Raw genomic sequence first — 72089 nt, 5'->3', positions numbered from 1 at the left:
TTTTCAGTTGGAAATTAAATTTTGACTATAGAGAACTTGTTGATGAATAGCATCCCTGCTTTGTGAATTTTATTTAAATACTGATTTTAAGTACTATTTTTTTTTTAATTAAATGGAAAATAATTTTTGATCTTGTGACTAAATGTGTCCCTACTAAAATAAAATGTTTAGCTAAACTAGCCAATAACAAATGTTGCCCTGTTCTTTGTGTGATGCCTATTGGAAGCTCACAGGATATGTATTGACTGAATATAATTCACATTCTCCTATATAGTCATAGGCAGGACTTCACCCATAGAAAATCTGAGGGCAGGTGAGAAAGAAAGGTGTTGTGCCTTGATAACCTGTAAATCAATTCTACCACATCCTTTAGTGGAGGGTCACAATTAAACCCTGTAACAGATTGATTCATGGATAAAAATAAACATCTGCAGAAAGATGGTGTAATAAAATTAACTTAATTTTTTCAAGATTCACTGTAGAAAGGGAGTAGTTCCCCAGGAGTTTGAACAATTTCTGTTATTGTAAGATTTTTTCATAACAAAATGTAAATCATCTTAATGTAGGCTACTAATTTTAATCACTAAAATAATCCTATTTCCTTTAATAGAGTTTTATAAAGCATTCTGAGCAATGTGAAGAGAATGAGACCATTTTGAGTTGCAAATTAATCCCTTTCAGTAATTGTTCGTCTTTAGAGGTAGAATGTCTCACAGGATGCTTTAAAACTGAGAGTATGAGCTAATAATGTTCTTCTCACTGGGAAGAACAGGTCTGCTGTCTTAACACTAACTCCTTGATTTGTCTAAAAATGTAATAAGGTCTACTTCATGCTGCCCTTACAGGCTTTTGCTTAATCTTAATAGGTTTCTCCATTAGAGATTTATGCCCCAAAGGTATTATAACATATTTTAGTATTTCACTCTAAAGGAAACTGTTACAGTACTTGCATACAGCAGTATATTGAGGACAAAGGTACATTTTACTATTTTTTGTGCAATTAATGTGAAGCACAGAATAATGAGATAATCAGGCCTCCAATTCAATAAGTAACTGTGATTCAAAGTTGGATTCTGTTGGATTTTATGAAATCTTGTGGGGTTTTAAATGTTGTCTGGGCTGACTTTTGACATGAGCAGTGCCAGTGAGTCACTGACAGTTTTTGTCATGAATTGAAATGTTGAGTATATTTGCTTTTAGTCTCAGTTTAGTACATCAGGGGTTTCAGGTCTCATTTAAAAACAAGGTTCTAGATCTGATGGGTGCAGACACAGCTTAGGGACCAAGCCTAAAGCTATGAGTAAACAAAATCAAGCAACAGGAAATAATTAATTTTTCTCTTCTGTTTTCCTTGACAGACTTTTTGGACATATCTTACCATTATTATTAAGGGTTTTATTACCTTCTCAGTTTTAACTGCTCATTTATTTCTGGTTACAGATTGCAATCACTATTTGGTGAACTGGAGAACTTTGAGGTTTTGTATCCTTCACTGTTGGCAACCCTCTTCAAAAAGTGTTAGAATAAAGGCTCAGCTGGAACTGTGTGAGATTAAATGACAGTTGCTGGAACAATTATGTTTCCACAATTCCAGATAATTTGGCACAATGGTTGTTTTTTGTTGCATTTTGCCAATGTAGAAATTAACTTTTTCATTACTCTTCTGTCCTCAGGAGCAGCTGCCCCTCCTCTGTCTGACTGAGTTTTCTCTTGCAGCAGGGACAGAGTGAGTCCTTGTGTGTGATATTCTAACAGGTCTTGCAGGTATTTTGGTCTTTCTCCACCTGAAAGAGAATTTCAAAATTCAATGAAAGTTCTTGACATTTTAGAGAGGGGATAGAGAAGCACTGCTTTAAAATATCAGAAGTTTACATTTATATATACACATATACACAGACATTTCAAAGCTCTTACATAAGTAAAACCTTCACTAGGATTACCTTCTCCTTGCAGTTTGGTAATGAAACTCATATTTAAATATACTTCCCCAGAAGGCTGTGAAGACACTGAGCATGATCTACTAGTGATGAATTACTCCTCATTTCCCTCCCAGGGGGAGGCCTTAGAGATATGTGGAATTTTTAGATTTTTATTTTTATGCCTTATAGTTTACCTGAAACTGAGAAAATGTTTGTCATAAATTAAAAAGACAAATAAGATCTCTACAAAATACAGCAAAGGATATAATTATATTCTCATCATTATGCAGGGGAGGCATTTATGAATACTTGGTGGTTTAAGTGAGCTGTTATGCTTGCCTCTTTTAAGTGTAGCTACTTTATAGAACAGCTTCAAGGGTGGGTTTCATTTGGTTTTTTAACAGCAAGCTTGTATTTCTGTAATTTTTCCTGTTAATATCTGCAGATCATGTCATGGTCTTAAGCTGAAAGGACTGTGACTTGTCCTATGAAATCAACACAATATTTGTGATTATCAGCATGAGTTTACAATTAGCTTTTAATTTTGCCATTGCATTGCTCTTGCCTTTTTGGTTTCTGAGGCAGCATTGAGGTCTGTTTCTGTTGTTGAAAATCCAGCTATTGTCCTCTGAGGCTGCACATACTATCTCACACTCCTCTCATATTTTCAGCGTGCCATTTAAGCTACTGCTTGGCCCTGTCTAGATGTGCTGGATCTACTGACTTCCTTTGCTCAGTATTTGCTACAGTTAACAGAGTGAAATAAAAACTTCAGTTGTAGGTCCTTGGCTTAAAGTTTGTCCACTACTTTGTCTCCTAGGCTTTTTTAATTTCTACTTCTGAAATACATCTGACCTTTTCTTATAAAGTTGTAGGAACATATGGTTTTGCTGGTAAAAGTGTCTTATGTCTAAATATCTTCTCTGATATCTGAGCAATAACACAAGTGTTTCAACAATGGATTCTGAATTTGTAGAAACATAGTTGTCCTGATTTCACACTGAACTACTTGGACTGAGTACAGGATTTTCAGTTGCCCTGTATTAAACCACACAGAAACAAAGCTGTGTATGTCAGGCTTGCTATCTGCCAGTGTAGGCAGCAGTGAATTACTTAGTGGCTAAAAGATTTGGTGTCAATGAACAGCAATGGAAGTAAAACATGCTTTTCATACTAAGTATTTCATTGTGGAAAAAAAAGCAAAGAAACCATGTATTTTTGTTCATAAGCTCTTGACTTGAGTTCAACAGAAACAACATGACCAAAATGTTGTGGCAATTTCTGTCACTGGCTGTTTTGATTCTCGAAGTGGCATAGCTATTTAGAGAAGAAGTGTTGAGGAAAAGCAACTGTGCACCCTAAGGCAAAGTGGCTGGGTTAAGTTGTTTGGGTTTAGGGGTTTTGATTTTATTCCTGCTTGGGAAAAAGGCCGACATGTAAACAACATTGGGGTAGAGTATAGGGCAGGACAACTTAATGCTATTTTAAACACAGCACAAAACTGGCTGAAGCTGGTGGCCAGGCTAGTTTCTTATGTCATCATGAAACTTTTGATTTGTCTGCTCCTAAAAGAAAGATGACACATTTTGAGTGTAAATGGGAATTTCACAAAGACTGCTTTTCTACTTGGATTCTGGAGTCAACCACTGCTTCCTAAATAGTATAAAACATGGTAGCTGCTTTTGCAAAGATCCTCAAGGCCTTGCTTGTCTCAGTGCTTACTGGAATAAAAATTTACATACTTTAAAGCTTGTCAGCATTTCTGGTGTGGGTTTCCTCTCTGTCTCTCTGTATTTTGTACCTTTCAATTCACAAGTCTGACAATGCTCCTGCTCAGTCTGAAGGGAAAAATGTACCTCAGCACTGGGTGAATGAAAAAAAGTGATCAAACTACAAGTTTTCTGTTCAAATTACTGTGGTTGTGAATGCATATTCCTATGACTGAAAACAACCCCACAAACTAAACTTAATATAAACTTATCCAGGTGCCTGCATGGTATTGTTTTTTGATAAGGAGTTCAAGGCTGTTGTGTGTTAGCACTTGGTAAATCCCAAGTGCTGTAAATTCCAACTTGTTTCAGGTACAGTTATGATTAAAAATAATGCTGTGAGGTTTTATTCAGCTCTTCAGAACAGAAGAGAGAGAACTGAAAAGCCATGATTTAAGATAAAAGAGTGTGATTGAGCAGCAAGTACATTTGACTATGTTCCTGTGGTTGTTTAAGAAATATAGTGATTTGGGAGATGCTTTATTTTAAGAATCCCTTAGCCAGTATCCAGATGCCAAATTACCTAATTTGAAACTGATGTGTGCAACTCAGGGAAGACAGATCCACAGCAGCTCCTCTGGTAGTTTCCAAATTCTGTGAGATGTTGGGATGTAGAAAGCAGCTCTCCAGTCTGCATTCAAACTGTGGTCTTTCTGCTGGGACTGACAAATGAGAAATGTTATGTGCTCTCAGAAGTGAGCTGAGGCCACCAGTTCTTCCCATATGTCACTGAGCTGCTGCCAGAAGTTAATGACTTTTAGCCATTACCACTCCGAGCTTCCTTTATAATGAGCAAATAGTGACAAGCAACCTAGCTCATTAATCCTAGAGCTATGAACAGTCTTTTTTAGCTGTCAGAATTATTCTGTGCCTTTACCAGGAGCATTTTACTGCTTCCAGAAGGCTGAAGGATGTTTCTGAAGCAGCCTCCTGGAAGGATGCTAGGCGAGCAGAGTTGTATTCAGTGTGGGTTGGCTTTTTAATATTACACTATGCAACATAGTTACAAGAGAGGAAAGATTAACTTTGTTCAGTGCTTGGATTAGTAATTATTTATATTTTCAGTTCTTACTTTTAGAAGGGGAGCTAAAATGATTTTAAAGTAAAATTTTAAAAAGTCTTCTGGCCATGAGTAGTGGAACTCCTGGCATCACATGGGACAGACAGAGGGAGGATGTACTTTCAGGTCACAAATATGCTCCAGAAGACATCAAACTTGCAAACCTGCACATCATAGACAGGAAAGTATGTAACAGGGTACAGGAACTCACCCACAGGTAAACCAAAACCCAAACTGCTTCTTTCAAGTACTGGAGCTAGCTAATTTCCAGCTGTGTTTCTAGAGACAATCCTATTCTTTCTCCACCTAATTTTTCTTTCTTTTTGGATGTAATATGATAGATTTCCTTCCTGTGTGGGCAATACTGATCTGAGCTACAAGTTTGCTCTCAGAAGCTGTCCCAGAAGCCCATTTTCACCTGAATCTGGGGGGTGACAGTGGGAAACAGACTAGAGGACTACACCCTTTTGAATCATTTGATCCATGTAATGGTCCAGGGCTCATATGTGTATTCCTCTGTGATGGAGTCTACTGTGAATTTGGCCTCAAATACAAGAATTATTAGTGGGAATGCTTCAGAGAAACAGATTAATCTCTATATAAGTCCATTTAATCAACAAATGCTTTGCAAAGGAGGCAGGGGAGCAGCAAAACTTGTGCCATTGTGAATCACCAGCAGCAGAAACCCATACCCTGCATCAGATTTTACTTGCCCCTCCTGGGTTCTGCTGATTTATTTTTTTTTTTTAATTTATTTTCATCCAACTAATTGATATTGCTTTTAAACACAGTGTTAGTAGCTGAACTTCAGTGCCCCAGCCCCACTGTGTTAGGTCATGTTTGACTTCTGTAGTAAGTGGGTCAAAAGACAAGATAGTTTCTTACATCTGTTATTAATAGCTGACATTACTGAATGTTTTAGACAAGGTCTCCTTCTCCTACATGCTCTCATGTGCTTACTTGCCCTCACTGTTGCTCTTGCAATCACTGTTGCTTGCCCTCATGCACTTCCTTGCTCACCCTCATGCTCTTTCCACTTGCTCTTGATTCCTTTTCTTGCTCTCTCCCCCTCTCATCCTGTCTCACTCACCCTCACTCTTTCTCATGCCCTCTTGCACACCGTCTTTTACACGCACTCCCTTTCTCTCCATGTCCCCATTAAGCTGTCAAAACCAGATTCCTGATTTCCAGCTGCCTAGAAAATCCTTTAAATATCTTCTCAATGCACTTAGAGATGCACAGTCATACCCACACTGTAGGTCTGTCTCATAGGCTCAATTACCTTGTACATATTGTTACTGCAAAATGTTTTTGTAAAAAGAGAGACATATTTAATTGGATTGTAGACTGACTCACATTTTACAGTATAAGCACCCACATTTTATTCTGTAATTACTGTCCTGGAACACTTTCTGTTTCTTCTTTGTCCTGTGAACTAAAGTCAGTGTGGACTGTGCAAGAGATTTTTGCCTCTAAGTAGCCCCCATAAACTTTTCATCAGTTTCATGTGTCTGACATACATAAAAGTGAAGACCTACTTTTAGAAAGTTTTTTTGAGATTTTTAAGTTCCAAAACTTTATTTCTTGTAAGAAACACAAATGTGAAATTACCTCGTTATTTGTACTTTCTTCACCACCTTTTTTTTTCCACCCCAGTAAACAAAATGAAAGAAGACCAAAGGCTGAACAGTTTTTCATTTTGTCAGAAATTGTCTCCCTTCAAAACCAAGCCATTTTATTCATTAAAATAGTCAGACAGCTCAAAGTCACTTGTGTGGGTGTGTTGGTTCAATTTACTTCATAAAGTAGGCAGCATCAAATTTAATTTATTTTGTAAAGTAAGTTTTAGATGTGAAACCATGTTTGCATTCTCAGAGACATGATACAAGTGACTTCTTACATGTCTTTTTTTGTTGAGGGAATTCTCAGGACACACAGACTGAGATCCCACACAGAAAACTCCATTTCCTTGAAGTGTCACATGAAAATAAACCACTTGTATTAGTGTATATCTGAGATTTTTTCTGCCTGTGATTATTCATTTTGTAGGTTTTGTATGCAAGGGACATACAAAGAAATAGGGAGGTTAAAAAAGGGCTAAAAAATTATAAAGAGGATACTTTTTCAGCTGAAGTTAACAATGTGTCCAACTCACATCAAATTAGTCTGACAGAGTAATTTACAAATGTCACTATTATAAGTTTGTACTTGAGGGTCACAAGTTCTAATCCTTGTTTAAAATCTGGCGATACTCTATGCATGTGTTTAATTCTAAAGTCTTAGGAAAAAATCTTTTGGCTGATTTTCATAGGCTGTGGCTGGATCACTAGTAGTAATAAAGGTTGTGTCTTTTGCAATAAATATTGGAAAATACATTTTTGGGCAAGCAAGCAAGCTAAACTTGTGTCAGGTTGGGTTTTGCTTTCACAAAACAAGTGAAAAAGCTAATGGGATTTTATATTTCACAGTTGAGTGCTTAGCATTTAAGACTATCCCAAGCTGCAAATACCCCACTGTTCTGTTTTTCTTGCTGAATTCCAGAGTACACACATTTTTTTTTCTGCTGGAGAGCCAAAGGAGCACAGGATGCACACCTCAGCAAGATGTGCTGGCCCCCAGAGAGAAATAGATGGGATGAGGTTTTCTGAATAAGACTGACTAGAGACAGGTTGGTGCTGTTTCTAAATCTCTATATACAAATTGCATATAAGGGCAAGTAACTTTCCTTTCATGCAAACATTGTCTTCAGAATTGAAGACATATTCAGAATAGACAATTGCCTGTTGAGCTTGTGGTTAGCCAAAACATGTTTGAAAAAAACATTTTGACCATCCTTAATGATTAAATGTGGCTATTAACATAAAAGAGATTAAATAATTACATGCTATAGCACTTTATATATAATTACCTTCCTGAGACCGTTCCTTTTTGGTGCAGGAATGTGTGACAGATGTCAGCACAGTTGTTTTTATAGATATTTTTAATAACTTGAAAAAATTATTTTGTTACATTCCTGGTACTTGTGCACAAGTTTAAAAGAAACACAAAAAGATGCAATGTGTTTTTATTTTATATATTTTTTCTGTATTGTGACAGTTGAATATTATCAGTATGCTGTCTGTTAGCCAGTATTGTAACATTCTCAGCAATAGTTCATATACTGGAAATATTTCACTAAACTCTAACCTCTGGTTCTCAAAAGAACCAGAAGTCTGGGGTTTTGTTTCTTTTTTTTCAAACTAACTGTTGCAGTCCTTTTCTACAGTGGCAAGCATAAATGGGTACCTAAAATTACTACAAACATAAAAGCTAAATTGTCTTGACATCAGATGTTCTGGGGTGGATTTTTGACAAAAATGGAGCGTGGAATGTTTTTCTAGCCCTAAAGGGATGATTTAATGGGTGTATTAGTTTCTGGTATATTTTCTTCAATAATGCAAGCAAGCAGGGTTTTTTGTTTGGTTGTTTTTTTTTTAATTACTTGATTGAAGACAAGGTAGGTCTTTCCAACCATTAAATGAGACTAATGTGCATGTTCCTTCTTTGTAAAACAATAAAATCTTGTATTTTCTCATGTGATCAACAGTTTAGCTTCTTTTTATTTTTTTTTTTACCAGAACAAAACTATACCAAAACAAAACAGCAAACAAAAAAACCTAAACCACTTCTGGCATGTGAAGATGAATTTCCTAAAGACATCTGGAGAAAGGAAAGTAATATTTGAGAATAATTTTTAATATCACTCTATTGTAGTGCTGTCATATCGTTTTTTTGCCTTTTCCATCAAAAGTGCCTGTGGAGCCCTCTTGTTCTTGGAGAGCAGGAGATCATAGATGACCACATTTCTCCTGGAGTCTGACACCTGCCTGATTTTCTGCCTGTTCTTCATTACCAGCTGGCTTTTCTGTTCCTGAAGCAACTCCATGAAATACAGCAATAGTCTAGCACAGCAATGAGTCTGCTTCCTAAACAAGACAGCCCCTAGAAATGTTTGCCTTTTGTTTTCAGCAAAATCTTTACTCTAAGCAGATGTAGAATTCATCTGTAATAATGCAGTGTGTATTTAAGATACTACAAATATCAGTGAACAGCCTTTAATAGGACATAACCGTTGTCAGGATGTGTTGGTAAAGGTTTCCCAGAAGAGACTATATTTCAGCTAGAAAAGGGCAAACCTGCCAACTTATTTTGAGATTAGAAGCACAATCAGTGGGAATGTTCCACCAACTGCACAAAGAGATATTGAAGATAATACTTCATCTTCAGATGAAGCATTGCCCTTTCTCCAAAGTAATATCTAATTATTAATGCTTGCCCAAGAATAGCTGTGCTGTTTCATGCGTCTCACCTTTTTAATACCTGCACTTTTAGACTTGGTCTTTAGGAATGGTAACATCTACCATAACCTTTAGAGTTTAATTTTTGGTATAAATTATGTAAAGAAAAATCATTTATTAACCACTAACAATAGAGCTAGCAGGTCACCCTTGACAGTGACTAATAATCTTCAAAGAGAACTCCATGGTGAAAAAACAATTGCTGAGACATCAGTGGCAGCAAATCAGAAACTTATTAGCACACATCATATTGTCACAGCAAAAACAGCATGACCAAGTCTTTGTTGAGAGGGTAAGAGATTTAAGAATTTAGGGGAGATGCATTCAAAAAGTTTGGTTTTCTCACTGCAGGTAATGGGTATGGACAAAATGGTTGCATGTGTCAAAGGAAAGAAAGGGCACAATTATCCATTGTAAACAAGCTTTAGTGGAGTTTTGTCTTCACTTGATACTGATATTTTCTACTGGTGACTTTAGCTGTGCAATGGGACTTGGATGAGCAAAGCACTGACATTTACAGCAGTTATAAAGAATTAGAGAAGAACACAGTATTTTGTAAGTTCCTGCAGAACTCCATGCCTCAGCAAGTGTGAGCAGGTGGCATTTTCAAATATCAGAATTATCTCTTTCTCTGTAAAACCAATGATCAGAAAGTCTTGGATTCTGAGAGTTTGTGTCCATGTTTTTTGTTTATAGGAAATCTGTTATTCTGGCTCCTCAGTAGGTGCAGGAGAGCTATAAAAAGCTTTTTCTTACTGGAATTGTCATGAGGTGTTCAGGTATTTCTAAGCATTAAATAGGTGCTGTGTTTATAAAAATTGAAGAACTTGGCTAACCCTGAGGATTGGTAAATGGATGCACTCAAACTAGACATTTTCATTTGGTGTCTCCATCCTACCTTTGCTGTAAAATTTTATGTCTTTCTACTCAGTTATTACAAGAACATGCATATTGTAAGTTACTTAACCAAAATACTTTGATTCTTAGTTAAATTACAGATGTGCAAGGCTCCAGATGTTAGCTTAAGGCTCAGATTCACAGTAATTTCAAGCAGAAGCTCTCTGTTTTGTACAGCAGAAGAAAAAGAAGACTTTTTTCTTTTCATCTTAAAGGTCATGTTGTTTTTCAGAAAACGTCTTCAATATTTCTCCTTTAGTCACATTGGGATATTAACCTCTGAGAGCAGAAACACAGTGGGCTTCCTTCAGTGGTCTAATTGCTCTTCATCCCTATTCAGCCTGATGAGCTGTTTCCTACAGAATGGAGGAGCAAAATTGAAAAGATTACTATGGCCAAACATCTTGTTTCAGCACAGCCAATTCACAAGTATTCATGTTAAACTCTGTAAGGATTAGTTGCTTCATCCTTCTAGAAACAGAGCTGAATCAAACCTGATTTTTTGGAGATCCTGATGTCTAAAAAGCGGCCGAGAGTAGACAAATGGATGAAACAATTTATTAGACAAGTGGGCAGGGAGATGGAATGGAAAGAAGCTGAACTGCTGGCCCAGCACACTGTGACATTGTGCTAGTGGCTTGAAGGCTGGCTGCAGGCCAGTCACTGGTAGGATGCCCAGGGGTCAACACTGGGTGTGGTACTATTATTTCTGACCTAGACAACAGGGCAGAGTGCAGCCTGAGAAAGTCTGAAAGAAATGTGAAAGGGTGAGGGGTGGCTGGTACACCAGATGTCTGTGCTGCCATCTGGAGGCATCTTGACAGGCTGGAGAAACCAACCAAGGAGAAGCTCATGAAGTTCAGCAAAGTGCAGGATCCAGAGGGGAATAACTCCACACACCAGTACAGACCAGGGCCTGAGAAGCAGCTTTGCAGAAAAGATGTTGGACCAAAACCATTGAACATGAGCATGAGCAATAAACCCTTGTGGCAGAGAAGGCTGCACTAGGAAGGAAGAACATTGTCAGTTAGAAAGAGGTGATCCTTGGCTCTGGTCATGCCTGCCACATCTTGAGTTCTGTGTCCAGCTCCTTCCTCTCCAGTACAAGAGGAGACATGGATATACTGGAGCAAAGGGCACAAAAATGGTTAAGGGAGTACATACAGGAACATACAGAGAGAAGCTGAGAGCTGGGATGGTTTACCCTTGAAGAGAAGGCACAAGGAAAGCATTTTTCTACAGAGAGATTCAGAACACTGGAATAAAGACAAACTCTAATGCCTGGAGAGGTTGTGTAGTCTCCAGCCTTTGAGATATTCAAAATCCAACTGTTCATGATTCTGGACAACTTGCTGTATCTTGAGCTGAGGGGTTTGGACCAGGCAAGCACCAGAGATTCCTTTCTGAGACAAGCTGTGGTGCTGTAAACTTGGAAGAATCCATGAATCCCTGGTACAGTGCCAAATGGAAACCATTACACCTTTTCATGGAGCATGAGGCCAGTGTTATTTAGCCTGAAGGTAGACACATTCTGCTTTTCCTAGACTGAGCTGAACAAATGGGAAGAGAACTGCAGGTTTTTGTGCCAGACCTGTTTTCTAGCTGTTTCCAAAATATTGACCCACTTAAATGGAGAAATTAAGTTTCAAGTGCTGAAAATATCCAATTAATAGAGATTGCTGAGCAACTCTTTTGCAAAGCTCCTAATCTGCAAACACTTTTCTAATCGATAGCTACTTCTGTTCAATATAACCCCAAGGTGACTGTATTCTGTCAGCTGAGAGTGAGGCATGGAGCTCTTGAAAACCTGTAAAGATTCATGTCTTTGAGAAGAAAATGATTTTTTTTCCAATACATCCTATAGAGTAGCATGAAATTCATCATTCCTCGTTCCCTTCACTTATTGGTATAATCATCTCTAAGTTTCAGTTTCCAAAGCACTCTTTTTCTACTGTTTGTGCTATGATTCAAGGGTCTCTGATGGGACATCTGTTGGTGGGTAAATGCTTACACACCTTCCCCAAATCTTTTGTGTCCTCTCCTTCAGTCATTAACTAACTCCAAGCCAATAAGTGACATGTCTTGAGAATTTCCAGTGGTGCTGAGTGGATTGAGATATATTGGCAAAATTCAACAATGTGCATTACAATATATTTTTGCTGTAGTCAATTTTAACCCACATTTCACGATGAGGAAAGTTTCTCTGAACTCACCTGCAGTATATAGTGGTCTGACTAATGAATATTCTTGCAGAGAAAATGGTGTCTGCTCTGATGGACAGAAGAACAGTAATTGGTTTCAGGATTGATGAACATTTATGTTGCAGTCTACCCCAGACATTGCATGCTGGAAATATTAGCATTCTGCTTCCCTTGTCAAAGCTCAAAATGAGTGAAAACAATTTTTTAATTTTTTTTTTTTCCTGTACAAATTGAGTAAGTGACAATTGCTAATTTTACACCATTTTTCTGCCAAGTCTCTCTCTAGGTGGCAGAATATTTTTGTATGTGGTGAATTTCTTAGTGCTGTCTGGGAAGAAAGTGTCACTGGTTCAGATGATGCTCCTGACTAGAATGGAATTGTTTTTATTTTATTTCAGGGTGCATCAGAAGTATCTGGTTCTCCTCTATGACCCTGATCAGAGAGGCAGCTGTGCTCAGTACCTGTCACTCAGACAGCAGGAGCAGTAAAGCTTGTTCAGCTCCAAAAGGAGCCACAGTCACACCAGGACCCCTGAAATCCCTCTGCCCATACGATGCAGATAATTAAACAGAAGAGGAACACCAAGGAAACAGCCAAATTCACAGATCCTTGAGGGGAAAAAAAAGATGGATAAATTTCATGCTTCCAAATAGCTCCTCTATTACATCTTTCATTTATTGAAGGGAGGTATCTGCTCAAAAGGTATTGTAGAGAAAGGAATAAATATTCAGGCAACAACAGTATGCTACAACCTGCAAGACAGAGATATCTGTTACAGGAATGCAGTGGAATTTCAGATTGAAAGGCTGAATTCTTGCATCCAAAACTGAAATGCTGTGTATGAAACTTGTTTATTTGCAACCTGGTTTTCCCCAGATGTATCAGTATTTCAAGGGCACTTACTAAGAAAACCAGATGGATTTACAGATGGAACAGGGCTGTTATGGATTTGATATCATATTTCTCTTGTTTGAAAGAAAGGAGGAAAAATTGCCCTGATATGTAAAATTAATATCTAAGCCCTTACATGTGACAATCATTGGGTAAATCACGTTATTTTACTGCAGAGATTACAGAGAAAATGTAACACACAGAAGAATTTCTGTTAATTTATCCACATAACAGTGAAGATATGAAATCTTTAAAAGGGTAAAGATAGACTGCATAAGCCTGTCCTTAGTCAGCTTATTCTTAAATATAGTGGGATCACATTTAAAACCAATTTTAGCCTATTGATCAGGTGGAGGTTGAGAGATGAATAGATTTTTTTTAATCATTAGAGTAGCAGTCCTTTGTATCTGGCACTTACCCAATAGTCTGCCCTGTGCCTTGTGAACATCATTTCAGCAGTTCTTGCAGGGCAGCAAAGCTGTATTATAAGATGCTGTTTCTTGGGCAAGAAAAAAACTAAACCCTCAACAAAATCATGTTTTGTGAGTTTACATACAACACAACCTTTCTGAACCTGCTTACTTCTCTCAAGTCTGGAACTGAAATATTTTTCTTCAAAGTGGGGAAATACATGCAAGAATACATAGCTGAGAAGCAGACTACTCCTTTCTGTGTATGCATGTGTGCCTGGGTCTGTGATTGTAGGAAAAACCCTTTTTCCTTTTCATGGCTCCTGAGATCTATGCAGTTGGCAGGCATTTCAAGTTTTAATTGTGAGTTTCTGGATGTTAACCCAAACACTTTCTTTCTTTGCAGGCATGGAATAAGCAATAGGGGGGGAAAAACAAAAGGGCAAAACAGCTTGCTTGGTTATATAAACAAATCAAGTGACTACTGCTGCCCATCAAGTTTTTCACTGCAATAGGAGCTCACTTCTCCTGGTGAGTTGCTGGTGCCAAGACAATTACATGTTGTACTTATCATCAAATCAGCTTTCTATACTAATTAAATCTCTTCGAGTTCTCTCTTGGCATCTCTTGTGCAGGCTGGCTGTAGCTTTGGACATAGGCAAAAATATGTGGTTGTGTCTGTGTAAATTCTCAGTACCATTTATTTTGATTCCTGGAACGTGAAAGAATAGGGCTTAATATTTTCAGCTTCTTTCTGCTACTTTAATTAAAATCAATAACTGTCACTGTGATAATGGATGGTCTTCCTGGACAAGAGCTATTGGCCTGATTAGAGAGAATGGAGTGAAGGGAAAGGCATTGTAAGATTGTGAATTGTCTTTCCCATTAGATATGATGTTGTGTTCTTTCAAAAACTAGTTTTTTTGCATTTGCTATTGAAAGAAAAGGATAGGTGAGAGTGGATAGTATTTAAAAATACAAAACTGATCAGGAGCTGTTTGCTTTTTAATGCAGTCTCAGAGCTGAATATGGAGATTCTAAACATTGACCCTGACCCTGACTTTTGTTGATGCCTGTATTTTCAGTCTGAAGGGATTTTCAGAATAAATGGGAATCACACAGACAACTCTATCACTGTTTAGGCTCCATTTTGACAGTCTTCATTCTGGGTACTGGCCGCTGTACCTCCACAATTCAGTTAAAGATTAAATTTTTAAAAGTATGTTTTAACTGCAGGTCTCATTTGGGAATAAATGGAATTTATATTTTAAGGTACCATTTATATTGTTTGTTTTACACCAGGCAAATGCAGAGTCTTTCTGCATGTGGAATTGTTTAAAGTGCAGAAGACATCCCCAGTACGATGAATGTAAGAAATGAATATATCAAATATATCCTGTAAACAAAGCAATTTACTCTATTTGCTGTGTCTTTCAGAAAAATAAAATGCAGCAGTATCAGAAAAAAAATTTGTTTCTTCTTTTATACTATTCCTTTTTAGTTAGGCCAATCTTTTTTCTACTTAATTTTTCCCACAAAATTCAGCTTATCGGTGTAACTTTTATGGCCACTTTCTTTAAGGCAGCAGAACTTCCATGAGTGAAAATTACTTGCTTTAGGATTTGGGGCTGTAATTCAGGAATGGTCTAAAACTGTATAGTAATGTAAGTGGGTCTTGGAAGGGAACTAGTTTGTACTCATGGAAAAACAGAAGAGTGAACTTCCCAATAAGGCTGCCACAAAGCAACACAGCTTTTAGTTTAGAAAAAGATGCAGAAGACAGAGAGCATAATTTGGATGCCAGCTAAGAAAAATCTACTTAGTTTTGTGTGAAGTTCATTTAAACTTTATATTAGCCACATAAAAGAAGTTACTGATTAAAAATTGAGTTGTTACCAAGCAGTTCTTAAGCAGGAGGCTCGATTCCTCCTTCTGGCTTTCCTGTCATCATCTGTCTTCTCTGTATTCCACACAATTGTTTTATTATTCCTGCTAAGCCAGTTGTAACATTTAGTGAGTAAAAGCTCATGATTCAGTGTGTTGATACCACCGTGACTATCTTAATATTTTGCTTGATAGGCAGGACAGCTTCTGAGGGTAGTGCTATTGACAGAACAATAAATAGAAGGAGAGTAAAAATAAGGAAAAAAATATGGGAGTGTTGGAATTAGAGCTGTCTGGAAATCCTGGTAGCATAAATTATTAATTTTCCTTATTTGTTTCTTAAAGCCCTGCTTGACACCTTTGTCTGCACATATGCAAAGCTGTGGGCAGGTTGCTGTACCCAAATGGCTGGGGATGCTGTTCTTCTCTGCTCAGCCTGGCCTCTGTAGTGACACTGAACTGAAACAGCACAAGTGAGCTCCTTTTTGTTACTAAGACAGCAAGGCTTGAAGTAACATTACTGATTCTCTCTAGGCATGTTGGGGGATGAGATGGAAAATTCGGTCTTATTTCAGAAATAATGTGAATGTGTAAAGAAAATTAATTGAATATGATAATAGATCTGTTCACGGATCTACACCCCCATTTTTAAAAAGACAATGGTTTTTGAAATCAAGTGTTTTATCAGGTAGCATGCAATTCTTTTAGGACATAAACTAGTGAAATCTAGACTAACAGTGAGTAGATTTGTGGTAACATGCAGCAATTGCATCGGTTGAATCAAAACTGTTCCATTTTACATATGTTTCTATGTTTAAAGCATTTCAGTTTCTGCTTCAGTATGTCAGAATATCAATATTTCTTGGACTGGTATTTAGTTAGATATTCAGTAGTGTCTTAGTGTTAACTGTTACTTCAGGGAGGAGGTAAGGGAAGTGTCTTCTTGTTAATGATTATCTAAAACATTGGAGATAAGTGAGCAAAAGATGGAGTCTGGGATTCATTCTATTTTTTCTTTAAAAACATGCAACTGCATTTTAAAAATTATCCACCATTTTGAAAAAAAAAATGAAAAAATTCTCTTTTAACTGAGCACAACATGATGTAACTAAATCACGTATTACCAGATCATTACATGTGGGAAAAAAATCTTGCCAGTATGTTTTGGATCTTGATCTTTGTGTTCATGCTGAACTCCTGTCCCTGTGCTTTTAGCTTGGTTCTAGTTGCAAGCTAGGAACCTTTTGTGTTTTGTGTGGCTGTGATTGAAGTCATGTTACAAGTTTCAGCTGTGACTTCAGTTTAGAGCCCCAGGGAATGCTTGAGCCCTGACTCTCTGGTCACTCATGCAGCAGAATTCATTGTCTTTCTCCAGTCTGAAGTTGTCCAACTGTCTCATCTTGTCCTGTAAAAACTGGGTGTTTGAACTTTTATAGCTGCCTTTAGCACAAGCATCTGGGACCTCTCTGGTTTTTGCAATGTACATGTGAGGCCAAGTGATGGGAAACTGGGATTAAGATAATTACTCACATTTTTGCTGTTAGGAAGTGGATGAAATGGAGAAACTGCAGTGTCTTGGCACTTCCCTGACTCTATTCAGACTTGTCCAGCACAGAGTTCTGTTCTTATCTTGTACCTACAGTGTTATTCAAGTGCTGCTTTAAGAAGCTACCCTGAAACTGGTAGGGATTGAGGTGGGAGCAATCACTGGGTAGGATTAACATGGTGATTTGCATTTTATCCATGCAATATGTTAGTTATTTATAAACATTCTGTATTCTTGCTAGTAGAATATGAAGAACAATGGGGATGATTTCATGCACCAGAGTGTCTGTGCACATAATAAAATCCCAGGAGAGGGAATAATTTTGGGGAGTATGGAAAGTCTGGAGCAGAATATGATGTGTAACTAGGGCGTACTTTATGAAAATAGTTCTCAACAAATCATACAAATATCTGAAGACTAAAGAATGAAATATCCTTTTGGTTACATAGAAAGAGGGAATTTTCACTGAGACTGGCTGTTTGCTGACATGGCCAAACAAAAACATATGAAAATAATATGAACATAATTTTAAATATGAACATAATTTTTAAAATTATTACAGGTGAAGTGTTTTGTTTTCCACATATTATTTTTCTGCCTGGATGCCATTTTGTCTACTGTTAAGGAGATGCAGAGCAAAAACTGAGTTATTGCAGCCATGTACATGGTTCATGCTGCTTAGCTGGTCTAAAAGGGACTAAATGATAAATTACTTGACAGATTGAGTAATAGGTGTTTTTTTTCTTAGTCTTTCTAATTTCATGATTACAGAACATTCTCTTTTAACACAATCAACAATGGCATTCATTAGTTTTTGTTAGAAATTTAGAAAAAAGCCTGAAGAATTCAGCAAAACCCATGTTTTGTGCCTTTACATGTTCTGGATGCAGGTGTTTTTCAAGGGTTTTCTGCTAAACTTTCTTTTCACTTTGTTAATTTGCACAGTTTTTCCTGAATGAATCTTTGTGTCATAAAGACCTTCCCTGACTGCATTCTGACCACTTCTATTTGGAGCTGCTGTAAAGAAAGGCACAAGGCCTGTGGTGGTAAAGATTGGACCACCCCACCTGGAAGTGAGATGCTAAATAGTTTTAGGGTTGTTTTGCGAGCTCATACTGTTTATTATTTGTCAGCTCTCCATGAACTGGATTATAATTGTGGATGCACATAAGTTTGCAAGGTCTCTTTTTGTTGACCCTAAGAGCAGCATGTTGTACCTTTCACCAGAAAGAGCAAACAAAATCCAAGGCTCCTATGAAGTTCAGCAAGTCCAAGTGCAAGGTACTGCAAAATCCCAGACATGAGACCAGACTGAGAGATGAAGTCATTTGAGAGCAGCCCTGCAGAGGAGGACTTGGGGGTTCTCATGGATGAAAAGCTGGACCAGAGCCAGCAATGTGTGTTTGAAGAAGCCCTGAAGACCAAACACATCCTGGGCTGCATCCAGAGCCCTGTGAGCAGAGGGCAAGGGAGGGGATTCTGCCCTTCTGCTCTGTCCTCATGAGACCTCACCTGGAGAATTGCATCCAGCTCTGGGGTCCCCAGCACAGGAATGACGTGGACCTGCTGGAGGACGTCCAGGGGAGGGCCAGGAAGATGATGAGGTGGCTGGAACATTTCTCCTATAAAGACAGGCTGAGAAATTTGTGGCTGTTCATTTGTGGAGAACACTCTGGGGAGAGCTTAGAGCAGCCTTTAGGTACTGTAAGAGATTTTACAAAAAAGAGTAAGAGTTATATTTTTTATGGGCAGACAATAATATTACAAAAGGGAATGATTTTAAACTCAAAGACAAGATTTAGGTTAGATATAAGGAAGAAGGTCTTAACTGTGAGGGAGGTAAGAAAGTGGAACCAGTTCCCCAGAGAAGTTGTGGATGTCCCATTCCTAGAAACATTGAAAATCAGTTTGGATGATGCCCTGAGCACCCTGGCCTAGTGAGTGGCATCCCTGCCTGTTACAGGGAATTGGGAGCTAGATGAATTTAAGGTCCCTTCAAACCTAAGCCTTTCTATGATATGATTCTATGACGTCCTAAATTCCCAATTCTAGCTGAAAAATGTTTAGCCTCAAACTAATAGTTTTTTGGGTCTTTTTCTAATCAGCAATAACTGTAATGCTTTCACAGGATGTTCCTGAGTGCATCTAGTTATGGAGGTTTGACAAAAACACATTGGATACAGCAATTTCTGAAGCATTGTGATTTCACCTTCTGAATGAATAGCTTTAATGTGTCATAGCTGTCTTTCCCAGTCATCAGCTGCTTTGTAATTCATGGCAGTTGATAGCATATTGGATTCCCGGAAAGCAATTAGACAAGACTATTTTTTGTATTTTTCTCCTCATCTCTCAATCTGAACCTGCCTCTTTTTCATGTTAATTTTAATGTAAACCTTTTTTGTTTGTTTTTTTTAGAGCTACGTAGTGTCTGCATCTCGATGCATTAGCGGTGCCCTGCAATCTGGGGCAGACAAGTTCCACATCAGTAATTTAATAAGTCGTACATAAAACAAAACAACATAGATTTATTTTATTTTAAAATTGAATAGGGTCAGCTGTGTGAGCAATGTATCTGCCAACTACTGTCATTGTCCTGCCTAGGCAAGCTCATTTATCTTCATTAGTAAACAACTTAAAAGGCAAAGAAGGTGGATGGCTTAAGGGAATGTTATTAGGACACAAAATCTCTGATGTCTTGCCTAAATCCAGGCTGAATTACTTATTAGACATCTACCAGCAGTACACATTTAGGGGATGCAGCTAAATATACAACTGTTATTAGCAGGTGACAGTGGGACAGGCAGTTGTCACAGCTGGGAGGTCAGCACAGTTAAATCAATCACAGTCAGGATGCCTGCAGAGAAAACAATAAAGGTGCAAGCTTGTAAATTCTGGCAATCACCAGAATTTGAGGTGCATTCATTCAGTTGCAAAGCCTTAAAATTTAAGGGCCACTGACTGGAAATCTTAGGCATAGATGATGAATCTGAATATTTTTCCTTTTTAAACCTATATTCTTTGCTTTATGTTCTCTTGTGGGAACTGTGATTTGTGATATATGAAGCAGCTCAAATAAGCAGTTTTCAACAGTAAAAATTAGTGAGCAAATTGTTTAGTTTTCCACTCACTTAATTTCCCATACCATCAATTCAGTAGTCCTATGGTGAATAATATCACACAAAGCAGTTTAAGCATGAGTACACAAACATGTTGGATGCTGGTGGGGAAGGGCATTCTCTGCTGAAGTACCACAATAAGCCCACTATAAATTAAAAACATATAATCTGCCTGCATAAAAGCCAGCATGAACTTGCAAAGCCTTTCTGGGGCCATTAAAATGTCTGTATTTCCCAGAAGAACTCATTACCCTAAGTGCATCCCTGTGGACTCCAGGAACCCCAGCTATTCTTGAGAAGTATCTCAAGGGCAACTGCTTCCTCTGTGTCTGAGAGGAGTATGTTTTTGCTCTTTTTCTAAAGACAGTACACATACTTGTAAAGGCGTGTTTAGAGGAAAAAAAGAAGTTATAGAATATAGCAGGTGTTATGTCAACACCTGCAAAGCTACTTGTCACTTCAACTGTAGAAATTGGACAATTTTATTGTGAAGAGGTTTGCAACACTTGAATGATAAAAATTGATAATAGAAAGCTCCTATTGGGGTCATGTACACTTCTCAGTATTCAGACTGCAATAAATCTTTCTAGTGCTATTGTCCCTTTTTTCATTGAAGGAGAATGTTTCCAACATTCTTCTCTTTTGCTCCTGAAGACTGTTTCACAATACATTATACCATACTGTTTACCTAATTTCTGAAAGTTTTTACTTTGTTGCATAAAGGATGAGAGATTAATTTTTTTGGTTTTACTCTTTTTTATCCTTTCTGTGAAATTGGCAATGATGGGAATATGCATTTTTTAGATGAAATTGAGTACCTGAAGTTACCGAATTATGGCTCATGTAGAAATGTTCTTCAGCTTTGCACATAAAGAAATGCAGTGAGTTATAATCCTGCTTTCTTATTCCTTGCAACATGGAGCACAACGTATGGTAAAAAGTTGATCAGGTAGAGGTCAGCAAAGAAGTCTAGGAAGGCAGTGAGAGGTTTTCCTAAAAAGCTGTCGAAGCAAGGAGTACAAAGTGTGGCAAGGGCAGGGATACCTGTTTGCTGTCTTTCTGAAGCTGCACACATCTCATAAGCAGCAATTTTTTTCTCAGTGTTCGAGGCATCAGAGTGCAGCCCCTTTGTTGGAAGTTGGTGGCATGGGTGTAAGAACACATGAAGGCTACTTGCAGGAAACTCTAGGAAACAGCTGAAGATGTTTTTCTCAGGCATTTGGAAAATCAAAAGTAGCTGAATAGTTGTTTTGCTGTGAAGAAAAACACAGTGCTGCTTAGACCCTTTCTTAAACTTCCCAAGACTCTCTCTCTCACACACCTCAGAAGAGGGTAAAAAACAGTGCTGATCTGAGCTTGCTCTGTTCACTGAAAGCATTGAGGGTTTTTGGAAGATAAGTGTGGTGATGATTGTAAGAACTGTGCTGTTACCTGGCCTACCAAAAGAGCAGAGCAATGCAACCAAGTCTCTGCAGGAAGAGACGGCGCAAATTAGTATCAGAATTCTGGGGTTTATGTTACACAAGACTTAAGCAACTAAGGAAAAACAATTTGACAAGAATTTCCCCTATTAAAGAAAACAAAGTGTGCTTGCACAAACAGGAAGAAAATAAAATTAAAAATATGGTTTGAAATATCTTTGCCATGAGTTTTGTCTAACATTACAGGGAGAGTATTTCTATTGAAGCATTAAAGGTTAATGGCCAAAGATCAAATGTGCTATAATAATTTTTTAAACAAATTTTTAAAAATATAAACTATTTAAGATTGAAATTATTCAAAAGTTGTAAGTATTGCTTCAGTACATATTTCTGAGATTACTATTAGTAATATTAGTTTTGACTTTATTATTGGATGAGGAAGCAAATTAACAATATCACTGTTATTCTAAGAAGAAAAAGTAGAAACCTCAATTCTTTTAGCAGTTCTGCTGCTATTTCAGTATTTCTCATTTTGCTTCTCTGACTTCTTTGTATGAAAACCAAAGAGATATGAAAGAGCTGAAACAACAGGATGTTTCCATTTCAGTGGATGATGGCATATGTCAGTAACTACTGTATCAGTGATAACACAGCCAATTTATGAAAGAAGGAGCAGACTTCCTACAAACAGCAGTGAAAAATTAAAATCTTTCTTAGGTAAGGGTTAATCTGCCAAATTAATAGGCATAGTTGATGTAGAGTTAAAATAAATGTATCAAATATTGAAGCCATTGGTTGGTAAAGTAGTAAGCTCCATGAATGAAGGAAAAAAAATGCAGTTTTTAATGTTACCTGTTATCTCAAAACAAACTGTGAGCACAATCAAATTTATGAAGGATTGATTAATACTGTTCTCTAAATTATTTCCTTAATTGTTTTCCTGATAAGCAGTCACTGAAGGAGATCAAGTTAAATGTATCCATAGTCTGACCTTTTAACAAGTTGGAAATATGTAGGAAAAAAGGGTCAAAATTTCCTAGCTGTATTTTATTCTCCTCTGTGATATTTTTGTTTTCTTGTTTGTTTGTTTTTTTAGGTTTTTGGTTTGGTTTTGTTTGGTTGGTTAGGTGTTTGGTTGTTGTTTTTAGGGTTTTTTTGCTGGTGGTGTGTGGTTGGCTTTATAACTGTGAAAAGCAGCTGATGGGAAGAGATAACCAGAGTTTATCAGTTCTCTGACTACTGTGCTCTGTGGGAACTTAAGCTGTTCACTGAGAGGAGTGTGTCTTGGTATTTTATTTGCATAGTTCTTAAGAAAGCACTTAGCAAAAAGAAGAAAAGACTAGGCCTACCATAGATAATTTTGTTATCTGTGAATACCTCGCTGGAGTGAGCCCTGCAGTCAGAGAAACTCATGGTTCTTAATAACGATATAATTCTGTAATGCTTGCACATTCAGAGTGAAATGAGCAAGGTACCATCCACTTTGAAACATTCTGCAGGTGGGACTAATAACCTGAGCTAGAGTTAATTAGTTCGTTAGTTATTAGAGTTAATTTAGTGTTAAAAGCTTGATGATAACCCCAGAGCCAACTGTAAAGATTATCTCTTTTAGTTCTTGTGAGGGGCTGTTTTTCAGACCTTGTCACAGGGTTTCTGATGAGCAGAAAACAGGTAAATTTTTTTACTAGGAAAGTTCAGATTTTTTCAGGATTTCTATACACAAAGTATGTTTTAATGCAAAGTACTATGGCAACAGCTATGGCTCTTTAAATGAGGTTTTTTTGTCTGCTTTAGACTTATGAATTGGTAAACTTCAACACTGCAGCAAAGCAAAAGGGCTCCCTAGTGTCCTGGGAGAGCAGCTGGGCTTGCTCATTTGAAGAAAACAAAACCAAAAACCTCTAGTGCAGCCTTCTCACTGAAGTACCAGCTGAGAAAAGCTAAGGATGGCAGCATGCTGGAGATAGAGAGGGGAAGACATGTGATTTCTGGGAGCTTTCTTTACCCAGACAGGAGATGTGAAGAAACAAGAAGTTTACTCCAAAGAAGGACTCCCAGTTTCTTTGCTTAATTATATGGGGCTGCCCCTGATGCCTTGGCATACCTTAAATAAACCAGCTTGAGACAGCACTTAACCACAGCAATTGCAGTGCTGGTTTGCCTGACCTAGAAAACAAGGAAACAAAAACACTCTTTTACTCCCATTCCTGACCAAAACAAAACCAATCCTCCCCAGTCCAAAATGCAAGACCCAGAAGATCTGATCGTGTTCAGATTAAAGAAGCAAATTGTTTAGACAAAATAGTGGACAATTTTCTCATGTTATATGTCAAACTACACTATATTTCTTCTCAAATATTTGTAGGTGTTTGTGTGGGAACAAAAGGCATCACAAGGATCCAAAGGGGGTGAAGAAGGTCAGGACTGAAGTGGATTTCAGGACTGTCTTCCTGAGATACTGAGGCCTGAACAGAAGAGCAATATCTGTCTTCCTTTAGGTGTTTTACAACAAGGGGGAAAAGGTGCAACTGCTCCCAAACCCTGAATTCTTATGTCTTGTGAGTTTTGGTTTTTCTGGCTTATTCCATGGAAGGTGCCCAGATGTGAAGATGTTTGTTAGTTCAGTTACAGATTAATTTCATTGTCATTGGTAAAGGTGGTTAGAAAACACCCTGCTGCAAATGACAAGTTTGTGAATAAACAACATTTTGCAAACCATATATGTTGGCTTACCTGACTTTTTTTTTTTTCTTTTTTTTCCTCACAAATAGCAACTTTGGATACAGAATCCAACTGTGGAGCAAGTCAGCAAGGCCTTAAGAGGTAAAAAGATACTCTCCATACTATATTTATGGGGAAAATCTTCTAGAAGTTGTCTAAAAGTTGATAATTTCTAGCTTTTCTCCCCCAGGTTCTGCTCTTTCAATATCTATCCATCAGGAAAACTAGAATTATTTAAGCTATTGATGTTTCTTGATTCTAGGGACTATATGACTCACTAAGGTTTATAGTTTTATTACTCAGTGATAATTTTTTTCATTTTTAATAACCAGCTTCTTCTTTGGGGAGGGTGAGGGCGGAGTAAGGAGGAGGCTCATTACAGTTTCTGATAATAATAATCCAAGTTGTGCTGCAGAAGTGCTAACTGGAGTAAAAATTAGTTGCTAAATGTACATGTACTGGTATGCAAATGTCCTTGGCACCAAGCTCAACACCACCTTTCACAAACTTGGGCCATCATCTTGATGTTATTTGTACAAAGCACCTAAGATCAAGAGTAGAATACCAAAGAGACTGCTAAGGCAGCTGTTGAAGATAAAAACTGATTTAATTTCTTAACTATAGCACAGTTTCCTACTCCATTTGCTGTAACACTCAGCTCCTGGGGTCACTCCTGTGAAGGCACTTTCTGTTGTGCCAAGACAAAACCACACATAAACCACATGGAGGATACAACAAAAACGTCTTATTAATTTATACAGTAACGAGCTGGGACTATGATTTTTGGGTGGAGATTTTATGTTCTCTCATCTGGTGTTTTCTCTCAATGAGTCTGTACTGGCCAAACATCTTCCAGTCAGATGTGGAAGGCATCCATGGCAATCCATGGCATCTTGGGATGAACAACCCACAGTTTTGCTGAGCTGCCTTTGTGTCTTTCTCTCAGGCTTTTTTATTTTGTCACAATGCTGTCACAGTCTCACTTGAAAACTCCTAGTAAAGTTTCAGCTCACCCCTTTTCTTTCTGTGTTCTTTCTTTATGCATTTTCTCTTCCAGGACTTGGTAACTTCAAAATCTCTTGCTTTCTGACTGAGGTGAGAGTACAGCTATGGTTTTGTCATTAAGTTTTTTCATTAAAACCTGTCCAAGTCACATATTTCCTGTCTTCCACTATATATTTAAGAAAAGTTCCATTAGAACTACTACTTATATTCCTTATGTACATACAAATTGTGTTTGAAACTAAGCAGAAACTTCTGATTTCTGAAATTTTAATTGGTTGCTGTGATAGCAATGGGGTTTTGCTTATATTTTTTATATTTCAACAGAGAATTCAGTCAAAATTTAGCAATAATAGGCTGTATAGAGGTAGGAAATTGCTTCATCTTTTTGTCATCAGACTGAATTAATTTCTTCTTTCAAAGCTATCTGGATTTAACAGCCTTGGCTGTAATTTAGCAAAAGCAGTTTGTCAGTACCCTGGAAAAATGGTCATTCTGCTCTCCAGCTGTGATTTTGCTAGGTCATGGAACCATGTGCATTTCAGTTGTGACATGCAAAACTTAATACCTTTTCATTTTATGTCTATTGAGCTTGTGGAGTTTTTTTTTTTTCTTTTTTTGACTTGGGTCTATTGTTGCCCCAAATAACAAAATGTAAGAATATAATGTCACAGTAAGGCAAGAAAAAAAGAGGTCTGCAGAAAAAAGAAAAAAATCTTCCACTTATGATCAGTGTTGGTTTTGCCAAGGACTAATCCTTATAAATCAAGGAAGAAAAAAGTCTTAAAACTTTTGCTCTTGTGGCATCTTCATCTATGGTTTTTGATTGCCTGTATTTTAATATTAAAAAGCATAAAGTTGTTACGTGGGCCCTAGAATACTGAGCTCAATTTAAGGAAAGAATGGCTAATTTCAATGCTGTCTTCTCAGGCCATAAATTTCAGAGATTATGAGTGTGAATAGCTGGAAGCAATGTTCTCTTTCTCTTTAGATTTAAATTCCATTGCTGTTCTTTTCATGGTGTCATTCTTGCCCTTCTGAAAGGAAAGAAAGGGAATACTGGCTGTCGCAGGAAAATTCTCTAATGCCTCACAAAGGAAACATATCTATTTCTCTTGTCCTTAAGATAACTAATTTGGGGGCTTTAAACCTTCTTTTGCATGCTGCTCACATCTATTCATAATTTTATGAGTGCTTTTTTTGGTAGCCTTCCTTACAATATGGTTTTCTTTGATGATAGCATAAAAGGTTTTCAAAACAGAGCACAGTCCATTTGACTGCTGGTTGTCTGTTGGCTGAGTAATATAATGTTCAAAGCACAAGACAGAGCTGTGGTATGCAGCACCTTACTTAGTGTGCAGGAAGGCTTATTTTCCCTGAATGCTTTACACAAGGAAACAGTGGAAATATCATCTGTTAATTTGAGCAACGCTTTGGAACCTTTTTTTTTTTTCTTCAGTCTCTGTGTTCTGAATGCTATTTAAGACCATGGCAAAAAAAAAAAAATCTCTTACCTTGAAAAGGGAATGGTTTCAGCTTTGTCCCTTATGCCCATATTCTTCTTCAGTCTGATAGTCTTATCAGTGCTAGTGCTAAAGGGAGGAGCTTGGCAACATGATGTTGTATTGCAGGGTGTTTGTGAACAGAGAAATCCCTTTTAGTTTTTGTTAAAGAAAAAGATAATGTGATTCATTAACAAATTCACCCAAATTGCTCTTTGCTGTGTTGATCATACCTGTACAAACCAGTAGTCATGAAGAGCTGATCCCAGAGGAACACTTGTGTCAGCTCTGAGGTCTCTGGTCACTTAACTCTGTCTCCCAGGTCACCTCAACATTTGTGTCACCTTAGTCTACAGCATGATCATGAAACTGGAAGTGTTTAAGTATTCCAAGTTGTTAAACCATGCTGGTTTGATTCCTCAGGAAATCTGAACCAAAACTATGACAATGTCACCAGATAAAATCCTGTTTGTATTTGTGCTGTACCTGAAAATGTCTATCAGGCTTTGTGGCAAAGCTTTCATATTCTTACTAAGTTATTCTGGACTTGGTGATAAGAAATGAATGTTATGTTGTAGGCTTTACACAGCCAAAAATGTCTGTGGTTTGGTGCTTTGTCTTCACTTGCTATTTCATGCCTTTTTTCCCTCAGACCAGACACATGAATAAATACTTTTCTAGTTATGCAGTTTACTGTGCTTGAGTTTCTCAGCTTGTTTTTTGTCTTCTTCCTGTAGAAAGATGAATCTTTGTGAATCCCTGGCTTCCTCCTAGGAGTTGTTTGCAACTAATATCTTCCCTAGTTGTCTTTTTTTTGATGTGTATTGGAAAGGGACTTAATTTTAAAACTACTGTCATTTCCTCTTCTGTTCCTCAGTGGATTATTTCTCTTTCTTTTTCCCTCTCCCCTTAATATGGTTGTTTTAAATATTCCTTTCATGAGAGTTCTTTACCCAAGTTTTTTTCAAAATATGTGAATATTCCTTTTAAATACTCTCCAAATTACTATTCAGAATGTACAAAATGTAGTATGCCTCCTTTTTGATAATTTTCTGATTGCTTTTCCTCATTTTATTTCCTTCTAGGCAGAAGTTGTGTTGTTTGTTTAAGTTTGAAAGAGTGTAATTCCTGACCAGATGCCATTGTTTTACTCAGGCCTTGGGATGATTTGCTAATTATCTGTGCAAATAAAGAAGTCTTGATCCAGATGGAGTCAGATCTCTGATGCCTGGCTTTTGAACCAGAATGTGGGCTACCATCAGATATGGGCTTGCAGTAAAATGTATCAGGGATGTAGCAAAGGGTAAAGTTTGTATCTGCTATTTAAGCATTTTTCTTTATCCTTGGTCATTGCTTCATGCCACAACTGCAGAAATGTGTGTCCTATCTAATTTGTGTATTTATCTTTCTATTCTGCTGACTATCTTTTGTAGTTTAAGTAGAAGGGGATATTAAACAGTTACTCTTGCTTTTTCTATTGTTGTAGTTTTATAAAATACAAACACCTAATTTCTCTCTCTCCTGTATATCTGAATCTGTGATCTGTGGCAACCCAGCTAATCAGGGCAAAAATGAACAGCTTTGTTTCATGAATTGGAGTGGAAAACTTGTAAAACTGCTTGTAATAGTCTCTTCTGGTCTCCATCCCCTTGCCAGATCTCTGAAAATTCCTTTAATAATCACGTTACCTTCATCTGATATTTTCAGTTATTTGGGGAAAATGTAGAGAAAAATTTCCTTGGGGATTTAGTGTCCCCTTCTCAAGTAATGCAAAGCAGAGTAATGGGATGCCATAACAAACCTATTTGTTTCAATGTCCTTAACAGCCACCAGGAACACATTTAATGATCTGAAACAACGACTGTTAGTGATGGTTCTTGTAAGTCTTAGGGGATCATGTGTGCTGTTCACATTTAAGGGTCAGATGAAGCTCCCAGACCAGACAGGACTCTGAAGACAGCAGAGCATGGATTTCTCCAGAAAACAAAAAGCGATAGGACTGATTTCTGTTTTCCTGATAATAAAAAAGATGCCATGGGATATTATCCTTATATTTTGAGTGTCTAAATTAGATATCTAAAGCCAAAGCAACAATCCCAATTTTGTTTTCATATCCTTAATTTTTTCCTTTCCCCAACATTGTGTGCTTAATTCATAGTACGTCAAATTTGTGAATGTATATAATAGCTTCTTAATTCAAGCATAGCTGGTAGCTTTTAGTGGCTATTTTTGGGCCATCTGGAACATGGAACTTAATCTTCCTAAGCTTTATTTTAAAAGGGCTGATGGACTCATTTGCCAAAGTTAAATTTGACAGAAGAGTGGTTTTATCTGTTCTATCAATTAAAGCATAGTCTATTTGTTATCAGTCAACAATATAATTTATGAGCACTGTAACTGTTAAATGCATTATGTTTCCCACATGGTGGCTGTCCTGTTGCCTCTCTCTTCAAATATACTATTTTTTTTTAACTGGAGAACCTATTGCTTCTGCTAAAAGCATGCTAATCAGGCATATAACACTGAAATATAACACTGAAATACAACCAGGAACTCAACCCACAGAACTCTGATGAGTGTGGAGGCTTAATGTAGCAGAACAGAAAGCAAAATGGAATCACTGTCAGAATCACTAAAACCTTATTCTTTTCAAATTTAACTAAAGAGAAAGAATTGTTATTGCTATTTTAAACCAATAAAAACATTTTGACCAGTACATATTCACTTATCCTGAAAAATTTGTTTCCAGATAGCAAGATCCTACTTTGTATAACTGCATATCTCAAAAAAATAATTTGGAAGAAATGTATGTATTTTTTAGCATCTTTCATGGTAGGGGGAATATTGTTTTTAAAGTATGTTTATATTTTGCAGTTGGAAGCTTTCCACAAACATATTGTGGATGTCTATTTTGGTGCCAGTCCTACAGAAATGCTTTGAAGCAAACTTCCCAGCATTACATATAAATAAAAAGTAGTACTAGGAACAGTAACATACTTTTTTCTCTCATTTTTCTGAGCTTCTCCTGAGCCTCAACAATGCCTATTGATGACAGTAGCTATGAAGTCTCTGTAGGTGCTGTATTTGTCCTTTTTTACTGTGTCATCAGTATTTGCTCTGTACTGACTATTCCTAACTATCGTGAGGGTCAGCCAAGAGTGACTGGGACTTGGCCACTGAAGAACATGCCCACAGTGCAGGTCTCACAATTTCTGTCTGTGAAGTTGGTGCTGATGAAGATTCATCAAAAGGGAGAAGAAGGGTGCAATTAGAGGACTTCCCCTCTCTTTGAATGACTGTTTTTAATAGGTTTCATGAGCTGTGCAGCATGCTTCAACTCTGTGGTCAGGAAAATATATGAATAGAATTTGCAGTACTGAACCTTGCAAAGGATTTGGGTAACTTGGAAGCTCTCAGAAATATTTCACCCTTTTAATTTAACTCTTATATTTTCTGAAAGGTGATCAGTATCAGGGAAATTGCACCAGGCTTTGGTGTGCCAAGCGCTGATTTGTAACCACAGTGTCTCACTGAAAACTGTTAGCTGAGTGTGCTCAAATGTTCTAAATATTTGAAGGAGTAAGCTGCTGACAAATTGAAATGAAATTGCAATTGTGATATTACCTTGATAGTAATTTCTGTATTTTTTTGCTCAAGAAATAGTTCCAAAGCACTTTGAGAAAATGAAGGCTACATCAAATTAACGCTTGTTTCAGGCCACGTGCCTGATTGTCCATCTGGAATCTTATTTTCAGGCAGTCTGTTTGGACTTCCCAAGTTATTCAGGCAGTGAGGTACAAACACTTGCATGCCCAGCTCCTGTAGAAGTGGGGAGCTGATAGCCTTGTCTGAGGTCAGACATGCTGTAAATGGGCAAAGACCTCCAGAGAGCTCTGCCACTGTACCTTATATTTGAGCTGTGTTCTGCCTTGGCAGTCATTCAGAGTCATGTACTGGATTTTGCATGTGCCAGGCCATTTTCACCGTCTGCAGCACAAGACTCTGTTGAGTGGAAGGAGGTTGGGCACTTGAGTAATTGATGTCAGTCCATTTGGAGAAGGAACTGTTATTGAAGCAGAAAACTCAGGAGACTGAGATTTTGGCATTTATGTCAACAAGAACTATCACAACTGATGCTGTGTCCTGAGCCTTAGTAACTCTCATTTAAAAGGATGTACAAGGTGTAGAGTTCATAGGAAATTCCTCCAGAATAGTGATGGTGTCTGTACGAGGCACTGCAAGTATCAGTGCAAAGGGACCTCTCATCCTAAGAAATACATGAAATCAGGTATGTGCTGTATTGTCTCAGCTGCTTGGTACTGGAATGAGAGGCCCATCCCTGCAGACTGAGTACTTTATATACGCATTTGTCAAAATTAATCTTGTGGCTACTACATCTTGAGAACGTCCTTTTTGAACTCTGATAAATGCAGTCCCCAGGGCTGACTGTGGTGGCAGTGAAATGACTGACTGCAGTGCTTACCATCATGACAAAATAGCAAATATTTCAGTCTGGCAGCTGTGATTTTCCTTAACCCTTTTGCCAGCAACTGTAAAATTCAGTCAAAAACAAAACAAAACGAAAAACCAGCAAATAAAACAGCTCTGTGACAGCTGTATTGTTATGCCTTGACTCTAGACCCTAAACCTCTATCTCACAGGGCAAAACATTCCCTCACAGATCCAAATGTGGTCCTGGCAACAAAAGAAAGTCTCAGACAAATTGATATAATGCTCAAAATATTGTAGTGTTGACACAGAGGGTCTGATTGGATACTACAGAGTAAATTAAGGGCAAAAATTGTGGGTTTGGTCCCAGTAAGAAGCAGCAGGGCTGTACAGTGCTAGTGCAGAACTCATTTTACAGCAAGCCTAACACTAAAATTTGAGAATTGCCATGTACCATGTTCTTCATGGATTAATTCCATAAGTGGAATTAGACCACAACCCACCCAAGCTAGGTGAAATTAAATTCACTGAACTATGATACTCACTGTGAAGATGTTGTGTTATTTTTGGATTTTGTATCAGCCATTTACAGAAATGTACCAATTTAGGATAACATAGAAAGTTTGGGAGGAGGGTGATGGTGGTATGTTGTCCAAAAATTTTAGGAATACCTAATACATTTTTGGAAGATTCCATTAAAATGTTACTAACTCTACACTGCTTGGGGAGTTAAATTACCTATTTTGAGGAATGAAAAAAAAATATATTGTGGTCTGAAGAATCCAGTTTCATAAAATCTCTCCTATTACTGTGATTTTTTTATAGTTTCTTTCAGAGATGAGCAAAGCAGCAGCCTTTGCATAACACCTGCCACCACCCAGCAGGCCAAAGGCAGAGGGTGAGCAGATGGGTCCAGAGCCCTGACTGAGAGCATGGATGTGAGTTCTCAAGCCTCAGTCACGCATCACACAGACCTGTAAGTGGTGGGTCCCAAACAGAAACAGGCTCCAGCTGTGGCTGTGCTGTCCTAGCAGCAGCAACAAAACTGTGTGTGATTTTACAGTGCTTTGAGTTATCAGCTTCTTCAGTTTGCACTTCACCTAAACTAAAGAGAAAAGCACAAATATATAGACACACACACGGAGATTCAAGTGTACATTTGTCTGTACATATATACACATCTATTCCTGTATATATATGTACAAACACGTTGCACACATAAATCTGCATTGTCAGAAATATGGATATCTTATATCCTGATCAAAATACACTACTTCAAATTTTCATCCATGCTGTTGTGGAGGAAAGAAATAGAATTAAACTCAGAAGAGGTGAAGAGATCCTGATATTGAAGGATCCTGATATGATGGCAATTTTCTGTATCATACTGCTGGTGTAAGAACCTCTGTAAAATACATTTCTGTAGAATACCCAAAGATTACATTAGCCTGTTTAAAATATCCCTTAATGAATCCTGATTCTTTCTGTATGAAACCCAAGAGCATTTACAGATAGTTCTGTCATATTGTGTCCTATGTTTTGGAAAGAAAAAGCTGAAATTCAGCTTGCTGCCTTCTCATGAGCTTGCTAAATTATCTTTAATTTTGAGCATTTAGTTTGTGAGTGAGTTTGGATAATTAAAGCATATTTCATTAGCTGAAATACATAAGTATTGTTACCTGCACAGCTGTGTTCCAGCAAAAATGTTTTTTAATTATTGTGGGGAGCTCTTCCTTTTGCGGAGGAGTTTTCTAGAAAAAACAGCACTAGAAGAATGTGAATGTTTGAATATCCCTATAAATTGTTATTTATCTATTGCAGCTTTTTTTTTTTTTTCATTCAAATACCTCACAGCTTTGCTGTGTTTTTAGTTACATTTGCTTTCTGTTTTTATATGTTTGGGTTTTTTTCAATAGTCCCTATTTGAGGAGATAAGAACTTGAGAAAATGAGAAGAGGCACTCTGGCTTTGTGTTATAAACTGTTTATATAAATATTTTACCTCTTTTTCATGATTCTAATAATTTTTGGAAAGCTGTCTTGTATGAAGACTTCAATAGTTCCTTTAGCAGGTGTTTCTCAGAAGACCAAGCTGGAAATCCTGTCCCTGTTATCTCCCAATATGGATCAATCTATGGCCCCAACAGAGCCAGTAATGTGCTATATGCATTGCTTCCACCCTGAATTAGCAAGCTGTGGAGCTATATGGGAAGAGGTGAAGGAAATTTGCCTGGGAGCATTTCTCATTTCAGAAGGTAAGAATGATTTTCCTTGGAGCTGGTTAACACCTTGTGGAAGTGTTAACTAAGTAGGGCTCACCAATCTGAGCAAGTGCAAAATGTTTGAACTATATTGGCTCTTTTCCCCAAGATACTCCTACATTTTTCCTGCTTTGTTTAGACACAGGATTTTAACAGCAGAGAAAGAAGGACTTTCTTTGCCCTTCAGTGTTCTACTCTCTCTTCTTGTGCTGTTGCTTCAGTTCCTTAAAAGTGTCTAGGTTGTAAAGTGCAGTCATGTTCTTTCAATACAGTCCTGTAAGAATTAAAAGAAAAAACAACAAAAAAACACCAACCAAATAAAAAAAAAAAAAAAAACAAAAACAAAAAACAAGAAACTTGATGACCAGTTCACCCCTATGGCTTCTGAATGATCCCTGGGCATTTCAACAAGAGATGAATGGGAACACTGGTGGTTTCAGATAGCTTTCCCATTCCAAACAGAAAGAAACCAGGGTATTTTAAAGGTTTTTGTAGGGAGATGGAAGCTATACCAAAGACTAAAGTTTAGTGGCTGGGTTACTCCCTAGGATGTGGGGTCTGAATTGCTATTAGACACTGGCCTTACCTCCTCCCAGGCAGCTGCCCTGATGTGATTATCAGGGTCTTCTTATCCATGTTCAGGCCTTTGAGGCATGAGCAGATTTCTAAAGAAAACTTTGCTCTGGAAAGCTGTTGTGTTCACATATGTGCTTGTGTTTGACAGAATGTTATTAAAATTAAAATATTTCCCACCCCAATTTTTCACTTAAAAAAAGAATATGAGGGTTGAATATTTCCACTGAGCACACCAAATACTTGGAGGACAGCACAGTTTGAACTCAGCCCTGAGGAGAACTAAAACCATTGGAGTAGCTCAGGTCAGTGGGCAGCACTGGATGTATCTTTGCCCTGCACAGGGCAAGAAGGAGGAGCAGCACAGCCAGTTCAGCATGTCACTGCACTTGGGCAGCTTGGTACAGCTCAGTTAATGCACCCTGGGCTGATGGCTCTGCTCTGCAGGATCCTGCACCATCTGCTCCCTCTTGGGGCATCTCTAACATCTCACCATCTTGCTCATCAGAGGCCCACAATTGTTAGTTGGGTCAGTAAAACACTTGAGCCTGGGCATTACTTGGGCATCAGGGCACAACTGAGCAAAGCATACTGAAGTGTTTACAAATCTCTCAGTTGCCAAAAACTTTCCCTTGACCAAAATGACTTGTTCTACCCTTTTGTGATACTCAAAGCAGGTAAAAAAGTGAGTATTTATAACACCATAGAATGGCTCCTAACTCTTCTTTCCCTGCCTCAAAATTTGTGGTAACATATTTTCCAACTGCAGCAATTTGCCACCAACCTTTAAAACAATGTAGAATATGAAGCACATATTAAAAAGTGGGGCTAAATCAATCCCAGATGATCAAAAATTATTATGATAATTGTATAAAAGTGTACATTCATGTGAGACACTTAAACCTGAAATGTGTAGCAAATTTTGCAGGCAGATGAAATGTCTGAATTCAAATGGCAGTGCAAGACAAGGGAGCTTCCTCCCTGCACAGACTTGATTTTAAAAAGGCATTGTATTTTTGAGGGTAGCTGCTATTTACTAGCCCATACTAAACATAATTCCTCCTGCTGTTTGTCAAGAGGCAAATTCTAAAGCAAAATCCTAACCAGTGTGCTGGGACAAAGAAATACTTTGCATTTACCTCAGTGCAGGGGAAAATCTGGATCTCTTCTGAGAGCTGCCCAAATTTATCCTGGCCTCTCCCCATGTCTCCCCAGTAGCTGCTGGGGTAGAGTCATGACTTATTTGTGTGTTTCTGGGCGTGTTTAGCTCAGTGCTGCTCTGAACAGGGATTTCCTGCCTCAGTGACCAGCGTTTTGGGACCTGTCTGAGCTCCTGCTGCTACCACAGAAAAATTTAATGCCATGTGTCACTTACTGTGCCTGTGACTGTCTGGTGGCTTGGAGGAGTCCATCATATCCTCAGTTTGGGTGACCTCTTCTGCTTTCCTGTGTTTGTCAACAGTGCTCTGACTTTTTCCCTTTACTGCAGGACACAAGGATGTTTTGGCATTGTACATTTGAGTAGTTGTGGCTGAATTTCTGATGCAAATGCCTTGGTCATTTGCACTTCTCACACGAGTTTAGTTCTCATGAAAAGGAATCAAAGAAAACCCTTTGTGCAAAATTCATCATAAAGAATAGGCAAGGGACATAGTTAAAATATTTGGTTAATAACAGAAAATCAAATAAACTTAAATACCATCTTCCTGATGCTGCAAGGTGAAATTTTCTTCCCCCCTCCCCCAGTTCCTTTCTACAGATGTATTGTGATTTGACATTTAAAATATTGTTTTATCCTACTTTTGGTAGGGTGGGGTTAGTGAGACACTGTGATATCAAGCTCCCAAAAACCAAAATTAGGCTTAGGAAGGGAGGGTGAGGGGTGAATATGTGCTCATATAAATCCAAAGACATTCTAAGTCTGCTGTTACCTTAACAGGAAAATACCCTCAGCTGTGTTTGTTTATTTATTATCCTACTCTTTAAATTAATAATTTTTATTTTTTTTAAAAAAAGTAGCTCAGGAATCAAGGCACTCTACTAATGTAGATAACAATTATTTAATGATGAGCAGAGCTTGGTCTGAGAAACTTAGCTTCTTATGAATATATCTACATTTATATATATCTATTGTTAATAAGAGGTGGTTTAGGAAGGTATTTATTTTAAGTTCATAAGATTTAGTGTGGACTTGGTGAGCCAGTATCTGCTTTGGATTTATTTGAAGCAGATGTTAAGCAGAGAGGAGACTGACATGCCTGTAGTGGTTCCATAGCTGTCTGAATTATTGTTAAAATCCCAGCACTGGCACATCTCTAATTTAATACATGTTTCAGCAGTGACTGTGGTAATAAAATCTGAAATGCCTCGTTCTCCTTTCATTAAAGTCAGGAGAAAAAAAAAGAGATCTGTATCAATAGGAAGAGGTGTTCCTGACCAACATGAAAGCATCCTTTTATGTAACAAAAAACCCCCAAAAAACTAATCTCGTTGTTCTAACAAGCTATCTATTGCAGGCTGTGTTTCTTTTCAATCAAATGTTATGCTATGACATAATTCTCCATGCCCTCAAATGGTTAATTGCAAAGCTGAGTTTCCTAAAGACCACGCCTCACTTCGGAACTAAACAGCTGAGCTCACAAGAGAGAGACAAAAGATGAAAATGGCTTGGATCTGGAATTTAGGAAATTAATGAAAACAGGACCAAAATCGTGAGTTGCAGACTGCAAAGGCTGTCTGGGTTTGGAGGACAGAGGTCTGTCCTGCCCTTCAGTGACCCACCCAGGCATCCTGGGGCAGGCAGTGGGGACTGCAGAGGACAGGTAACATCACGGGGTGGGGCACAGAAAGCCCCCAGCATGGGTTCTGCCTCAAGCAGGGGCTGGGTCTGCTCAGCATCTTCATCTCTTAGATGGGGTTGCCTTTCCCAAAGCTGACTTGCACTAATAAAAGGGGCTAATGCCTCCTCCCTGGGATGCCTTTTAACAGGTACCTCAGATTGTTCCAGCTGCTTGCCAGACAAGCATTTTAATTTTGTTTAAAGATACCTCCTGAAACAATGGGTTTTAGCTGACTTTCACAGAAGACAGGTTTGAAATCGGTGGGAGATAGAGGCTCTTGTAAGTCTGCAGAAGCTAAAAGTTAATTTTCTTCCTAGTACCAAAACAGTGATTTTTCCACTGTGTTTTGTAGTAGAACCTTCTGTAGGGGGTCAAACATCTGCTCAGTAGAGCAGCCCACCACCAGGAGTGTGTCTGATTAATCCTGCTGTGCTGTGAAGGGGCATCAATCCTATCAACCTCTTTGGACATTCTTGCACTTTTTTCAACAATTATCTGCTGCTAAGTTACTGTAGTAAGAGTTGATAAAACAATAGGGTTGAAAATAAATGGGGGTTTCTAGGGCTTATATTTGTGAATTTACTACCTTAGCATCAAAACTTAGCAAGTTTAGGATTCACCTATAATGCTGCAGGATGGGAAGTCATCATTTTGATGAGCTCTAATTACACAGGTAATGCTGGTACAGTTATCCATTTATGAATGCTTTGATCACTTGACACAAGGTAATGCTCAGATTTAATGCTTTATGCAGTACAATAAAACTCCCTCTCTTGTGTAAGAATATACAACTCAAGAAGGATAAGTTAATTGTTTTCAGAAACAAAAGAAAATTTAAACTTTGGGGCTAATTAAATTCTCATCAATTATTTTAACTACACTATACAGAATGTAAGTATACTTTATCTGCTTTTCATTAGAAAATACTATCATATAAGCACAGTAAAATCTTCCAATGAGACATTTTTCCATTAACAATAAAAATAATCCATTGAACCTTGTTATGTTTAAAATTATTTACTATAGTGGCAGCATGTGCAAACACCAGAATTATAAATAAGCACAACTATCCAAGCAAAGAATGATAACATAGCTGGAGAAGTATTCATTGTTATTTTGTTTGTCTTAAATGCATCTCTTAAAAAAGTGCTTCATCAGAAATTTAGGAAATTTATCATTGCCTTGATACTTATAAGACTGAAAAAATGATTAATTGTTTGCCATGATCATCTGGCAGAGTAAGGAAACATGTTGCCTTAATAACACTTGTCTATAATGCTTTTTAAAAACTCTAAGTAATCCTGCCAGTTTAGAGACTGAAATAGTTAAAAGCTGTCCTTTTTTCCTATGGAAGATAAAAAGAAGGAAACATCTATGATGACTCACATACACTAAACCTAATTTAAAAAAAATAAACCAGACAGAAACAAATGCACAGCACACTCTGTGACATCCTGCTCTATTGCAGCAGAAGATTGAGTCTCTCTCCAAATTGCTTTGAGCTCTTCTAGAGAGAGAACACAAACATATGTCAATGTTTTGGTGAGTCACTTCCTAGAGATAGGCTATACTCTCATCACATGGTCTGTCATTAGCTGGCAGAGCTGGAAAATGATAACACTTTTTTTCCCTAAGCAGTTTTTGGTTTTGATTTGTTTGTTGGATTTTTTTGGTCAAAGGTCTGAGAAGTTTCAGTGCTTGGAAGAAAGAATGAAAATATGTAGTTCTTATCACAAGCATCCCATCAAGTTGTCTTTTTAAATTTGCCCTCTTCTTAAATTTATTAAATTTTCAGTAGGACTTGCAAAGAAAATAAATATTCTAGTTATCATAAATATAAATATAAGCATAATATATAATATATAAAAATATAAACATAATATATAATAGCATATATATACTTAATATAAGCAAAGAATATTGTTAAAGTTAAAATTCAGAACAAGATAAAAACCTAATTTAAGGCAGTTTTGTAATTTGGAGATTTTGAAGTACACATTTTGAGGTTCTGCATTGAGGTTTTGCATTGTCAAAGCATCTTTTGTCAAGTTATATTTAGCAAGAAACAAAGCAAAACAAAAATGTTGGTAAAACATACTTGCTGGAACTTCATGTGCTCCTTCTGCTGTGGAAATTTTTTGTTGAAGAGTTGTTTTTTTTAGTTCCACTCATGAGAACAATGGGTATAGAATAAATTTTCAACATTGGAAAGACACAATTCTTGATACTCCTGGTGTCCAGTAGAGAACTCTCTCACCTACAGGGACCTTTGGCCGTAGTGAAAAGGGCTTCTCCCTGTATTCTTAAAATTTAGATTGTGCATGTACAATTTTAAAGGTTTTAATGGGAAGGAGAGGTAACTAATATATTTTTTCATTCTACAGTCTATTATGTTTTATTAAACTGTCAAAATTTTAAATGTATATGGGCTTTGCCTTTTTCTACACATGGCTTTTCAGGAGTCTAGCTTTTTCATATTTTCAGGTTTAAAAAGCAAAGCTGCCTCAAATGACAAACACATGGTGGGACAGAAATAATAAAAATACTGCCAAGGCAACACACATTTCTCATGGCAAAACATTAACATTTTAGTATACAGTAGTAACATTTGTGATTATATTTTTATGTACATGTTGTGAGATGAATTTAGTTACCTTTGCAGAGAGGAGCCAAACTTGTGAGCATGAGAATAGTCAATGATATTTGACTTGAATCTAGAAAGGCTGTTGAGTTAGATTTACATTTCTGTAGAAATTTCTTCATCTTGCCTGAAGAAGGGCAACTGGCAAATGGAAAGGTTCAAGTGTTTGAATTAAGGGCCTCATCAAGATTAATGCTGCTTTTACCTATGAGGCATTGCTGGTGCAGATATTTATATAAGCATTTATTAGATTGAGTAAAACCTTATACTTGACAGATCTTCTCCTTGGATGGACCTTTTCAGAAGGGGCTGTCTGTGTAGATGAAGTACTGGTAAGGAATTGGACCTGTGGATAATTACTCATTAGATAAGTATTCCAGGCTTCAGTTGTTAATGAATAATTCAGCTTTATTATTTATTTTTTTTTATAAATTTTAACTTATTTGTGTTGATAGAGCAATGTGTTGATGCATTGGAATAGCTGGTGACCTGGAACTTGGTGTCACATCAATGGTAAAAGGAAATTACCTCCCTGGTGGTGTACAGACTAAGCTAATGGTTTTGTCTTGTGTCTTCCTTACTGACCTGCTTGTTGGCTGTGACCAATTCACATATCAGGAAAATGTGATATCCCTCACATCTTCTTCTTTGATTTATGTGCATGTGGCTTAGAATGCCTGTCTGGTTAGCTGCCAAAATTCAGATCCCATGTTTCACCTGCAAGCCCCCCAGTAAATCCACTTGAGTAACTAGAATAAAAAAATGAAGGACAGGACCCTTCTCTGTTTGATACAGCCTGTAGATGAGTGTTCACTCTGAGTTGACACTGAGAAGTTAAGACATTCTCATTTTCTCCTTCCTTTCTGTTTCACAGTGAAATTTGATGGCTAGGAAGCCACACTGAAAGGGCTGCTAACCTGATGAAAATTTCAGAAATGTCCCTATGCTAAATCAGGAGGAAGTCAAGACCTTTCAGCTTGTTGTGAGAAATTGGAGGGAACAGCCTAGTGGAAGAACTATCACTTAAGACTGGGAGGAAGAAGAGTTAAATTAATTGCTTAAGAGTCAGGACTTGGCTAATGTCACTTGAATGACAATAAAGTAATAAAGAGTGATTAAGTAATGCCCTTCACATGGGGTCATTGGCTATGTGAGGACAACATGCAGTGCCTGAATCACTCCAGTATATGTTTTCCAGTGCAAATTTACATTTAGAAATATCATAAAATGATGTTTGGCATCTTAAAATTTTCTCTAAATATTCCAGTGAAAATTTTTCATGTGTTATTGTTCACTTTCTGAAAAAGGACTATCCTAGTACGAGACATTTCCCCCAGGCAAATTTGTTTTATTTTATTTCATTTATTTTGTTTTATTTTATTTTATTTCAAAGGTCTAGAACGCAATGTTTGGCTTTTTCTTTTCCCGGTTAGCTTGATGCATGGCTTTTAACGTATCCATTATTTGGCTGATCTTGAAGTGGCTACAGAATGATTTGCTCATCTCACAGATGTCCATGGAGGCTCAGCAGTCTGGCTGTGATCACATACTGCAATGTGTTAGCTCAGTGACTGACTGGGGACCATGGAGTTTCCCTTCTATGCTGAAAAATTCATTAAGCAAGAGGATGGAGGCAGCCTAATCTTTTAATAATAGTCCTCTTAGGCTCTGTTACAGACAAACTCTATTAAGAAATGCTTATGATGAGCATGAGGCATAATCTGATCAGATCCCAAAGCCTGCTCTCTATGCTGAGCCCTGGGTGTCCCAAAGCAAAGCAAAACTTCATGTCTCCACTATGTTCTAGGGCCTCCTCCTGATAGTACCATGTCAAAATAGTGAGTGCACTTCTGAATAGCATTTTTTCTTATGATTAAAGTCTGGCTAGTTCCCTCTCTCCTCTTAATGTGTTTCTCTTGCTGATTTCTTACCTCTCAGATCAGATTCCCAGCTCAACTGGACCAGGTATAACTTCACTTAACAGGCTGAATGTGCTAATAGACATTTCACAAATATAATGCCTGTTATAGTCAAATACCAATATTAGAATCAAAAAGAAATTAATAGTCTCCTTTTCACTTGAATCATAGCTTGGTTAATGCTACTAGCAGTGCCAATGTTTTACTCAGGTTTATTTGAGCTTCTAAGGAGCAAGATGTGAGGCAGGAGGCAGAAATAACTTTTTTTTTTTTTCAGAGTATCAAAGAAAGGACTTTAGAATTTCCAGAAATCCTCTTTTTCTTTTCATCCATGCTTTTAAAAATTATTTTAAGCTTTCTTCCCTTGAGTGTGGCACGGGAAAATCATCTCCATAACTACTTTATGTTTCTCAATGTTTGCACCTGTGCATGCTACCAGGTGCTGTTTAAAGCACATTTAAAGTATTCCTACGCTCAAATGTCAGACTCCTAGGTAGAGTTGACATCCTGCTGTAAATCCTGGCCCCCTTGTCCCTCTGAGGGGGACTCATGACTCCAAGAGCACAGTCAGAGCAGAGGAAGTGTTCCAGCCCGCGCACTGGCAAGGCGAGCGGGAGCAGCAGAGGACACGGGAAGCCGGCAGCTCAGCCCTGGAGAGAGGCAGTGCAGAGTGAGAAGCAGCAGAAGAACTGCCAGCAGCACACTTGAAAGCAGAATACAGATATGTTTGTACATGCCTTCCTGACTTCTGTCTCCTGACCTTCCTTTCCCCATCCGCCCATGCTGGAATTACCATAACCCACTTTCAGGGCAGACGCTTCTCCTCTCCAACTGACTAGTCACTTCAGGAGAGCTTCGTTGTATGAATACAAAGTTAGCAAAACTCTTCCTTATTTCCACTTCCCCCTCCTGCTGCCTCCCAGCTCCTGTTCTAACACTTGGCAGCCCTAAGACTGTGACACCTTTTGCCTTGCCATGTTTTTTCTATGGTGCTGAACTCAGAAAGCAAATAAGTTTTTCTAAGAGATTTCTTTTTTGAAACCAAAAATTGTCACCATCAGTTTAGCAGGTCATTCCTTCAGTAGCACTAGCCTTCACGGTTCACAGAGGTTCAGTTCTAAGAAGGAAATATATTGGTAGTATAGGGCAATTATTCTGTTTTTCAAATATTTATATCTGGCAAGCATTTTAAAATGTTGTGTGCTATGTGCCTTTTTGTGGATTCAAATCTCTTCCCCAGTTATTTCTACTTCATTAGCATCTGGAAGCCTCAGCAATGGCCTGGGATCCTTTAGTTATATATACTGGGGAAAAAAGGGTACCCTTTGAGGACATCAACATGAGCATAGCAGAATTCTGAAAACCTTTTACTTATTACCACTTGGTTTTCTGGATGTGTATTAACGGGAGCATGAATGTCAGCTGTTGGAAGTACATAGGGGAATTTTTCATCTCATAAGACTTCTGTTTTATTTTTTATTATTAACCTTAATTCTGAGGGAATGTATATGTTTAGGTGATGCAGACTGGAGAGTCTTAATGAGAAACATTCCCTTAACTAGAAACATTACTGAGGTAGCAGCTACTGTACAATTTTCTGCAGCAAAACACATGCAGAAAAGCACAGTATATTAACTAGATTATTTCAGTGGAAGTACATAGGCTTTTTGCTGAAGACAGATTATTCGTAAAATTAAATTATACACACACACACGGACATATGTAGAAATGCTCCCATAAAAATAGTCTAAAAGCAAGAACAGCCATGGCAATTTCTATTTGCAAAGTAGAATTGGAATCTATAAGCAAATCAGCTTAGCCTTATAGATGCTGCTCTTGAAGTAGCCCAGCAACTTAGTAAATAGGGGGAGCATGAGTGAAAAAAATGGAAGGAAATGAGACTAAACTGCCCAAAATTAAAAATTCAAAACACTTTTTCTTTGGGGGGTAGGCACTGACCCTAAGAGTAACATCAACAATTTTATATCATGCTTAGAACCAGCAGCAGAGCATCACAAGTGCACAATATGCTTGCCCTCCAGTAAATAAATCAATGAGAGAATAAATAGCACGGCAGGAAAAAGCAGAGTGAGGCACATTTCCTCCTGAGATGCAAGCTCATCCTTTTCATAAATTAAGAGGGAATTAGAGTAGGAGAAATAAGTGGAACATCCTACTGCTGAACAAATGCCTTAAATGTTTGTTACAAACAATGCTAAAGCAGTCACAGGAAATATGGGGCTCAGATTGAGGTATTCAACTCTCCAGATGTGTACCTAAGAGGAATTTTTATGAATTGTACTGTTTTGTTGGGTTTTTAAGTCTAATGTAAAAAACCTATATGGGCTTATTAAAAACAGACTGAGGTTCACCCTTAAAACAAACAACACAAAAAATAAAATTAAAGCTCTCATAAACTGCAGATAATGTGAGAACTTTATCTGCTATTTGCTAGACTATAAACTGAGGGAAACAGCAGGTACTCAGTGTTTAACCAAAACTTAAATTTAAGTGTTAAGTTGGCACATCTGCTTTGAAATCAAACTTGACAAACACATCTGTCTTTTTATTTTTCCTTTGTTGATTTCTAGACATTTCTATCTGTATTTCTAATCAGACTCACTGTGATGATGAATGTATAAAAGTTGGTTGTCTTGTATCTGTGACAATGGCCTGAAGATGCAACATTATCCCAAGAAAGAAACAGTTAATATTTCTTATTTAGGCCATCTGAGGGGGGAAAAAACCCACACCAGTTTTTGGCCTCAACAGAAAAGCTGTATAACTAAACCTTAAAACAGGGGATGAGTGCCTTTGTTTTGCCTGTGTTTTGCAGAAGATTTTAATTGTCAGATCTGATGGTGAGTAGATGTGCTCAAGCCTGAGAACGTGCCTGTTTTTTCCAGCTGGTCCCATCGATGCACACTATCTCTGGCTCACCAAGACCATCTCCTTAGATATAAATATTTAAAGGGAAAAGGTATTTTTCTCTGACATTTTATTAATAATCCCACAGCACTTGTATATTTTCCTCAAGATACTAGAAAAAAACATGAATCCTCTCAGCTATCAACAGTGGCTGCATTTTAGGTCAGAAAATGCAAACAGAAGGGGAAAAGTGTGCTACCACGGGCTCAATGAATTTAATATCACTGATTCTTGGCTCCAGTCTGTCCTTAGTTTGTTGTGCACAGCCCAAGCCAGCAAAAGTGAGGAACCAGTTTCCTAAAAATAATCATGCAGCCAAAAATACCAATGCACAAAATACAGTTGGACTACATACTTGAAGAGGGTAAAAGAGTGTGTTACATCTTTAGAATGAGTCTTGATCATCTTCCAGAGTACATATAGGAGATTTAAGTTCCTAATTAAGGCAGTTCTCCACAAGCTTCCTTTATATAGTAAGCATCTTTCAAATCAGTAATGGTAAACCTAAATCAGAAAAAGAAAAGCAAAAAATCTAGTATCTGTGTTCAGCTACTAAAAGCTCTATTCTGCACACATTATTTCTTATTTTAATGAAATATAGATTATCAATTTTGTTAGCATTTTTCTACTTTAATTTGTGTATTTACTAGGTTCTGATTTCTATCACAAGGTTTCCCTTAGTCTCTTAGCTTACCATAAAATGCTTTTAAAAACGCTCAAGTGACCTGGCAGGTAAGCTGTTGAAGATGGTCTCTTGAGAAAGAAAGTGCTCTCTAATCTTCCAGTTGAAAGTGAGGATAAGTCATCAAGACAAGCTAGATGCTGGAGGGTTTTCTGCCAGTTACTTCTATTTGACTCTCATCACAAGAAGCTTAATATCTGGATATTTGCTAGTTATTGTTTAAAAGTATTGTTTAACTGCAAATGTTACTGGGGTTGATACAGAACTTGATACTTCTCCTGAGCCATGAGGAATCCTGTAACAGTGCTTTGAAATTGCCAGGCAGTGTTTGGTGAATGTGGTAAAGAAGCAATGAATCCAGAGAAGGGTTCTCATTTGAGAGACAAGTGTGGAGTGAGACATTTCTCTCTTCAGACATGGGGCTGCAAACAAGCAGAATTGAATAGAATAGTCCTGGCAAGCCCTGTTCATCAGGCTGGTACCTTATCTTTCCTTAGACATTACAGTACCATACAATGGTCAGATAGTATATTCCATACTATATTCTATCTATCTATATTCTACATGAACATAGGAAAGGAAACACTCCTAGAAGTCAGGAACTAGTCTTCTGATCTGTTTCCATCATCAGAAATAAATGACAATAAAGTGACCAATCTCAGTAACACAGGAAGGCTTTTTCGAGCCTATAACCAGGTCACAGCAAAAATGTTAGCTAGGTATTCTCTAACTTTTAACTATGCACTCAGAAAATGTTTTCTAAAATTTGAGACAGCTGTTCATTGAGCTCAACTTTGGACTATCTTCAAGTGAAGTATACATAGGTCTGAGGCTAGTTGCTCTTTATCACAAGGTATGTGCTCTCAAGTCATGCGACCATTTTTTAAACCTTTAATCTTTAAAGAAATTATACTGGATCAGAGCAGGTGGATCAGCAGATCAAGAGTTTTTTCCCTCAACAAGTTTGATGAACTAGGAAAGAATTCAGAGTAGAGGTGAAGGAGACCATGCTTATGGCTGAGAGTTTGACAAAAGGATGAAAACCCTGTTAAAAATTAAATAATCAGTTCCTTAAAACATACTGTGTGTCTTTCTTCATATAGAAACTTTTACTTTACTTAGCTATGCAAATAATTAAAAAAAAACACTTCCTGCCTGCTATCAAAAAAACCCCAACACCAGAACAGCAAAAAAACCCCAAAACCTCTCAAACCCATAAAGGATAAGGTCATATGCCTTAAACAACTGTCTTTATATTGGAATTGCAATGCCATGGAATAATTCTAACATTTTGGAGAGCAAAGCAACTTTTTTTACGTCATGCTTCTGTTTATACATCAGATTTTCATCAAATTCTCTTTCTTCCTTAATTCCTCACATACAGCTTTCCACCATCACTAGAAAACCTAATCATCTTCATCTGCTCAAATCCTCTTCTTTCCCTTTTTCTCTCAAAGAAAACCCCTCAAAGTTTATTCTTTTTACTGGGAGCTTACTTGCCAAGAGAAAGTCAGTTGTAAGAAATAGCATAAGTACTTTCTGGGAGTAAAAGAAAAGTGGTTTCTGGTCCCTCTTAACTCTTTCAGAATATAATAAATTGCTTGCTGTGAAACAGGTTTAAAAGAAAAATGGTTTCATGTGTACATATTTAAATGTTTTAAGGCTTCTACTTTTACCACTTCTCTTTGCCTTGAATGAGTGTTTCTTTCTTAATTATGATTTTACCTATTAGATACCATTGATGGTCCATCAGCTCTAGTATCTTGTCTCTCACAAACATCTGAGCTTAGTGATTCAGAGAAAAGTGAAAAGTCTATGTTGCCTTTGAGAGGCTGAGATATACTCAAAAGGAGCAGGCATTTGACTCTTGTGTCTACAGTCCTCATCCAGCTTCCTGAAGTATCAGTTGGGATTTCTCTTGCCTTAGTAAAAATAATATGCATTAAAGGTAGTGCGAGTAATCCATCACCTTGTAAATTCATAAAAAAGTTGGATGAAAGAAACAAAATACAAGCTGACTTTCAGGGGATGAAATTGTAAAATGCCTTTGTGTTTCAAATTTGAATTCAGTAGAAGCTGGGGTTTGTGGAGTTTATGAACTTATAGTTGATTTTTGTACTTTATATTATTTGTAAGTGCTCTCAAGTGCTGTAGATCTGTAATCTGTTTTCCTTAGTTTGCAAGGAATTTTAAACCTTTGCTTTGTGAAGGATTTTCTAAGAGCTACATTTAACATTTACTGTATGCAGAAATTCATCACCACAGACAAGGGAATTACTGCTTGTGGAGTTATGAGTATTAACCCTCTCTTTTGGAAAGCACAAGTTCATAAAAAGTATCCCACATATAGAGAGTTTTGTGGGTATTTGAGTATCAGAATTTGATGTTCAGATGAACATCAGCATGATGTTCAGAAACATGGCATTATTATCTGGAATTTTTTTCATAGCAGAAAATTATAAATAACATTTATTCTGAATTTATTTGGTGAAGTGCACCCTGATTACAGCAAAATCCATGGTTAGTACCAAAAAAAATGGCTTAATTTAACTCATGTTGCCCAGTGAACTTTTTCATACATAAATGTCTAAACACATTTTCTAAAAGCTTGATCTTGTGGATTTCAGGTTAAGAAAGAAATGCTACCAGCATTATTTTTGTGTGTGCTCAAAAATTACACCGATGGTCCCATCTCCAGCAGTGGTTACCCAGTGTGCCGTACAAAGTGAAAGTTATATGAATCACTTTATTTTAGGTGAGCTCTCTTTCAATATGACACTCCTAGATCAGATCAATGACAGGTCAGAGATAATGCTAACACTCTGCACTGAAAAGCAGCACCTGCTTTAGTATCGATTTTCATCGAATGTGTAGCTGGGTGGTCGCTCAGCAGTGTGCTTTTGGAGAACCCTCTGGTGCTATAACCATATCAACCACTACACAAACTCTCAGAGACATTTGACCTCAGATAAAACTTTACAGTGTATATTTATAGCTAGCACCTGAGTTAAATGGGTTTTAAAATGGATTCATGTAGTCATGCTAGGCTGCTTCTGAGGTTATCAGTTTAGCAGCTGAGCTTGTTTGCTTGTTATTACTGTGAGCAAGAGTTATGAGCTTAGTTAAAGATAGAGCCAATCCACTCCTGGTCATAAACCAGGGTGGATAGGCTCAGGCTTTCAACAGATCTCCTGCCCTCTTCCTCTGTGCATTAATAATGGCTTCTTTGTGTCAAGCAGGCATGTTGTTTCTTAAAACTTGTCAGAAAACAAGGATCAGAAAATCAGAGCTTCTCAAAACAAGAAATTTTCTTCTTGTTGGCACAGACTCTCTTTTAAAAATACAGCAAAGTTGTTGCATGTGTGGTGTCACTTTTAAAGTATTGTTATATATTTTCAAGATGGCATCTACACTGAGGAAAAAAAATATTTCATTCTGTAAATGAGATTGCCTTTTTCCCACCCTCAAATTCAGACACAGAGCTAAAACTTGTTTTTATCTGAGTGGCAAAAGCAAAGGTGTGTTCTACTTTCCTACATTTCCTGCTGCTTAGCCTCACTCTGGTAATAGATGTGCTGGCATGCTGGTGCCTAATTCTCCTACATCAATTTTTTTACATCTTCTAAGAAGATGTACTTTATTGCTAATTTTGGATATACTGTAACTGTGAATAGTTGCATAGTTTGCAAACTGAATGAATAACCAAAATCAAGAAATTCATATTCATAATTTGGAGAGGTAAGTTTTTCTCTATTACGTCCAATTCTTGTGAACTGTGCTCTGGTAATTGGTCAAACTCTTTAAGATGACACCCTCAGTTGCTTGAAGTATTTGTGTGTAGTTTACATTCACCTTTGTTTGATCCAGCCTCACAAGAACAGAATTAGATATTTGGCTTCGTTTCCTCCTGAATTAGAGTCTTAGACAGTCCAAATACCCTCAGGTGCATTTAATTTCAAGCATCTGAGTTTTTTCCCATTCTTCAGTAATGGGTATTTTTAAAAGTTTAGCTTTTGGGGCTTTTTTTAAGGTGGAAATGCCTCTCTGTGTTCTGATAGTATGAGACCTGTGGGTTCCTCAGACTGTTTTTGCATTTTCTCTCTTGTTCAGGCAACATTAAGTAAATTATTGCTCCATGATATGTAGTCTAATCTAATAGGAAGTCTCATTACAGGGACTTCCTATGATTTGACACAGCCCCTGAGAGTTTTGGCCCAGTGTGTGGTGTGTTCCTTCACAAGGTGGAGGGGATTCATGGGCACACAAGTGTCATCTTCCTCTACATCACCTAGACACTCAATCACTCTTCTTCCATGGTTGCAGAGATCTCAGAAAGGTGCAGAGCATGTCCAGCACATAGACTGAATCTTGAATCAATTAATACGAATGTTCTACTAGTTAACTCCAGAGACTGGAGCTGGACTGTTTGGCCAAAGCAAAAAGGAGTGCCATGCCAGTGTGCTTGACCTGCATTTGCCTCTAAGTATGTGGAAAATTCAAGTCCCAGATTTCTTTCATGATCCTTCCACAAAATTTCTTTGATCAAAAATCCACAATACCTGTGTCATGTCTAATGGTTATTTATTTTCCTTTGAATGTGTATCACTGAAAACCCCAATTGTGGAGTCTGTGATGGAAGCACATCCACACAGCCAAGAAAATTTGGGTTGAGAACTTCCTGGGAAGAACAATGTTGATGAGATATGGCTGCAGTGAAATGCTGATGCATGAAACCTTAATATTACAAGCTCTGGCAAGTGCATTGTGCTTTGCAAACTGTGATGTGCTGACCCAAGGGTCATGCAGACAAAATGTTAAACTGCTCATTTCAGTCAAAGTAATGGGAATAGGCATTATTGATATGTCATCAAGCTGCCTCTCTAGCACAATCTACTGTCAACAGAACAGGTTTACATGAGAATAACCTTCAGAAATTATTCACATTATTCCTTTCCATTGGTGTATATATATCTTAGGAATAGTTCAACCATAGTATTAGGAATTACTTGGACTGGTGACAAGATAATTAAATTCATATATGTGGAGTTTTGTAATGGGATAGAGTACTTAGCTCTTGATATTTCTTTTCCCTAAAGAAAGTGTGAAGTATAGCCTAGAATCAGGAATTCCTGCATGGTTAAGGCTTGCTCCTTGGAGCTATGAGAGAAAGATTTAGACTCTAGAATTACTCAAATATCTGGAGGCCGGAAAATTGGTTCAAATAACTGCTCTAACCATTGGCTGTTTATTTGAGCCTCTCTTCTCTCTGCACCTCTAAATTTACCTGTGGTTGCTGAAATCACAATAAAGTTTTGCTGGAGCTGAAACATCACTACTAAAAGAGAAGAGCTTTTTTTACCCCACTTTTTGTATGAAAAATGTTATGACCAAGTCTGTAACATATACATCTAAACCTGATCTTTAATGCAAGACTGTGCTTATACTAAGCTTGTGTTCATTTATATTGTTAAAAAGAGACAGAACAACTTACATTAAAACAGAATAAAATATGTTAAGTCAACCACAGTGCAAATTCATGGTCATCATATTGCATAGTGACAGCCCAATATGTCTTGTTTTGTCTAGTGACTTTCAGTAAATGTAGAAAATGTTAGAAATTAAAGCTGCAAAGTTCATTGGTTACAAAGCATCCTTGCTACATGTTGATATGGAACTATTCTGTGCCATGGATATGCTAGTGGTCTTGGAAATCCTATAAGGTATTCAATACAGATTGAGGTGTTTACAGAGGATGTTCAATATCTTAAAGGAAAAGTCTGAAGTCTTTAAGTTAGCAATTGCAATTCAAATATGTTCTTTGCTAATGCCTTTTTTTAATGATATTAAGTAATTCATCCATTGAGAACCAGAAAATTAAGGGTTTGATACATAGCTACTTATTTAACTTTATACAACTCTATAAGACAGGACAGCTGTTGTGAAAGAGATTATGTCAAGTAACACCTATTTGTGGAGTGTGGCAGAAGTATTTGGTTGTTTAAACCAGTGAATTGAAATACAATTTAGCCATCATTCATCTCGAAATGGCACCTCCCCTTTAGCAGTCTCCTATTCAAATCTTAGGATCATAGAATAAAGAGGGTCAGAAGGTACATTTAAAGTCCATCTAGTCCAACCCTTGCAATGAGAAGGGACACCTCCCACTAGTTTCCTCAGAGCCCTGTCCAAGCTGGCCTTGAATGTTGCAGAGGATGGAGTATCTACAACCTCTCTGGGCAATGCATTGTTTAATACAAACTTTAGAAATGGGAAAATTCAATGCCTATGTACAATGTTGCCTGTCATGGCTTGCTTTTGATATATCCTTATTGTTGTTTCTACATATTAATTGTATGTATATCTAAGAGGAAGATCAAAAAATACTTTGTTATCTGCCGTGAAAGAAGGAATTTGTGCAGGGATCTGGTAACAGGATTAATTTAAGAAATTAAATTGCTGCAAAAATTATCAAACTAGATACATGTATATGAGTTCATTATAGTATTGTTGGGGGAAGGATTTCTGTGATAGCCAATAGGAAACTCTGCAATAAGATTGTCCTCTCCCTTACATACCTTACCATAAACAAATGTAAATTTCAAATCATTATTCATGCATGGAAACAATATCATGAAAGGATTCCTAATGATTGGTATCAACTTCTTCCTCTTATTCAGTATTTCTTCTCATCTCCCAGCATGCCCTAACTGACATTTCTAGTTTGGGAGCTGCAGTTATTCAATGTCTTTCTGCTAAATTGTGTGAGACATTTCTATGCATAGAGACTTTTGGGGTGAAGGCTTTCCTAAATGGGTCTGATTGGGCTGAGCAGCTACTTCTGATCCAGATTGAGTGGCATAAAAGACTTCCAGCTGTTATTAATTCAAACTCAGCAGCCCCCAGAATCAGACATAATGTTTAATGTATGTTTTACAGAAGTACTTGTATAAAGGTATTAATTGAAACTGTTTGTAGAATCTATTCAGAGTGAGACTTGGTACTGATGATGAATGGCTTCATTTGGCTAGGTCATTATGGTTCTAAGTAATTTTGTTAGTTAGTACTTTTCCTTTTATACCTAAAAATCAAATAATAATGATGAATTGCTGAGAAATTAAAAAAGGTATAATTGGCAAAATAGATTATTACACCCTTGACTGGAGGTAATGAATTGTAGCAGGAATTAAAGAGAAAGCTTTACCAGTTAAACTGAATTTAATCTGTCTAAGTAATGAAATAGATATATCTGTAAAGCCATAATCTTCTTGGGTTATCTAAAGGTAATACGAGGTCCACAGCCCATACATCTTTAAACTAGTACTGTTCAAGGGGCTTAACCCTAGAGGTTTGAATAATAACAAGTATTAGGTCATGACCAAAATGGTTAAGTTCAAAATCAAACCAGAACCAAAATCAGGCCCTGCCCAAACGTGCTAAACAGGCTTTGTCATTCCTTGTTCATGTACAGCCTACCTCCAAAGATTTATCTGGCAAAAAAAAGTCCTATTCAGAACAAAGGAATGTCCTGATGGTCAATTCTCAGCATCCCTTTAGTGGTATGATCAGAACTGTGCAGGTAGGAGTTAGTAAACTGGCAGATATTTGATGTGGCCATGGCTCAGACCAAACTGAGTATGAAAGGAATGTGTTCATTCATCCTGCCCCTCAATATCCCCACCCCACCTCCCTTTTTCAGTAAGTGCATAGAGGTTTAAGCCTGTGGTTTGTAAAATCCTAATACATATAGCTGGAGAAGGAGAAGGACCCATTTGATATCTCTTTGTGAATCGTTGAATCATTCAGTGATACAACAGTATCTGAAATGGTTGGTTTGCATCTTTTTAATGTTTTATCACGTTCTTGTCAACATGTGTTAATAAGGAAAAGGGCTAAAGAATTCTACAAGTAGATAAGGTGATTAAATTCTTTTTAAAATTAGTCACAAAAATTGATTTTTGTTTGTTGCCAAGGGAGGTAAGCTGTACTTCCTTCATTAATAGCTGGGAGGACTTGCTACAGAGGAAATTTCTTAAGTATGGATGCTTTGTTCATATCGACTTTCCCCTTGCAAATATATTCATCGGCAGTCTAACAATTTTAGTCTTTTAGCTCTCTAAAAAGGCTTTAGAAATAATTCCATGCATTTCTTAGCAAGGAGCCTGTTAGCTAGCTTTCATTTACATTGTGTCCTTTACTTTTCAATTTCTTCTATCCATTAAAAAAAAATAAAAATGCCCCAGCAATAGAGCTCTCTGAATAAAATCATTCTAGGAGGTGTAAAAGTTTGAATTCACAGTACAAAAGGAAATGTTTCCCATGCAGGGATTGTGGAATGCTAATAAACCTGGCACATCAACTTGCTGCAGCTCCTTACAAGTCCTGTGATTCAAAAAGTTCACCTTGAAGTCTGCATTTAATTTTGCAATTCATTGTACATGTAACTTTCATTCTTAATACTGGCATTCTTTTTTCATACTAATGAGACAATCAGGTTTCAGTAGCAGCCTTGTCAACACATTAATTTCTTTTCATAATTTTTTTTTGTCCCCATGTCTCTTTCTCTCCCTTAAAGCTCATTTAATGTGATATAAATTTATTTTATTTTATTTCTCCTATAACTCCTGCTATTGTCAACACATATTGATTTTCCCAGTTAAACACACTGCTTTCTGGACTTTTTTGTATTTCAGCCCAGTTGGACCAATCTTCTTTCTTTTACAGCACTTAAAATATTATAAATTTATTGGTTTGGGTTTGGGTGTTTTTTTATAAGGTGCTGTTGGGTTGTGTTTTGCTTTATTTTTTTTTTTGTTTGGTTGGGTTTTTGGGGGGGTTTTGGGTTTGTTTTTTTTTTGTTTAGTGGGTTTGTTGTTTTTTTGGGGGGGAAGGGGGTTATTTGATATGGTTTGATTTGATTTGATTTGCTTGTTGGTTGGCCTTTTTATATGGACAGCATGTAAAGGCAGAGGATTGCAGCCCCCTGCACTGTTCTCAGAGACATCCAGCTATCCAGCTCTGGGTGGATGTGTTTCCCCAGCAGAGGAAGGACACCAGGCTGATGGAGCAAGTCCAGAGGAGGGCCATGAAGATGATTAGAGGGAAGGAACACTTCTGCAATAAGCAGGGTTTGAGACAGTTAGGGTTGGTCAGCCTGGAGAAGAGAAAGATGCAGGCACAACTAATAGCACCTTCCAGTGGCTAAAGGGAGCCTACAAAAAAGGTGGAGAGAGAGTTTTGAAAAGGGCAGGTAGTGAAAGTACACTTTCACAGGGGGAATGGCTTCAAACTGAAAGAGGGCAGATTTAGATTAGGTATATGGAAGAAATTCTTTCCTATGAGGGGTGGTAAGGCACAGTAATACGTTTCCCAGAGAAGTTGTGGATGCCCCATCCCTGGAAATATTCAAGACTGTGGTTGTGAGTAATGTGATCTTGTGGAAGGTGTCCCTGGCCATGGCCAGGGGGTTGTTAACTGAATGGACTTTAGGTTCCCTTCCAACCCAAATCATTCTATGATTCACTATTTCTGTCTATCCACTGTCTCCTCATCTCTTGTGCTAGGATCCTGAATGTTTCAGATCAGTTCCTGTGAAGCTTTACCTATGAAGGTTTACAAAATCTTTGGGATAGTCTGTGTAGACACTTGACATTAAAAGCAAGAATGGAAAGAAAATACACAGATAATGTAGCAAACTGTTACAATTAATCATTAAAATATTTTTGTGCCTCTATTTTATTGTTCTGTGGCTGAGGAATACATATTATTTGAGAAAATAAACCAGGAGATTTGGAAAAGATTTTCCTTGTGAATTTAAATTGAATGTGTGAAATATTTCCAGGGATCCCCAGGGCACAACCTTTACATTTCTTTTTGTCCCTTCTTGAGCATTTTAACTGTGTGTATGAGGAGGTATAAAATGCAAAATCATAGAATCATATATATGCATATTCCTGAGCTGGAAGAGACTCAAAAAGGTCATTGATTTCAACTCCTGGCCTGCACAGGACATCCCAAGAGTCCCAGCCTGTGCCTGAGAGCATTGTCCAAACACTTCTTGAGCTCTGTCAGCCTGGGTGCTGTGACCACTTCCCTGGGGAATCTGTTCCAGTGCTCAGCCATCCTCTGGGTGAGAAACCTATTCCTGATATCCAACCTAAACCTCCCCTGGCTCAGCTTCATGCCAATCTCCCAAGTCCTGTCATGGCCACAAGGCTGGAGATCAGTGTCTGCCCCTCCTCTTCCCCTTGTGAGCATGTTGAAGACCACAATTAGGGCTCCCCTAATTGTCTCCCCCTCTGATGAGCAAAAAAATAAATAAAATGTTTTTAAAATGAAATATTTATTTAATTGGTATTTAAAGACACTGTGAGGGAAGCTAAGATATCTTAGTCTGACTTGGAAATGAGCATGCATCCAAGTAAGGTGTAGTGGCATGCACAAAATAATGTTTCATGTGTGTTAAAAGACTGGAAAGTTAATAATTGAGGTCTAGCTTCTGTGAAAAGGTAAATGAGATTTCTGCAATTTTAGTTTCCTTCCTTCTTCTCCCCCCTGCCCCTGTCTGTTAGGCTGTCTTGCATGTAAATGGTAAAATTTTCACATGACACCTTCAATAACAGTCTTAAATTTTGAAAAATGTGTATATCTCCCTGAAAACATAGTGTGAGATATAAGCATATAAAAAGAATTTGAAGCAAAATGAATTCATCTGACTAACTTCTGTCTGAAAAGCATTTAATCTTTATTTGCTCCTCCCCAGAAGACAGCTGGGTGCAGGGAGGGAAGATAAACACCCCTGTCTTTGCTTCTGAGCAAAATATCTCAACCATGACCAAGAGGGATTGCCTAGAGGCATGAAAGAAATGGCACAAAACATGTATTCAATCTTTGTCTCTTCCACCACCACCACTTAGTGCAAATTTATAGTATGTGGCATTTCATGAAGATGACTTTTCAGGTGAGAGCTGGGCTAAGACTGATTTGCCTTTCTCAGCCCACTGGAGAGGCATCTGTCAGAAGGTAACCATCTCTGGCAGTTGTTGTTGCAGTGTTGAACAGCACAGTCTAGTGCTTTGTAGCTCTACATCCACTGTCATGAAATCTAAGAACCTTCACATGTAAAAGCCATATCGTATTACCAATTACTCTCCTGCTTCATCAATGTGTTTTTCTCAACCAGCATCAACCTAGGTGCTAAGAAAAATCTCCTCAGCCCCCACTAGTTGTAGCAGTTCCTCAGCTTTAAATATTTTTGAGAACAGACCTCTTTCTCTCACCAGACCTGGGCTTCATATCCTGGCTGCAGTTACAGCACACACAGGAGATAGTTATGGTCAAGCTGTGTCTACAGAAAGGCCTCACATTTCAGGCAAAACACTTCTAAAAGACTGAGGGAGTCATTAATTAATACTTTCTGCCTGTCTACAGGGAACACTTCATTTGGGATACAGTCTGAAGTCCTGATCTTCTGCAATCGTGGAAGGTGAACTGTAAAAAAAAGAGAGGTGCAGAGATGATTTGGGAGGAGTGTCTCTCTTTAAAAGGATGTTGGAAGTCCTCTATTTATATCACTTGAAGAAAGCAAATGAAAGGAGTGTGGAGAATAAAACCCAAGGCCTAAGTGAAAGGATAATGTACAAGAAATAGTAAGTTTTTCAGTGGCTTTGGGTACAGTTGGGCTGGACAGAGGAACACGATGTAAGCTTCAGGTATGCCTTTCCATGGTGTCCTGGTTTAGGACAAATTAGGAAACTCCCAAAGGCGTCCCTCTAGAAAGCAAATTCAAGCAGCTCCTTCCCCAACTGGTTTGGGAAAATATTTTCTTGGAGAAAAGTGGAAAACACCTGTTTATTTAACAAGCAAAGTATTCACAAGCACAAAAAAATGAAAAATATTAAACAATAAAACTTCTTGCATTTTTGAAGAGATGGCAAATTCACAAAGTCCTTTTCATGGGGTGCAGCTCTGTTCACTCAGTCTCTTATCAGTCCCTCCTGCACTGCAAAGTGCCGAGGCCCAGGCCCTGGTGGGCCACAGGCCTGAGCTCCCGGGGTTTGTCTGGGTGTTTTTCAGTCCAGAGCAGGTTTGAACAGATCCAAGGAAAAGTCAAAAAAAACAGTCCAGGGAACTCCTCTGCCTCAGCTGGATAAAGCTAACTAACAGCAAATGAGAGCTCTGTCCTGCTGTCTGTCCGTGCTGCAGACAGCACAGCCCAGGGCAGTGAGTGCCATTTCTGAACACAAACTGCACCTTCTTCTTCCCCCTTTCACTCTTGGAACCAGTCTGAAAGGTGCAGAACTTAATGTCCAGCATAAACAGAACAGACAACTGGGGATACAGACATCATAAAGTCACCCCAGGACATATGGTAATGAGGGATTTTAAAAAAAACCAAAAAGTCTACATTAAATGAAATAGAATATATTTTTGAGCAAGATTGTATGTCAGCCTTGTTTATAATAGCAGGAGACCATATTTAATATACCTGAAAATCTCATATTAGTCCTGTGCTTTTCAGTTGCCATTAATATAGCCATCAAAAGTAAAAATTATATTTGAACAAATTCTCAGGAGTGTATTTAACTACTACTGTTGAAATCACTGGGAATCTAAAAAGCTAGTTTGCTATTCTGCCCAGGAATTTGTATAGTAGAGAAGTGTGTTTGATGATAGAGTATTACAGCACTGTAGATGGGACAGCATGGAGCAGCTCACTTGTTAGGGTGTGTATCTGACACAGTCTGGGTATGAACACTTGATTGCCCCTGGAAAGAAAGCTTGCAGGAAGCAGATTTGTGTTCTTGTCTGCAGAAGATAAAGAAGAATAACATGCATGTGTTTGATATAATGGGAAAGGCAAAACTGTCTAAAATATTCTCAGCAAGGCTGCGCTCCAGGAGCTTATTAAAAAGGAGGTAAAATAAGCAAATCTGGTTTCACAATAGCTGCACATTGATGGAGCTAAGTTGTTGGAAGGAAACTAGTGGAAAAAAATGATAAAGCATCAAAAAAGTGAGGTAATTGTGTTGTGTTGATAGCACGATTGTGTTAAAGGAATGATAAATAACCATGTTTAAGGTGGATGATCCAGTGAAGGATAGCAATTCAGAAACTGAGAGAGGGGCTTGTGCTTAAACTGAAGGCAATCACAAATGCTGATTTTCTCTTTAATTAAACATACCATCTTCTCATTTATTCTTTTTAAATAGGAAGAACCAACTCAGTTGTCACAACGGAAAATGAAGTAAGTTTTTTATTCCCTGACAAAATCTTCCATCTGGCAGCAATGTAAGTACATCATGATAATAAATATATTCTTTCTAAAAGGTCTCTGACATCTCTCTACAGGAACTCTCTGTCAGATAAAGTTCAAATTTTGATAATTTAGCTAAGTAAATCTTTTGGGTAGGATTAAAAAGCACAAGTTGTCATCCTTTCTTGCATAAATACTACCTAACAGCTTCTGCAGTTATTTTTAGACTTTCAGCAATTCAAAATATGTCTTGGCAGGACCATCAAGTTGTAACCAGGACCACAAAGCTCAGCTGAAGACTTCTCACCACTGGAGTACTGCTGAGGGCAGCAATCCTTCCCCAGTCTTTGGCCCTGGAGAGGCTCCACCTGGAGCACTGTGCCCAGTTTGGGGCTCCTCAGACTGAATAAGCTCAAAAAGTCCCTTCTGTCATAAGCTCTTCTACCTTCCCAGGAAAATTTAGTTATCATTCAGATCATACTTCAAAGGAGTAAGCTGAGGCAGCAGTTAAATAGGCAGCCTAAGGTAACAAAGTTATTTAGTGGCATCAGATTTCAGTAAATGTTTGCTTTAAACCTTTGTTATTTCTCATTTGAAGTGTTCCTTCATATATTTTCTTAGAATATGTGTTTATCCTAATTTAGTGGGCCAGCTCTTTTTTTTCACAGACTACTGATCCATGCAGTATTAGCAATTCTGAATATACAAATATTTATGTACTCTTCCAGGTTGTTTTTTCTTAATTTACCCTTGCACATTTTCATCTGTTTCAGTGTCAGGAAGGCATGACAGTTCCATTGCATGTGTAAGTGAATATACAAGGGTTAACCAGTGCCTTTAAGCAGACAAAAGAAAGACATGTGAGTATACATTCATTAATTCCAGATGACATCTAAGTTTTAAAAATTATTATTGTTGTTCAAATAATTGTGAGGAGAAAAGTAAGCTGATTTTATACATGTACATAAGTATATATAGACACACATACTGGACTGATATTTTAAAAAAAACCACCAGCCTATAGGAAATGGAAGATGTTGGCTTTAGGGAGCCCCTGGGGGAATTTGCATTCACTGCTCCTCAGCCAGGCTTCATGCTGGCACAGAATTCCTGACATATCAGTCAGCTCCTGAGAAACAGGTGCCTCAGCCTGCTTTGTAGGTGTTATTTAGTGCCTTCTACTGCCCTGCAAGTGTGTTAAGATCACCTACACCAATTCAGCAAAATGGTAGGTTAGAGCCTTTCCAAAGCCTCTAGTAAAGAGTAACAGCCTCTAGTAGCATGTCGAGCATGTTACCTGAATATAAACCAATGACCATGCTCCTGAGAGTCTTGAAGATTTTGCTGTGCTTCATACCTCGTGTAGCAGTGCTAAATACTTCCAAATTTAAAGATGTTGAAAGTATTTGCAAGTCCTACACTCCCTCAAGTCTGTTAAACTGCAGGCCAGGGTTTCTCTATAAAAAGTCAGTCAGAATTTGTCTCATCCCACTTCTATTTTTAATTGAAAAATTGTGGCTCAAAGCAGAGATGAAAGAGTCAAATTGTAGTCCTTTTACTAGAAAGAAGCTCATGCTAGTTATGACAATAAATTTTTCTTTAAAATACAAGAAAAAGCTTCTGGTAAGTGCTCGCACGTAGCACAGCTGTAAATTCTTGTTTATCTGTCGTGCTGCAGTTTGTGCATCCGCGTTTCTTGTCTTGTTGTGATTATTGCAGAATGTTTTTTCTTTATTTTTCGGAGCTCTACAGTGCTGGCATTTATCAAGAGAAGACACACAGCACAGCCTTGCATAAATAATGGCACTGGGCCAAGTGCAGCTGAGGTGGTTGCCAGCACAACTCCATTGAAGTCAAAGGAATCGCACCATGGGTGAGTTTGGCCCTTGGCTCAGGTCATGAAGGACTTTATCATGACAATTTTCAGTAATGCTTCAGCTGTGTGGGGTAGTTGAGTCTGGGTTTGCTCTTTGGTTGAGTACTGTCTTTTGTTTCAAATAAAGGAGCTGAACTTCTGCTCAATGGGGTGAATGAGGCTTTTGTAAGTGGACTACTTCTGCAGTTTCTGTCCTCACTTAATCTGCTGTGAGTGCTAAATAACTCAATTTCATAAGGTGTCATGACAATAGTACTGGGGTCTAGTGAATTCCTGGGAAGATGCTCTGTGCTGAATATTTGGTGAGGTTTGCTCTAATCTTGTGCTTAATATATTGCATTTTAAGTGACAAGATGCTGCCTGTTGCCTGAATGCCAGCACTCATTTACACGAGTTAGAAACCTTCAAAGAGCACTGATTTTTAATGGTGCCTGGTTTAGTTTGTCTTGTTGGCTGTTGTATGGATCCACTTGTATTAAGCAGCTTCACAAATAAAGAAAGAATTAATAAATAACTTCTAGTGTGCAAAGATGGAATAAACTGTGCTAAGCATGTAGTAGTAGGGCAGGTCAGTAAGTTTACAATACTGTTATAAACACATAAAAAAACCAGAGACTTATCAGAGGAAGCCAAAACAGATTTGGGTGTTAAATTTGGGGGTGTATGAAAGAATGGCAAACCAATCCAGATGTCAGGTTCATGATGCTAAGCCCTGCTGAGTCAGTATCTCAGCATTGAACAGAGGTGCCTGTCACTTGAAATTCATAAGAATTCAGGCCTGGGTTTAATCGATCATTGTTAGATCATGATAGCAACACATCGTTTTTAGCAGTAGATGTTTTTCTTAGAGTCAAATTTCAGGGTCATGTGAGAAATTGTGGCATATGTTTAAATCAAGTGGACCTTAAAACCTAAACCCTAAAAGAAGTTTAGTGCCCACAAAAAGAAATTAGTGAGCAAATATAAAGGATCTCAATGACATTTCAGGGGTTTTTGTTTTCAAATATCCGATTTTATGCCAGTATTTTCAAGCTTTGTTGGGGAGTAGAGAAGACAGGACTGAGATCTTGAGAGTAAAAACAAACTGTAGAAAACATTGCGATGAAGAGAAATTTAAAATGTAATCAAATTAACAGTTCAAGCTTGTGCAGCTTTGTGTCATATTTTACATTTCATAAAATATTTTTTCCTCCTCCTTTTCCACCTTTTTGGTTGGTGGAAAAAAACCAAGCCCTTTGGAAATAAAATGTCATTTAAAACAATTAATCTGTTTATGAATTTAGTACAGTACATCCAAAATTTGAATTTAAATTGTTTTAAATTTTAAATATAAAATTCTTGCTTGTCAGTAGACAAATGTTTTCTATCATCCTGAAGAAGAATATCCGACTCTAAAGTGCATTTGTAACTAGTTCTCGTAGCCTACTTAATAATTTGGAATTGATAACTCTAGAAGAAATGCATCTAATCATAACATTGGAAAAAGTGAAGTAAAATTTTGGACAAAAATATTTACCTCTTTTACAGAAACAATAAAAAAAATCAAAAGTACGCTTTTTTAGAAGCACACTGTTAAGTAATAAATACTTGTTTTATTTATTGTTTTATTAGCCTAATTTTCTCAAACTTGCTATGAATATTCTCAATAGAGATTTCTTTGTGGGGGAAAAAAAACCTGACAACAAAATACAAACCTTCATCTTTTATGTAAGAAGGAGTGAAAACATTACTAAATCAATGTGTTATTCTATTAATAGATAAGAAAAACATTAAGGATTGGTTCTGGGGGAAACACATCCCCACACCTGTTCATTTCCCTGAATGGAATTGCCTTCATGCTGGGTGCTTCCATGCTAAGAGACAGCCCAAGTGCTGTTCTGCCATACAGGCTGTGCATGTACAGGCTCAGAGGGTCTCACAGACACATCTAGCTTTATTCAGCTTCCCTGTCAACCACAGTCTGGATCTGCTGTTCTCTCTCACCTCTGTCAGGGCTAAAAACCAATGCTGGACAGATGACTGAGCAGAGATGTAGATGTTCTGCAGTGACAATTTGTAATGAGGTTTACCAAGTTAATTTCTAATACAAATGTTTCACTGGAAAATTAACCCAGCTGATATTAATGGACAAATTACAGGGAAAAAAACAACCAACTATTTAACAGTATATAATCTCCCTGTGATGAACTGTAGTAGGTGAGACCTCCAAACAGGAGAAACTAGGTGGTCCTTTCTTTGACTGAAGCCACTGTTGCCAATCTACTAAGCTAAACACACATTTCACAGCTTGTTGCTCCTTGAATACATTCAACTGAGTTCACTTTGTGTGCCAAGTACTTGTTCAGAATACACTGAACATAACATCTAGTTTTTCTGCCAAAACGGCCTCTGTCAAGCTTCCCTCCTGCATTTAGCCAGCTACAAAAGCTGTTCCATGCTAGTGAATTCCAGCACCATCAGTGTTTTCCCTGAATAATTATAGTAAGTGCCCTTCTTTCATTGCTTTATAATGTGAGTGTTCAGCTCCCCGGTTTTCCAGAGGAGACAGCAAGGTTATTCCTGCCTTGGCAAAGAGAAGCCTTGGAAAGGATGTGCAGGCTAATACTTTGCTTGCCTTCTGTTGCCTCTCTTCTTTAATATACTCAGGTTTGTGTCAAACAATTCATTAAATCATGTCCTTAAAATCTTTCCAGGGAAGTGGGGAGATTCCTTCTGTTTATGGTACGTGTGCAGCCTTAAAGCATCTTCCTTTTCAGGCAAGTCTGCACCTGCTTGTCTGTCATCTCCCTGGACAGTCTGGAATTATACTTGCAAATAGAATTGTCAACTTTTGCAGGGATTTGAGCACAGTGACATGAATGCTAATTCTCCTGTTGCTTCTCAGCCTCAGGATAAATAACATTAATTTCCCTTGAATTGTTCAGAGGAGCACTCAGTGCAAGGCATAAAGTTGGGTTTGGTCGCTCACGGTTAAAACAATAACTTTTAACACTTTTATTAATAACTTTTCAGAGTGTGGTTGCAGTGTGCAACAGGAGATACTTTTGGGGGTTTTAGCAGAAATGAGAAAGTGATGCAGTTTGCTTAAGCTCTGTGAAAAAAAAGCCCTAGACTAGATCAGGAAAACAATTATATTATTTCTTTGATTGCAAATGTGAGGCAAGTGTATATTTTGGCAGCAAGGAGAAATCTGAAATCATGAGTTCATCCTTGCCAAAGCTGTATTTCTAAGGTCTCTTTGTATCTAGGTGCCTAGCTGCAGAACCATACCAGCAATGCACTAACTTTCAAGTCACAAGTAGTTCCCATTAGTAATATTTTTTTTAAAAAATCTTGGTTTACATTCCAAATATATACAGTTCCCTGACTTACAGAGAGGCAGCAGAGGTTTGGCTCCACAAAACAGCATTTCCACCTTAAAGATGGCATCAGCTCTCCTGGACCCAGAGCTGTCATGTGAGTGTGGGTGACCAGACCTTTACTGGGTCTGGTGAGCCCAAGAGGGGTGTGATGGTGCCCTTGCAAGGGGCCACTGAGGTCCAGGGTCTCTTCTGAAGAAACAAACTCGTTCCCAGCTCCACCAGACACTCATTCTTCTTCCCTTGTGCTGGTACCAGTGGTGGGTTGGCATTTGGGAAGATAGTTCAAGAAGTTAAAGCAGCAGAAAATTAACCTTACCAAAAAGAAATGGAAGAGTCTTCTGTTTAATAAGTGTTTGAGTCTGCAAGAAGAATGTCATCACATCTCAAGGACAGCTTGCAGTTTAATCTCCTCAAAAAAGTATGGTTAAGTAATTTGTGATGAAATTATAGGAGTTGTGATTAGCAGGTTCAAATTTACTGGGTTCCAAGTCTATAATCATCATAAAGAAAACATTAAGAAATGCACAATGGGCCCTGCTTTGTCTGCTAGTGTTTATCTCAGATGAGTTTTTCAGTCTGGGTGAGGCAAACAAGACAGAATTTGTTTATCAGCAACTTATAGATGTCTGGCCATGCTATAACTGGTTGTCATTCTTCTGCCTCTTTTGTCTGCTTTCTGAGGATGTTTAATTTCTCCAGTTATTTATCTTAACCTTTACTCCCCTGTTTGCAAGGCACACTTGGGTTATGACTTTTAGAACATCTTTTTAGTAATAAGTTTTGGTTAGAATAGCTCTGAAAACTCTGTGTGTTTCTGAGCAAGACCACGACATCTAAACACCTTTGTACTTCTGTTATTAGACATGGTTTAATGGTGAAGTTGTAATAAACCAAATACAAATTGTGTAGGAATGGTACATTCCTAATTAGTTTCTAATGTATGAAAGCATTGTTATAGAAGAATATAAAGCCCCAAGTTTGTCTGGCTTTCCCCAGCTGCTTCAGTTGTACTAATGGGATTTTACCTGTTTTGCAAACAGTGACTTCATAGGGGCTTCAGCAGTGGCTGATGAACAAATAAACAGAGACCTTGCTTATGGTGAATCAGGCAAATTCACTGATCAGCAGATTTAGAAAACAGTTCTGCTTCAAGGAACTTCTTTTATCTTCATGTTTCAAATCAAGAAAAACCTTTTTACAAAAAAAAGGTCAACATCTCATTTCACTGTAACTAGTTTAGCCTATTCTGTGAAAATATTATCAGAGACATTAAATTAATTGGAAGGAGAAGATATTGCATGCTTAGGCATCCAGGTTTGCATATCCAGAGGGTGGGAGTCACCTCCTTGCTGGGTGAAGTATCTTGAAGGTTGCAGTCTTCTCTGAGCATCAGAGTTATTTATGACCCTGAAATAGAAGAGAGATTAATCAGATTTTTTTGAAAGGCATTTCAAAAGGAGTTTTTATCTCAGTCAGAAGAAGTTCAATAAATTTATTGGAATGGAAACAGTGCAAGAAACTCTGCTGTTTGCCTGCCACAATGAATTCAGTGAAGCAATTATCAAAGAGTTACAAAGATTTGAGGGCTTTTGCCACTCTGGGAATTCTGTTGAACTGGCTCAGCCTACAGAACAATGAGGCTGTTGCCAGCTCAGCTCCACTCTCTGCCCCAACCACCATCTACAAAGATTTTGTCTGAGCTGTTTTGCACATGCATTTTGAAGCACTGATATGAGTCTCAGTCACAGACACTCAGGCCTGGTATCACACTAGTGGTATGCACAGCATACTGGTTTCCTCACCTGTAACTCCTTTTTTTCCCCTCTGGATTTTACTCCTTGGGCTGCAAGAAGCTTGTGCTTTTATTTTTGGAAGGGAGCTTTAGTCTACCTCAATTTTATGTTATTTGGGGTATTAATGTGTTAATGCATGCATTTAATGCTTACACTCATATTTATATCTATAGACACATGCAAAAGTTGCTAGCATGTATAAAAGCTTAAACTCTTCTCTTTTTTTTTATTTTTTTCTCTATTGTTTTTTAATATAAACAGTTATTTATGTTGGATATCATATCACAGTAGTGTGCATTGCCAGAGCACCTGACAGGAGTTTTTGGTTGCCCCATATTATTTTCCTTTTTATATTGCACTTCCACCTCTCACATCAACTGTTCCAAGAGCCTCTGATTGCCACCATCTTCTGCAGTGCAGCTCTGTTTGACAGCAGGTATTACATGTGAGCTCATAAGCACTGCCAGCTCTGCCTTCAAATTTAAAATGCATGTGCATTCACACTGCTCTGCTCACTTTGCCATGTCTTGTCTCTCTTATCTGCTTTGTTTCTCCAGGTATTGCCTTCTGCCCCATGTGGCCCTTTCCCTTTGAGACTACAAAGGTGTGTGTCAAAGACGAGGGAGCATGTAATGACTGCTGCTCTGTCGTGGAGAAACAAAGAAGGCCACTGTTCTGGCATGTCTTGTACATGTTTTCTTTGACAAATCATCAGATTTTTCTTGATGTTATTACTTGTTCCTTCCAATGGAGATGTCTGCTGACCACTTAATGAAGTTTTGAATGACAGTCTCTGCATCCTGAACAAAGGGTGTAAGTATTTACAGTATTTTAATATAAATATTCAGCAGATCAGGAAGTAACTAGGGGTGGAGAAAGGTGTTCTCTCTCTCACACACATACACAGTTAATCTCATCTTTTCTGGGACCTAGAAATATGTTTATGTTTAAATCTTTGTGTTTTTCACTCCAAAACTCTCATTTTACCAATCTTAAGAAGAGGTAACAGAGTCTGGCTTGCTGTAACTTGACTGTGTAATTCAGCCAGTAGTGACCTTTGAACACAGGAAATGTTATGGTGAATTTTGCTTTGAAAGGTAGCCACAGGTAATGGAAATACAGAGATTTTTCTGTTTGCTACAGCAAAAGTAAGGCAGTGATAAAATTAAACCTTTTGTTTCTTCATTGTCTCTCCTTTTCTTTTGTTTCTTTCCCTCATACCCCCACCCCAGTGAATTCGTACATGACAAGAAACAGTAATTTGAACTGCAAATTTCACATCAGTTATTGAATATAGGCCATGACTGATGTCATGATTTGAGTCTTGCTCAAGTCAGAGTTCTGCTGGCTGAAAACAAGTCATCCTTAGCAATACGTTGGAGTCAGAGGCACAGAGAGTGTGCCCTTATCTCTGATACCTGGCTCTGACATCCAAGAAAGCACTGAATTTCATATAATATTTATATGAATTTCCTGAAAACAACTGTTAAAGTTACATAGAAAAACTAGAAGTGTAAATGTGTAAATTAGAAAATTTTTTATGTCACTGGGTGGAAAAGTTAAAGATGGAGTTTAAACTAGTTTAGAGAACAGATCACAAGATGAAGGATTTAGGGTGTTGTCTCTTGTTCTTCTTCTTTCTTCTTCATCTTCTTCTTCTAGAGTTTTTTGGGCAGTGATAGGTGATTGGATAGAAGATGCCACAGTGCAGCACATAGGTATTGGGTCACTAAGGAAAATAATTTACTTGGCATCTGTTAATTGGGTAAATGGACAGATGAAAAACCTTGGAGAAGTTCTTTGTTAGCCATTTTGCACCTTTCTATATCTTAGTGCATGTAGCTCCTTGTACCTTGTGTAAATGTAATATAGATGGGAGAAGAATAAACAACTGAGTCTGAACAAGAGAAAAATCTGCCTCCTTCTCATCAATTTCAGTTCAAGGGGAAAAAGAACCCAACCACGAGTGTCAAATCAAGACAGACATAAGCTTCTGTCTTCTCCCAGCAGCAACAGCAAATGGCAGCAAAAAAGAAACTTCAGAGTGCTTTTTCACCCACTGATTCCCATTTCCAGGTAGTCAGGTATTGTGAATTTGACTGAAAGCAGAACATTTTTTCGAGGTTTTTCATGGTTTTTAGTCTTTCAGCCCCCAACTAATAAGTGGTCTTCATTGTCACAGGGGAGAGAACTGATAAGCTTGTTGTACATTGACCAATTCTCTTATTTCTAGCCCAAGAAGGTAGATTTTTCAGCATGGCTATACCAACACTTTATGATGGAACAGAGAAGGGTCAACCAGGTTATTGTCATCTTAGTGCAAAGTCTGTTTGCAGAAAACTTGGATAATTTGATTGCTATGGTGCTGAAAAGGCATTATTTCCCCAGGGCACCCAGAAATCAGCTGCTATGTGGTCAGTATAATAACTGATCAATAATAACTAATAACTCCAATAACTAATAATTCTGCTGGGCTTTCAGACAATTTTAAGAATTATGCTTATTCAGTATTTAAATTGCATGGGTTTTGATATTGTATGGAGGATAGAGATTTTGATTTCAAGAAAATTGAACTGGAGCTAAACTGAAACTACATTATTCAACTTTTTTTGAGCATGAGATTTTAAAGAGGAAACAAGTAAATTTTAAACAGAAAAAGTTGTGTTAACTGCCTCCGAAAGCTGTGGCAGCTGCCCTAGAAAACAGGTTCTAGACCCAGAGGAGATTGAAAGCTTCCTTAAGCTCACAAGGCAAATGATTTACCAGTGACATAGATTATAGCATGGACAGCCTATCCTTCTAAGTAAAACCCTCTTTTTTTTTCCAGGAAATGGGGGCAAATGTGGAAAATAAGGAAATGAACCCGTTATGTCTGTGATAGCTTCCCAGGATCAAATGTCCTCCTGCATGAACTTTTGCAGGTATTTATGAAATGGCATTTTTCTTTGACAGGGCACAAATGAACTCAGCAGCTCAGTTATTACTATGCCAGGGCTTTATAACATTCTTTATGTGCTTCTCAATATGATTGTGTATTCCCTGCCTCTATACCTCTCTATGTGTAAGCATCAAAACGTAACTCTGCTGCTATTGTGGCCAATATCAGCTGGAATTTTGTCATTTACTTTGAAGAAGAGAGGTCAAATTCATAGTTGTTACTGAGAAATGCTTCTTCACATAATGTGTGACCTTGTGCATCACTCAGTGTTCCTGTGAAAGAAAAAGCATCCCCAAAATCACACATAGTCAAAGGCAATAGAAAGAAATTCACTTTGTAAGGTTATGGTCTTTTCTACATCCCACGGTGGATCTTGATGTATTTTCTGCTCTAAAATCATGTTACTAAAGGACACATGTGAGACAGCAGGTCAAATTGAAAGAAATGCACCATTTAGATCTGAAAAGAGCCTTCAGCTACGGTGGGGTCAACACCTCAGAATACAAGAAGAAACATTTTTATAACAACACTCAATAGAATTTATCATTTCTTTGTAATTCAAACCAGAACAAGCCCAAAAGGAAGGAGTGGAAGGGAAAGAAGAGTAACAAATGCGAGAGGAAAAGAAACAGCAGGAAAGCTACAGAGGACACAAGTTGAAATAGTGTTGCACAGAAAAAAAAATATGCTTCTCTGCAACAAATACAGCAGGAAGTCTAACAAAAAAAAAACAAAAACAAACACAATAACTTAAATGAGCATGGCTGCAGTATAGAAACTGTCCATGACAAAGTGTGATGGGACGAGTAGAGATACAAAGACTCAAAAGAATACTAAATATTCTTAAACTTTGTAGTATTTTTCTTGTTGATATTGTCAGAATTTTTATCTGAAAAGGCTTATTTTTTCCATTATTTATCTGTTTCAGCTTGAGTGAACTTTGTTTCACCAGTTGTAAGAGGTGTTTGTAGTGATGATCTTTCTGTACCAGCCCAATATTGTTACAGTGATAATGCCATTAGGAGCATCCCCAGTTTTTGGGGGCATCATGTGACTCTTTCCAAGGAACAGAGCAGTGGAGGCTGAAGGAGGTTACATACTGAATCATGCAATATGGGTGTGGAGGATAAGTCCAGATGTGCAGAAAGGGATAAGTCCCATGTGTCTTATCCCTTTCTGCACATCTACCAGAGCCAGGCAGGCCAGCTGGAGGGATTTTTTCACCTTTTGTATGCCTTATTTTATCCACCAGCTAAATACTTCCCTTAAAGCTAAAATTATTTTAAAATCCTCAGGTAGTAAATGTAACATATTCACATGCTAAATGTAATTGAAGGCCACAGTCAGCACCATTGTAAAAGCCACACCACTTGATGACCCTTTTTTTCCAAATGCATAGCCATTCCTACTGGATTCACCCCAGCAAGGCACTCTCAGAGTGGTGTTTTCCAGAAATCTGTCCAATTGGTTGGTAACTGCCTGGGATGCTGAGTGCTCCTGCAACCACTTAATACTGATGTTAGGAGCAAGATGCTTAAAAATGCATGGCAGATGGCTCACAGCAATGATGTGAGAGGATTTATCCTCCAGGAGACAACAGTTTATTCCTGTTCTTTTGCTAGTGACTTTTGTCATATTGAGCAAGATAGCAAAAGCTAGGGCAGAATGAAATATGATATCTTTCCCATGAACATTTCAAAGCGTGCTTGAAAAGGTTTTTGTTTTGAAAATGAATTATTCAGTTTTGCAATGTAAGATGGAGGTATTTTATTCATTTGGATTGGAAATGGGAAGCATTAATTTTATTCTTTCACTTTTCAAGACTGGTTTTTGAGTTATTTCAAAAAATTAACTGAAGAGTAGCTGTAGTCTTACTAGAACCTACTGAACTGAAATGTGCATATATGTATATTTGGTGTGTGTAAACACATATGCATAAATTTATACAAATATGTACAGTGTATGTAAATATAAATATATAAAAATATAGGAGCATGAATGCATGTAGTTATAAGAATTTGCTTGAAAAAATAGGGAATTACCCCAAGTTCAGCTTCTCTATTCTGAGAGATTCTGAAATGTTAGAGAGGGCCTGGATTTATCAGGTGTGATAACCTTGCCATATATAAAGTTTGCCTGTTTATCAGTGTCTCCTGTGACCTTTGATTAAGAATGTTACAAGATTTCAGATGGGAAGAAAAGATGTGAGAAGTCAAGTGGATAAATTGGAGAGGGCTCCTTTACACCATGTCATATGATTAGTCTCTCAGCCAAGTATCAAGACAGTAACTTTTAAAGCAGAACTGTGCAAACAGTCTTTCTGGTGGAATGATTCCAGTTCAGCTTAATTTTTTGGCTGAGAGTAATACATTTTCCTTCTGAGCTCTCTGGTGATAAAGGACAATTGTCATCCATGGAGGCTGAACTTTCCACCTCACCTTAAAAGCCATCAATGTTTTAATGGATTATACCTTAAAGTCCTTTCTTTCTGCAGACCTAGTGTAGAGACCCAGACTGCAAATAACTTCTCTGTTTGCACTGTTTGGTTGATTTTTATTAAGATTAAGAAAACAGGTACTCTCTCTGCAGTATGGCTTTCCATGCAAATGCCTGAGAGGTCCCTTTGTGCTTTTTCCTGAAGCAGAAGTCCCATGCCATGCATACAGCCACTCCTCTTTCCCAGACCTGTAACCCAGTCACTCTCTGATAGAGGCACCAAATTCCACTTTTTCCAGACACCAACTCTGAGACGCTTAGAAAGTGAGTTCTCAGCCTGCCTTACTGCTGGGAGGGCTCAGAGACAATTCCTGTCAGCATGACTTTGTCAGCTGGTCTTTGAAATTCTCATCAGTTTTAAATATCAAACCTAAGGTGTGCAGACAAGGGATTACTTGAAATTTATTAAATGTCAATGAAAAGTTGTGCTTTAGGCAAATAATGTGTCATTATTAAGCTCACATTAGCAGAGCCAGGGTATTGCAATATGACAGGGTAAGTCAGGATGCTGGTCCTTCTGTTGCTTTGGGGTGTGCCCAAGCCAACATGACATTCAGGAAAAACTTCTGCTCCTGATGTAAAGCTGTGTGGAGCCATCTGAGACTGAGTCACCCATTTGTTGACATCTGCATCTTCCTGTTTCAGTTACAGGCTGAACAAAGTTTAGCTATCCAGGCAATTCCACACAGGATTACAAAAGGCAAATGTCAGTTTAAAATGACTCCTTCAGCTGTGATATATCATCTCACAGTGAAATAGAAAGTCTGAGTGTGGCTGAAACACTCAGAGTAGACAAATCCACTGAGTTTAGAACTGAAAGGTGTAAAACAAGTAAATTCACCTGGAATTAACACAGTTCTTTTATATTAAAATACAAATGATCAAACAAATGGAAATTTTGCCACTAAAAAGAATTGGGAAACTGATCTCTGTGAGAAACAACAAAACCCCAACTGCCTAATATTTTAGCACAAATGGCATATGAATTAGAACATCAAAAAGAACTGTATCCTTTGCACTTCAACAACGCAGTAAGCATTACAAAAGTAATTGCATTAAGGGTTGCAACTGTATTGGGGAAATGTGAAAAAGACATGTATTTCTCTTTTTCTTTTATTTTTTTACTCTTGATCTCAGGTTGCTTCACTTCCCTTTGATATAGTCTCAGTGAAATTCAGTTGTTCTTAGGTCAAGAACAGGACTCTCCAAATTTAAGGGAACACCTTATGTTTACTGGCATCTTTAGCATGAATCCAGTAAGAAAGGAGCTCCCTAGGCAGGATATTTGCCACTGGGTGATTACACTGGGAATGGATCGTGCACTTATAGCAAACAACTAATTAAAACCCTGAAGATAATGTGCAAGGGTCTCTGACAGCCAGCTGGCAAAACAGGGGAGTGTT

Source organism: Parus major, chromosome 1, assembly GCF_001522545.3.
Source record: "Parus major isolate Abel chromosome 1, Parus_major1.1, whole genome shotgun sequence".
Lineage (NCBI taxonomy): Eukaryota > Metazoa > Chordata > Aves > Passeriformes > Paridae > Parus > Parus major.
The sequence above is the reverse complement of the archived record's forward strand: the minus strand, read 5'-3'. Positions refer to the sequence as shown.